Below are 72,089 nucleotides of genomic sequence, written 5' to 3' on the forward strand. Positions count from 1 at the left end.
AAGCACAGTGTGATATCGGTTTTTGACTAATGGTAAGAATAAGTGTTCCTTTTTTATAATAAATGTTGTGATTTTAATTAATTTGTGCCTTTTTTTCTATTTGTTAATTGGCTCTGCAAGTGTGAGTAGAAGCACCTTGTTGATTTTAAAATAGAAAGTGCTAAAAACGTGCCACATGTGTAAGCTAGATAACATTAATATATCAAACCGAACCGAACTGTGGCCACACTGTAACGTTGCATCCTTAATGTTCACTACTACAGTTTCTGTATTCGGTGAGAAATTTGTTTATCAAGCTATCTGGCTGTTAATTCCTGTTATTCATCTTGTAAATAAACCTGTCATTACTTTTTACTCGGCAAGCGTCACTTCTATCTGTCTAGCATTACATAATGTACAATACAGAAGAGTTTAAATACAGCATAACTGTTCTACACTGTGTATATCGTCGCTGTCCCATGAAAAACACTTATCTCCATTTTTGTCGATTTTTAGTTTACTACAGTATTTGAACATACAAACTGTCCCTTACACTGTGCCAAAATTTCTTGATGAACGGACCAACAGAAACTTATCAAAATGACTTGAAATAAACTCTTTTTACATTGACTTTTATTAAGAGTTTACCAGGTTTTTTCTCTCTCCTGTAAAGTTGCTGTTTTGGAGATAAGTGTTTTTCATTGGACAGCGACGATATTAAGGGTTCTGTATTGAGGGTTCTGGAGCAGGGTGTCGGCTGTGTTGACCGGGCTGTTCCGGGGTGCCGGTCGGTGCAGGCGGATGAGTGGATGTTAATGGGGAGCGACACCTGACTGCCTGCTGTAGGAAGCGCAGATCCCTGCGAGAGCGCTGGCAGGGCACCAGGCCATAAACGCAGCACTCAGCGCCCCGCTGCAGCCTGTCAAACACACACACACACACACACACACACACACACAGGCAGCTTTCTGTGGCCCTGGAGCACATAAGAGCCCCTGTCTCCGGCGGCTGGGGTTTTAGGGTTTTATTTTTGCGCTGTGGTGTGCGCTCTCGCTGGCTGCAGCCCCGGGGCCACGCCGCCGTCCCTCCGTGTTCCCGGAATACCGAATACTGCCGCGCTTCAGGAGGAGCACACAGCTCCAGCCATGAGCTTAAATTAGGCGTGGTGAGGCGGGAGGGGGGTGGGGTTGAGGCCTGGCCTGGGCCGGGCTTGGCTGAGCGGGTGGGGACGGACAGGGCCCGGGGGAGGTCGGCGGCACTGCAGTGTCGGATGGTATTAGCAGGACAGTAGGGGACATGCTTTCAATATGAAAGCTCCTCATGTCCACAATAAGCTTTCAATAAGAGTTCAGAGACTGTCTGAACCCACTAATAACGAGCCACCGTCAGAACGTCTGCAGGAACTGCAGCCCTGGACAATACGAGCGATGGTCCTCAGAGACCCCTCTCAGATGGCCGGCCAAGGGCATGGGGTTTTGGTTTTCAGTCATGGTTTCACGCTGCACTCCGGCCAAACACTGATGATGTGCAACGTGCGTCAGAAAACAGCCGCTGGAAAGTTTATTTCCATTTCCAGAGCCAAAAATATGAGGAAAAAATGTTTAAAAAAAAGGCATTAATTTACCTGAATGAATTCATAGTGCTATACATACATTAGTACCACAGTATCGCAATGCAGAGTGAAGACGATCCATTTCAATCTTCGTTGGACGTCTGATGTAAAATCTATTTAATTGCACACAAAACAAACCTAATATATTTTATGTAATTTAATAATATTCATGCATGCATTGCTTTCATATAAATGCATGCATTACTGTATTTCAGGCCTTAAAGGCTAGTGATGACGTGACAATAAATAACGATGTGATTTTAAGGTGGTCTTAATCATGATTTGGTACAAAAGCATTAGCCATGAAAGCCTATATCTTCAAATTACCACATTTATTTATTTATTTATTTGTGTATTTATCTTTATCTATTTTGTTACACTCTATTTTTGTTGTATTCTTTTATTTGGTTATCTTATTTCATCTATATTATCTATTTTAACAATAGCTCTTGGGTGTAAACTAGAGAGATCACCTCATTCACCACATGTGATGCGAATGACAATAAAATCTCCTTGAATCCTTGAACTTAAGCAGTTTGTGAAAAAAAAAAACATTTAAAACGATTGAAATGTTTAAAAACAATGTTCCTCAAAGAAAAACTGAAAGCGATTTGCATTGTGATCTTCTGAGTAGAGATGAAAATGATGATCCAGACTGTTCTGAACAGCAACAAGTCGAAAAGAGGTTGTGTTATGATATGGGGGCGTGTCAGTTCACTTTTGTGATGCAGCATTAAAGCAGAAAAGTCTTAGAGCAGCAGGTTTGGTGACGTAGGGCTGAACACAGTTAAGGGGTTAAGGGGACACAACAGTATGCAGAGTAAACCTAGTAAAGACAGTTAACTTACCTACAGAAAAACAGGACATTTAGAGATAATGTTTCCGGATTTGACTATTTAAAAAAAATAAAAAAAAAAGTCAATGCAGGTGAAACCTGGCAACCTAAACACAGAAAGTTTTTCAGCTCCGACAAAATATCAATCAAAATATGGCTGATTTTGTGTAGTCTTACCTGGGTGTAGTCTTACCTGGGTGTAGTCTTACCTGGGTGTAGTCTTACCTGGGTGTAGTCTTACCTGGGTGTAGTCTTACCTGCAAAAATAAAAAATAAATAAATAAATAAAATACGTATGTAAATCATTCAAATGAAAGTAATTCGGTAATTATAACAGTAAAGATTCATTATAATTAACATAAAAATAAATATCTTAATAATTTGTTATTTATGGGTTTCTTTAATAACATTGTTTAATTTAATTGTTAATTTTCTTTTGATTCATTTGTTTATTTACATAACTATTTATTTCTGCATTCATTTATTTCCCAATTGAATTTATGAATTTTTTTATTTCTGATTTTCATTCTCCTTATATAAAAATGAAGGGGCTGTCCAGCAATGATGTCACGGTGTCTTAGCATTCCTATTGGTTGATCGATGTCAGATACCCTAGATTGATTGTACATGTCCTTTTACTTTGGTGGTAACTTTGGTAATGTGGAAGATTATTTAATAAAGATTAGTTAGATCGTAATACAGACTTTGAGGCGAGCAGCATTAGCAGCTGCCCCTCTGAAATAAATGAATGCAGAAAGCAGAAATAAATAGTTATGTAAATAAATAAACAAATGAATCAAAAGAAAAATTAAACAATGTTCATAAAGAAACCCATAAATAACAAATTATTAAGATATTTATTTTTATACATATGTATTTATTTTTATGTTAATTATCATTATCCTTTACCGTTTTAATCACCACATTACTTTTATTGAGTGATTTACTTATGTTTTTTATTTGTTTATATATTTTTAATTTTGAAAGTTTTGGTCAATCAACAATATTACAAGAAAACAGTGTTCTTAAAAGTACTCAAAAAATCAACACAGCGTCCAGCAACACAAAAATAATGAGCTCACCCAGTTCCTTGAGGTATTTCCACAGTTAGGAGCAGAAAGATGAGTAAAAAACACGACCAGCAATTCTCCACCAGACCTGTCTCCCCAAACCTTCATTCTCCATGAAAATGGCCGCCACACTTTCCTCTTCCTGTTCTCAAGCAGGGGGATATATTCAAAATAAGAGTCCCCTTTTGAAATGAGCAGGAAACAGTTTTAAAAATAAACAAAATAGGAAATAGGAGAATCTTATCATAGGGCCATCTAAAAAAAATCGAATATCTTTGAAAAGTTATGTTATTTCAGTAATTGAGTTAATAATGTTAAACTTATATATTATATAGATGTATTAAACACAGAGTGATCTATTTTAAGCATTTATTTATTTTATTGTTAATGATTATGAAGCTTACAGCCAATGAAAACCCAAAAATCAGTGTCTCAGAAAATTAGAATATCATATAACTAAGACCAATTGGTACTTTTTTTTGTGTGTGGGCAGTGTGCCAAGTCCTGCTGGGAAATGAAATCCACATCTCCATAAAAAAGGTTGTCAGTAGCAGAAGGATGAAATTTTGCGGGAAAACAAAACTGCACTGACTTTAGACTTGATAATAAAACACAGTGGATCAACACCAGCAGATGACATGTCTCTCCAAACCATCACTGATTGGTGGAAACTTCACACTAGACCTCGAGCAGTTTGGACTGTGTGTCTCTCCACTCTTCCTCCAGACTCTGATCCCTTGATTTCCTTCAAATGAAATGTAAAATTTACTGATGATCAGTGATGGTTTGGAGAGTCATGTCTGTCATCTGCTGGTGTTGATCCACTGTGTTTTATTATCAAGTCTAAAGTCAGTGCAGTTTTGATTTAATTTTCCAGCAGGACTTGGCACACTGCCTACTCTGCAGAAAGTACGAATTGATCTTATATAATATTCTAATTTAATTTTCTGATACACTGATTTTTGGGTTTTTATTGTTTTTATTATTATTTATAATCATCAACAATAAAATAAATAAAGGCTTAAAATAGATCACTCTGTGTTTAATACATCTATATAAAATATACATGTTTCACATTTTTAACTGAATTACTGAAATAAAGTAACTTTTCAAAGATATTCTAATTTTTTGAGATGGCCCTGTATAATCTCAGTGAGAAGTAAATAGAAGAAAAAAGGAAATAAAGGACTTTATTAACTGTGGGGTAACCTAAACAACAATATCCTTCTATTCATTTAGTAATAAAATAAAAATATAGAAAAATATAGATATTTCACAGGTCTCGTTATGCGGTGGTGTTTAGGCGTGGGACAATATATTGGTATATTGATACATTGTTTTGTATCGGTCATATCATATTGTATCAATATCGGGTGTTATAGGGGACATTCCAGGATTTTGGTACATTTCCTGTCCCACCACTTAAATTTCGAATGTACATATCCAAAATATCTAAATGACTGTTTTTGTGAACAATGTTCTTGTTATAAGACAAACTGTAAAATATGGTGGAAAAATAAGCTCTTTCGATATTATTCAAAAGACCGAATACCGAAAACCTCAAAAAATGGCTGTTTTCTCTTGTCCCACTCATTGGGTGAACAACTCCTTTGGCAAATTTAACAATTAAAATAAGCTCTAAATAAACGACTTCCTCTTGTATATTGTTGATCTGCATCTCCTTTACTTATGAAAACAACTTCTTTGGTCTACATTGTTTTGCATGTTACAGTTTTTATGCTGTTAATTTGTGTCCCACAACATGCGCTCAACCCTGTTACCATAAGGAATTTTACCTGCAGAGAAAGAGTTAAAAATATTTGTCTACTGGCACAAAGGAAGTGACATCACAAGGACATTTGCTGCCCACATGGCAAGACCAAGAGTAAGTGCTCTAACAATTTTCAATTTTTTTTTTCCAAATATGTTTGTCCAAGTTGTGTGAGTCACTCAGTGAACTCAACCCTGTTACTCATATTGTAAGACTAATAATGAGTAGAGTCAAAATTTACTTTATATACTTATATAATCATGTTTGTCCTTGATCTTGTATACATAGCTAAATTTTACAGTTAGCATCTGTTCCTGGGGTAAACCACAACTTAGCCTAGATTTACAACCCTGTTACTCGCAACCCTGTTACTGTAAGTTACCAAATATATTGCGTAATCTAATTTAAAAAACTGCTTTGATACCTGAGCTTGACGGATCAAACTTTTTGATAGTCTATTACCTGTATTTAATAAATATATGACTAAAAATGATCAAATATCCTGAAATGTACCAAAATCCTGGAATGTCCCACAGATATGGATGTGACTTGGATGGGTGAGCGAATACGTTTGGCAGTATAGTGTACGTTGGGTTCATACTGTCTGATGTTAAAGAACATCTTCATTTGATCTTCATGAGATAAATGGAAGGAGGAAACCCATCCTGTGTAAAGAATTGACTCTATCTGATGTAACAGATCTGCAGAACCTGGTTTTAATTTCATGTTAGAGACTTCCTGTATAATATATGATCCAAGACACGAACAATTCCCCGCTTAATCACTTAAACGACAATGATGTATTATTTCTACGATGATAACCTTTAGCCTGGAGCTAATGACAACATCAAAAGCTTTCATATTTTATCTCAGCAGAACAGGCCCCGCCCACTTCTCCTCTGCATCTGGCAGCTGTGTCCTGCTGGCTGTATTGATGTCCTTCACACGCCTCCTCCATATGGACCCGTCAGGCAGGTAATTCACTCTTCTGTGATTAAGAGAGCACAGGCTCCTCGTTAGCATCGCAGTGCATTACACAGTCTTCAGAGTGTCTGTCTGACAGATGGGAGGGTTCTAGAGATAACCAGACACTGGTTCTGGTTCCTGGAGCCTGTGATGCTTATCAATAAATTCTTGAAAATATATATATTCTTTACAGTACCAGCAAAAAGTCTGGACAAACCTTCTTATTCAATGTTTTAATCATTTTTATACATATAATTTCCCTACACTGCAAAAAAAAATCCATTGGCAAAAACGAGACAAAATATATGCAAATTAACCCTTGTGTGGTGTTCGGGTCTGTGGGACCCGTTTTCATTTTTCATCCAAATGATACTAAAAAAATATTTTTTCTAACTCAAACTCATTGGCATTGGTTTATTTTTTGTGAAAAACATATATCAAAACACATTTTCAATAAACACACACTGTACACCCCCCCCCCCCCCCCCCAACACACACACAAACACACACACACACATTTATATTACATACAGTATGTTTGGCCAAGGGCTAATAAACATTGCTTCATTTGTAAATTTGAAACTAAACAAATTTTCTACTCATATCTTGAGTTTAATTCATTTTCTTTTACATTTTATTAAAAACTAATAAAAAAAGAGTAGCACTTTTTAAAAGAAATGTAACATAAGAAAGGTAAAGGGCAAATATTAACCATGTAAGCTGTTTATATTGCTTGCAATTTAGGTGAAGCAAGCGTGTGTAAAGCATTTTAATGTAAAATTGCTTAATTTTGCTGAATTAAATACAAGTAACAAAGTAAACAAGTAACAAAAATATGAACTCCACACAAGGGGAAAAAAATCTGCCAATGGGGCAAGCAAAAAAAAGCAATGGCAAAGTCTCAAAATGAGTGAAGTAACACCTAAATCAAGCACAAAAGTCACTGTTTTTGGACACACGAATCAGAATAACTTGATTGCTGCTTGGTTGTGCTTATTTTGAGTTCAAATGACTTAAAATAAGGTACAAATTCTAAGTAAGAATGATTAAGATAATTATCCTAAAATGAGCGAAATAATCTAACACACAATGCTTAGTAACACAAAAACTCTTATCAGTGAAGAAAATAAGATTAATTGCCTTAAATTTAGAAAATTTCACTTGCTAAGATTTAGTTTTTTGCCGTGTACATAGTAAATGAATAGAGAAGTGATCTATCAGACTATGAAGAAACACATAAGGATTCATGGAGTAACTTAAAAACTGTGTTAAACAAACCAAAAATACCGTTAACGTGTGATTTCTGAGGGTGGTACAGAGGAAACTCTTGCTATACCTTAACCAGGACCAGGGCAGTCCTGATGAGTGCCAGTTTCAGCATTTTAATATATTTGATGGTCTTTTTTGCGACTGCACTTGAGGATACTTTTAAATGTCTTGAAATTCTTCTTAAAGTATTTTTTTATATATTTATTTAGTTGAGTAGTTGTTGCTTCTCATAATCTGGATTAGAACATTACTCAAATATTCACTATTCACTGTATACCTGTAACTCTACCTCTTCACTACTTTACTTTAACTGATGCTCTCAAACACTTTATTAAGAGACAAGAAATTCAAGTAATTAACTCTTGATGAGTTCAGCACAGCTGTTAACTGAAAGCCTGAATTCCAGGAGACTCTACCTCATAAAGCTGACTGAGAAAATCCAGTTTAACCCTTTTTTGTTTAATAAATAATTCCATATGATTTGCAGATGCAGAACATTTTAAAATAATGATAAAACACTGAATTTAAGGTGTGTCCAAACCTGTGACTGGTACTGTATCTACTATATCGTCGCTGTCCAATGAAAAACACTTATTTTCATTTTTGTCGATTTTTAGTTTACTCCATAATTTGAACAGACAAACTGTCCCTTACACTGTGCCAAAATTTCTTGATGAACGGACCAATAGAAACTCTTCAAAATGACCTGAAATAAACTCTTTTTACATTGACTTCTATTGAAAGTTTACAAGGTTTTTTCTCTCTCCTGCAAAGTTGCTGTTTTGGAGATAAGTGTTTTTCATTGGACAGCGATGAAATGCACTGTATTATTAATATGAATGGAATGATAAAGGTAAGCTTATATGATGAATAAATACATTAGAAATAGACACATACATAAATAAAATAAAATAAATATAATTATCATTATATGTATTTACATTTAAGCATAATTAAGACGACTGTATTTCTTTCAGACACTTGTATGAATCCCAGAAAATCCAAAGTCTAGAAGGTAAAGTATCTGAAGACTGTATATCTGTAGTTCTGTAGAGTTAGTACTGGTCCTGAGCTCAGTCTCCTGTGATAAACTCTGCTGATCTCAGCTGATCTCAGATCTGTAGAGCTTCTTCTCTCACAGACGTTCCCAAAGCCTCCAGCTCCTCCTGCTGGACAGTAAGCCTGCAGAAATACCAGAGCTGTCAGAATCAATAAAGCATGTCTTTAGTGTTGCAGTATAACTTTAATAGTTAATATTTCTCACTGTGTAACAAAACCCTTTTATACAACATATCTCTCTCTACTTATCTCTATTTCTTTCTCTTTCCTTCTCACTCTATCTGTATACTTTATCTGTATACTTGTTTCTATTTATTTCTCTCTACTGGGGCAGCTGCTATCGATTATCGAAAAATCGATTTGATTAATCGAGTAATCGGATAAAACATAAAATAAGAGATTTCAGAATATAAGAAATTTCACTTAATAATGAATGACCAATTGGTTTAATGTTTTAATTCACAACTTTCTTTTCCACACAATAGAAAAAACCCCCACAAAATATACAAATACCACAAGTAATAATTTAATAATTAAATAAATTAAGTTAAATTATTTCAACTTAGGATTTCTTTTAAGTATTAAAGATAGATAGATAGATAGATAGATAGATAGATAGATAGATAGATAGATAGATAGATAGATAGATAGATAGATAGATAGATAGATACAATTAAAATTAATTAAATGATTAACTAAGGCACAGGAAATTAATTGATCAATTTTTTTTAATCGAGTAACTCGTATTACTTGAATAATCGCTTCACCCCAATCTGCTTCTAATAAACACACCTACCCTACCCTACCGTTACAGCTATATGGGTTTAACATGATCCTCCAAAATCTACAAACCATTGAAATCAAAACATATCACCACCATCATCATCATCATCATCAACAACAACATATAAAAAAATGAAAATAAAAAAATGAAAAAAGTAGTAGAGAGAAAGAGCAAAACAGAAGTAGAGAAAAGAGAGAGAGAGAAGAGAGTGAGAAGTCGAGAGAAATAGGAGTAGAGAAAAAAGAGAGAAGGAGAGAGTGAGAAGTAGAGAGAAAGAGCAAAACAGAAGTAGAGAAAAAAGAGAGAGAGAAGAGAGTGAGAAGTAGAGAGAAAAAAGAAGTAGAGAGAAAGAGCAAAACAGAAGTAGACAAAAAAGAGAGAGAGAGAAGAGAGTGAGAAGTCGAGAGAAAAAGAAGTAGAGAAAAAAGAGAGAAGGAGAGAGTGAGAAGTAGAGAGAAAGAGCAAAAGAGAAGTAGAGAAAAAAGAGAGAGAGAATAGAGTGAGAAGTAGAGAGACAGAGCAAAACAGAAGTAGACAAAAAAGATAGAGAGAAGAGAGTGAGAAGTCGAGAGAAATAGGAGTAGAGAAAAAAGAGAGAGAAGGAGAGAGTGAGAAGTAGAGAGAAAGAGCAAAACAGAAGTAGAGAAAAAAGAGAGAGAGAAGAGAGTGAGAAGTAGAGAGACAGAGCAAAACAGAAGTAGAGAAAAGAGAGGGAAGCAGTGAGAAAGAAAGAGAATACAGAGAATTTTCATGACCTTTCAAACCCTGTATTCATTGGAATAATGTAATGGAATTAATAAAATTAAAGCATTAAATGAAAAGACTGGCACTGTATGAATAACAGGATATAAAAAGTGAAACTCTGATTTCAGTTTCGTCTGAAGTATTTTACTGTAAGTATAATACAATTTAAAATAATTAAATCATTATTTTAAATTATGAGAACCAGAAGTTACAGTATTCTGATTGAAAACTAATTAAAAATGGCAAGTTTTCTTTTTTCCTTTTTTCCAAACCATAAACCAAAGAATGTCAACAAGAGTAAGTTCCCGAATGTTCCTGAGTGACCCGGCGGCTGTAAACAGAGCGCAGGTGGGAGTATTTCTGAGGAGGTGTGTAAAAGCTGTGCAGGTGAAGGGTAAATGTCCTCACTGTGTGCGGAGTCACTGTGTGCGGAGTGTGTTAGGCGTCTCGTCTCGGCTCGGACGTTCTTCTGGAAGTCAGGAACTCTTGATTCTCAGTAAGACTTAATCCACTGTAAGACACGCCTGTAATAAACACAACACAACTCATAGTCCTGTAAACATCACCACTATATATCACCTGTTACCATCATCACCCCTATAATACAGTATACTGTAGATACCTGCAGCTTTTATAATGTGGAAACTAATGGTGCTACAGGTAAATAAATATAATGTATAATAACATAATAATCAAAATAAAATAAAAATTATTATTTTAATTTATTAAAAAAATATCAGTAATAAGATTGACAGAGCTGGACTGATATCACAGAAATCCTGTTCTACACTGAGACTGTTATCATGAAATATTACATCTGCACTGTGATTCTACTTGTTCTGTGGTGTTATTCTACCTGTCCTGCACTGTGATTCTACTTGTTCTGTGGTGTTATTCTACCTGTCCTGCACTGTGATTCTACTCGTCCCGTGGTGTTATTCTACCTGTCCTGCACTGTGATTCTACTTGTTCTGTGGTGTTATTCTACCTGTCCTGCACTGTGATTCTACTCGTCCTGTGGTGTTATTCTACCTGTCCTGCACTGTGATTCTACTTGTTCTGTGGTGTTATTCTACCTGTCCTGCACTGTGATTCTACTCGTCCTGTGGTGTTATTCTACCTGTCCTGCACTGTGATTCTACTTGTTCTGTGGTGTTATTCTACCTGTCCTGCACTGTGATTCTACTCGTCCTGTGGTGTTATTCTACCTGTCCTGCACTGTGATTCTACTCGTCCTGTGGTGTTATTCTACCTGTCCTGCACTGTGATTCTACTCGTCCTGTGGTGTTATTCTACCTGTCCTGCACTGTGATTCTACTCGTCCTGTGGTGTTATTCTACCTGTCCTGCACTGTGATTCTACTCGTCCTGTGGTGTTATTCTACCTGTCCTGCACTGTGATTCTACTCGTCCTGTGGTGTTATTCTACCTGTCCTGCACTGTGATTCTACTCGTCCTGTGGTGTTATTCTACCTGTCCTGCACTGTGATTCTACTTGTTCTGTGGTGTTATTCTATCTGTCCTGCACTGTGATTCTACTTGTTCTGTGGTGTTATTCTACCTGTCCTGCACTGTGATTCTACTCGTCCTGTGGTGTGCTTCTACCTGTCCTGCACTGTGATTCTACTCGTCCTGTGATGTGATTCTACCCACCCTGCAGCCTTATTCTACATATCCTAAAGTGTGATACAAGCTGTCGTCCTGTGGTGTGCTTCTATCTATATTGTGATGTGATTCTAGCAGTCTTGCTGTGTTAGTGTACCCATCCTGTGGTGTGATTCTACCTGTCCTGCAGTCTTATTCTACACATCCTGAAATGTAATACTAGGTGTCCTGTGATGTGATACTATCCATATTTTGGTGTGATTCTAGCAGTATTGCTAATACTGTACCCTTCCTGTGTTCCCTTCTATCTTCATCTACTTGTCCTGTGGTGTGATTTTCCACATCATGTCAAGTGATTCTGCAGTATGATTCTAACTGTCTTGTAGTGTTATTCTACCGACCCAGCAGTCTTGTTCTACTTGTCCTGTGGTGTTATTTTCCCCACCTTGCACTGTTTCTACAGTCTTGCTGTGTTATTCTAACCACCCTGCAGTCTTATTCTACACATCCTGAAATGTAATATTAGTTGTCCTGCGGTGTGATTTTATTATCTTGGGTTGTGGTTCTAAAATTATTGCAGCATGTGATTCTAGCAGTCTTGCTGTGTACTCTATCCTCATCTACTTGTCCTGTGGTGTGATTCTCCAGATCATGTCATGTAATTCTTTCAGTCATGCAGTGTATGATTCTGTCTGTCCTGTGGTGTGATTCTACTCAACATGTGGTGTGATTCTTTCCATTCTAAATGTGATACTATCAGTCCTGCAGTATTATTCTACCTGTCCTGTGGTGTGATACTCCCCGTCCTAAAATGAGCTTTTACTCATCTCGTGGTGTGATTCTCCTTGTCCTGTGGTGTGATTATTTCAGTCTTGCAGTATGATTCTACCTGTCCTGTGGTGTAATCCTTTCCTGCATGTGATGTGGTGATGGCAGTACCTGTTTTATTACGGTTCGCTCTCCAGCTGGACCCTTTCTCTGAGTCCAGCTTCATCTTCTCCAGCTGCTGTTCCAGAAGCACAGATCTGCGCCGCTCATCCCGAAGTTTCTGCTCAGTCTCCACACACCTCCTCTTCCCCTCCTCCACACTGCAAGAGAGCGTCAGGACTAACTCACTGATCTCTGCTATAAATGTGTTCAACAAATTCACTAAATACAGAAATCACATTAAAACAGCCTAAACAATGTTTAATAAAGCAGAAATCACAAAGTATATTTTAGTCTTTTATCAAGATGATCTGAGTTCATTTTAATTAAGTGAACTGTATTGTAAGTGCAAAAAATAAACAAAATAAAATATTTTGCACTTTGTACTTTCAAATAAAATAATATAATATAGTAATTAATTCTACACATTATTCATTGTTATTCTCCATGTCCTGCAGTGCTATCCTACCAGTCCTGTGGGGTGGTTCTACCAATCCTAAAATGTGATTCTACACCTCCTGTAGTGTGATTCTACCTGTCCTGTGGAGTGATTCTACATGTCTTTTTGGGTGATTCTATTTCTGCTGCAGTTTTATTCTACTCGTCTTGTCGTGTAAGTCTACAGGTCTTTTTTGGTGATTCTACTTGTCTTTGAGATTCTATTCATCCCATGGGGTGACTTCACATGTGTTTTTGGGGGATTCTACTTGTACTGCAGTGTTATTCTACCTATCCTGTTGAGTAATCATACCTGTCCTGTGGAGTGATTCTACATGTCTGTTTGGGTGAATCTACTTGTCCTGCAGTTTTATTCTACCTGTCCTGCAGTGTATTCTACTTGTCCTGTAGTGTTATTCTACCTGTCCTGGGGGGTGATTCTACAGGTCCTTTCTGGTGATTCTACATGTCATGCAGAGTTATTCTACTCATCCCATGGAGTGATTTCACTTATCCTGTAGTGCTATTTTACTTGTCTTGTTGTGCGAGTCTTCCTGTCCTTTTGGGTGATTCCACTTGTCCTGCAGTGTTATTCTACCTGTCCTGCAGTGTGATTCCACTTGTCCTAAAGTGTTATTCTACCGGCCTTTTTTGTGATTCTACTTGTCCTGCAGTGTTATTCTACCTGTCCTTTTGGGTGATTCCACTTGTCCTTCAGTGTTATTCTACCTGTCCTGCGGGGGGATTCTACTTGTCCTGTAGTGTTATTCTACTTGTCCTACAGTCTAATTCTATGTGTCCTGCAGTGTTATTCTACTTATCCTGCAGTGTTATTCTACTTGTCCTGCAGTGCTATTCTACTTGTCCTGCAGTGTTATTCTACTTGTCCTGCAGTGTTATTCTACTTGTCCTGCAGTGTTATTCTACTTGTCATGTAATGTGATTCTACTTGTCATGCAGAGTTATTCTACAGGTCCTTTCTGGTGATTCTACTTGTCCTGCAGTGTTATTCTACTTGTCCTGCAGTGTTATTCTACTTGTCATGTAATGTGATTCTGCCTGTCTTGTGGAGTGATTCTACAGGTCCTTTCTGGTGATTCTACTTGTCATGCAGAGTTATTCTACTCCTCCCGTGGAGTGAATCCACTTATCCTGTAGTGTTATTTTACTTGTCTTGTTGTGTGAGTCTACCTGTCCTTTTGGGTGATTCCACTTGTCCTGAAGTGATATTCTACCTGTCCTGCAGTGTGGTTCTACTTGTCCTACAGTGTTATTTTACCTGTCCTGTGGAGTAATTCTACTTGTCCTGCAGTGTCATTCTATCTGTCCTACAGTGTTATTCTACTCATCCCATGGAGGTATTCTACAGGTATTTTTAGGTGATTCTACCTGTCCTGCAGTGTTATTCTACTTGTCCTGCTTTGTTATTTTACTTGTCCTGTGGAGTGATTCTACATGTCTTTTTGGGTGATTCTATTTCTCCTGCAATGTTATTCTCCTCGTCTTGTTGTGTGAGTCTACCTGTCCTTTCGTGTGATTGCAATTGTCCTGCAGTGTTATTTTACTCTTCCTGTGGGGTGATTTTACTTGTCCTTTTGGGTGATTCTACTCATTCTGTACGATGATTGTATTTTCCTGCAATGTGATTCTACCAAAAAACGTTGTTTACATAGAATCTTCTTATCACAATGAAACTGACTTGCCAGAAAATGTTTTGTTGATTGCAATAAAACCAGTTTAATTAGTTTAACAGTTTTTATGCTCTTGGCTGAGCAGGTATGAGGGCTCCAGGTGAGTGGCGTGATCATACCTCCTCTCCTGCAGCTTGTTCAGCTCCAGCAGCCTGTCTCTCTCCACATTAGCAGCCTGGTACAATGCCCTGTACTCCAGACACTGGGCCTGCAGAGACGCCAGCTTAGCAGCACACTCTGTACAGCAGGAGGCTTCAGAGGAATCTCTGATTTACACCAAAGTAGTGTTAATAACAATCATACATACAGACCAGATACTATTTCTGATACAGAGACACATAGTCCTGAAGCAATACCAATTACTGCTCATTTTACTTAATTTTTATTTAATTATTGAGCCTGGCAGCATCTGGCTTAAGGCAAAAGTAATGTGATGCAATACTAGCTAATTTCCTGTGACATTTGTAAAGTTAATGTATCATTCAGCTCTAAAAAAACTGTGGAAAAAAATTGATAATAAGACCTGATATCAGAGCTGGTTCCATGCGACAGTGCTGGAGCCGACTCAATGAGTTTATGTCCAAGTTTAGAGACTGATCTGCTAAAAAACACACGCAAAAAATACCCTCAGGTCTGGTCCATCGATATTTCAGATAGAGAACTGTCCATCAGTGAAAAGCCATGTCGCATTGCTTCCTTCTTATAGTGAGAAGACTGTAGTACCTGGCAGAACTGCTCTTCCTGCCAGCTTCTTCTTTTGCAGTAGAAGGGGCGGAGCTACTCATCCTCTTCAGCTCTGTCTCACCTCCATTCTCCTGCTTCTGTAGAGACAGACAGGTAGAAACATACCGTATACTGGTCTTTAAAACCAGGGACACCTTCAGTGTTGGAGTGAACTCTAACCAGCCATTTTCACTTTCAAAATTCAGACCAAAGGACCAAAGGAGGATGGGCCCCCTATATGTATATATGTTTACAGCTCTGGAAAAAAACAAGAGAGCACTTAAAAACGATGAGTTTCTTTGATTTTACCAAATTAAAAAAACTCTGGAATATAATCAAGAGGAAGATGGATGATCACAAACCATCAAACCACCAAACTGAACTGCTTGAATGTTTACACCAGGAGTAAAGCAGCATAAAGTTATCCAAAAGCAGTGTGTAAGACTGGTGGAGGAGAACATGATGCCAAGATGCATGAAAACTGTGATTAAAAAACACCAGGATTATTCCACCAAATATTGATTTCTGAACTTATATATGAATAATATGTTGTTGTTGTTGTTTTTTGCATTATTTGAGGTCTGAAAGCTCTGCATCTTTTTTTGTTATTTCAGCCATTCCTCATTTTCTGGAAATAAATGCTCTGTAAAAAGTACTGGCAATAATATAACAACTCCCCAACAGGACATTAACCTATTGACACCATGCCTAATGCCAGTGTTTGAGTGTAAAAGTGTGTAAAATCCTGAAATATTACTCTTTCATCTCATTCCACATGCTTCTCACTTCTCTCATGCTGCATCTGGATCTCTCAGCTTCAGCTTGTCCAGAAATGCATGTGTACAGCTGTCCATGATGGGGCACTCAAAGCGTGATTTTATTGTACTGTGTGGAGAAAAAGTGAATCCCACTCCCTTTTTATAGGGGAGTCTTGGAGCCAAAAAATACTGTATAAATTCTAATGTACTACAGCTTTAAAGAACCTACCAGACCACTCTGACACTGATACCATAAATTACAATATTATTTCCTTCCCAAATCACAAATACTACATAAATTAAATATTACACATTGCTGCTTTAAAGATGGTCTTACCTTTAACGCGAGCTGCTGGATCTCCTGCTCCAGCTGCTGGACTTTAGCCTCCCTTTCTGAAACCATCTGTTTGAGCTGCTTGACGAGGACACTGTGGTGCTGGGCCTCCTGGTGCAGCTGCGCGCCCTGGCCCTGCTGGGCCTCCTGGTGCAGCTTCTTCTTCTGGCCGAGCTGTCCGAGCATGGCCTGCAGCTGAGCCTGCTGCTTCTGTGAGACACAGGTTAGCTGTGTGAGGCGAGTCGGCTCGGCCTTAATGAATGTCTCCTCCTGTTTAATCAGGAACGCTACACCGCAGCTCGTTTGGCTCACTTCAGCACTTCCTGTCCACATTAGGGCACATCACTGGCTCTTGAAAGCTAATAGTGTACCTCCCGGCTGGATTTAAATCAGACTCCATTCATGTTCATCCTTTTCCTTCGTTAAAATAAACTCATTAACGAGCATAAACATTTGATTAATATGCCATGATCAATTACAGGCCCACACATGCACAGCCAGATGTTTGGTAAATTAACTATTAACCCGATTCATCATGTTCTGGAAATGTGCTGATGATGTGCATGTTAATTTATTATTTTTCATTTATGTACACTCATTAACAAAAATATAAGGCCCCAGGAAGCTGATAGTAGGGATTTACTGATTCTGTATATATGTGAATACATTATGTAATGATGATATATATATATTAGAGTGATTACAATATTAGAGAGATAGAATAAACATGTTTATTGGGGAAAATTTTTGAAATTGAAAAAAGGCTTTACTAGTTCACTATTGGATAAAATTGAAATGGTTGGGCAATAAAATCAATAAAAATCTTCACTATTTATAAAAATTGTGCTTAATCTGTTTCTTTTATAAAACTTCATCAGAATTTCATTCATTTTTATTATAAAATGTAAAAAAACAATCCCAATTTGCCCTCAAACAGCTCATCACTAAGGTTAGCTAGCTCATCGCTAGCTTTAGTTCTCTCCCTGGTAACATTAGTATTTTAGCAAGCTAACACTAAGGTTAGCTAGCTTGTTGCTAAGGTTAGCTAGCTTGTTGCTAGCTTTAGTTCTCTCACTGGTAACATTAGTATTTTAGCAAGCTATCACTAAGATTAGCTAGCTTGTTGTAAGGTTAGCTAGCTTGTTGCAAGCTTTAGTTCTCTCACTGGTAACATTAGTATTTTAGCAAGCAAACACTAAGGTTAGCTAGCTCGTTGCTAGCTTTAGTTCTCTCCCTGGTAACATTAGTATTTTAGCAAGCAAACACTAAGGTTAGCTAACTCGTTGCTAGCTTTAGTTCTCTCCCTGGTAACATTAGTATTTTAGCTAGCTTGTCAGTAAGGTTAGCTAGCTTGTCGCTAGCTTTAGTTCTCTCCCCGGTAACATTTGTGTGTTAGCTAGCTTGTCGCCAAGGTCGGTAACATTAGCGACAACATTAATATGTTGTCCCCCGATAACATTAATATGTTAGCTAGTTCGCTGCTAACATTATGTATCTTTCTAGTTTGTACTTATTTCTCTTTTTTTTTCTAAATGTCTGGAGAAATTAGTGGTGGTCTCTGAGGTCTCTGTTATTGAAATGTGGCTGACTTCTTTCGGGAAGTCCTGCATACAAGTTCACGATGATTTACATAAACAAAGAGTATAACTCCAGCGAGCCCGTGAAAAACAACACATTTAACTTAACATCGGACTATTCAAAATTCCAAAACGACAGCGGGAGTTGATTGTTTTTTTTGCTGTTATCCAGTCCGTGTGCAGATTTTAGACACACAGTCTGTTTGAATTCATTGTTAATGTTCAGTAATGATAGAAAAAAGGTTCAGTTTCTAATGAACTTCACCTCAGACAGACGACTCGGAGTCCACTTCACCCCGAGACCGAGACGAGACCCATTCCAAACAAGGTCGAGTTTGAGACGAGTCCGAGACTGCTCGTTTTTGGTCTCGAGACCGGACTCGAGTATTATAACACCAGCAGATATTAAAAATGATAAATATTGATTGAATAAAATCACTAAAAAAGTGTATTTAATAGACAGTTATGGACTCTCACCAGCAGTGCGTCCACCAGCTCGTCGTCGTGTTTGCCCTTGTCCAGCAGTGTGCTGATCTGAGTTTTTAGAGATCTGAGCTCGGTGGTGAGGACGCGGTTTCTGGCCTTGCTGGCCTCCAGCTTCTTCTTCAGGTCTGAGAGTTCATTCAGCAGGAGATCATGATCTGCACTCAGCTTCTGTAAAGAGAGGATCACAGACAGATCAGCTACATCTAAATCACAGACAAATGGAGATATATAGATATATATTCATATTAAAACTAGACCTGAATGAACTGTAATTTTTACCCATCGCTCTACACATAGTCACTCAGTGTTGCAATGTTCTTTAACATAATTCTGAACAGATTTCACTCTTTCAAACAGTCCGAAATGATTGTAAAAAGCTTAGTTTTAATGCTCTACTTCTTAAAAAAATGTGGTGTTTAAATCGGGCTCAGGCTCACAAAGACTGTTCTAAGCTCTATCCAGATTTATGTAACTACAAAAAGCGTTTTTGATTTTTAATTAATCAAAATCTAATCTAATCTAAAAACAACAAAATAATATTTTTTTTTTGCCATTGTGTTATTACCTGTAGATTTATGGGGAATATAACACTTATATCCATTCAAAGTCACATCCACAACCTGAAAGATTTTGCAAGGACTGAAAGCATCTCTTTCTCTACTTTCTGAATCCACTGCAAATAAATAAATAAATTCATATTTGAAAATGGCCATAAAATACTGTATCTCTTCCTGCACATGTTTGTATCATGTGTTTTATAATGAAAGAAAATGAGCGATCTCTACAGAGGTTGGTCATTTATTACACTCTAGACCATAGGAAACAGCAGCAGATCATAAATATAGTTCAGTATCTCTATAATATTACCTTTTCATTCATCCACACGAATATATTTTATTACTGAATGTGTGTGAATCATCTTAATATAGTTTGAGGGAGCACCTAGACCTGGTAAAGGCTTTATCTCTGAAATAAATCCTAAAGAAACTCAATTTCCTCTCTCGAGTTGTGCCATCATCATCCATCAGTGCTCGCCAGATGTTTAAATGACATTTGGGGTAGAAGAGCTCAAATCTTGTGTTTTATGCATAAGGCAAGTCTGTCAGATCATTATTCAGGTCAAATCTGATCTTCACACTGAGGAAGATACTTGTATGATCATTTAAAGTGTTTAAAATGGAGATTTTACATGGAAAGAGAAATATAGTATATGACTGGGCCTAATCAAAGTCCAGGAAACCAATCCAAAACCAACCCTAATTGTTCAAATCATGGCATGATGTTATCTGGCTGGTTGGAGCATGACTGTAGAACAAACTTTATATATTTATATATATATGTATTTGTTGGAACAGAAAACCATTTATAACAATTCATTCTCAGGTAAGGAGAATAAATTAGCTTTTTCACCTACTGGACACTAAATGTCTGCTGTACACATAATTACTGATGCTATCAGGACCTCATGAAGCCTCCTGTCTGCTGATTACACTTACATTTATATTTACAATTACATTTAAGGTATTTAGCCGACGCCCTTATCCAGAGCATAGCTAGTTTCTAGAGACTAGGAATAAGAGATACACCAAGCTTGATAATGTTTAGAAGCCTAGGAGAATTATTATTTTTTTAGATTAGTTGAAACTCTTTGAAAAGATGAGTCTTCAGTCGGCAATTGAAGACAGTAAGTGACTCTCAGGGATTTTATGACACACAGTGGAAGTTCGTTCCACCACCTCCAACACTTTTAAACTGTCCATACACTACACAACTTTGAAAAGACTCTAAAACGACTTTTAACAGACTGAAATCTGACACTCTCTCACATTTAAAGACTTTTTACTCACAGGCTAAGATTTTTCAAAAACTGGAAATCACTAACTGCAAGACTGCAACTAGTACATTCTTTCTGAGATAATTTCCCATCATGCTTCTGGTGGAGTTTACATACAATAAATATTACATATTAAATTACAAATAACTAAATTACAGTCAATCTGTGATTTATCAGAGACTCAACAACATTTGTCACCATCAACAGTTTATTTTTCAGCCACACTGTTTGTTCTTGATATTTGTTAATAGAATACATTTTGTGTTAAGCTCTAAATATAAGCTTTTTTTCTCTCCCCTTTTTTTGCTACAATCTTGTATAGCAAATAATCACACTTCACTGCTATACATTTGCCTTTGTTTTAGATAGAACTAATGCAATAAAGAGCATCATTCTTGCAAAATGTGTATTTATTAAACATGTTTATTATCTCAACAAGCTAGCTAACCTTAGCGAAAAGCTAGCTAACGTTAGCAACAAGCAAGCTAACCTTAGTGATGAGCTAGCTAAAATACTAATGTTACCGGGGAAAGAACCAAATCGCTTGAAAATCATTAGGTGTAAGCATATGTCAGACTAAACTCTGGTACTGGTGGTCTGGACTGTGGTTCATGCCCCTTTTCACACCTGAAACTTTATAATACCTAATACTCTATAACATATAAAGTGATCTTTGCACCCACAGCACCCACTGTTTTAGCATCATGTCATGTTAAATATAGTAATTCATAGTAAATATCCTCATATCCTCAGATTATTATTATTTTTTTTTTTTGTCAGAGTGTACCTCCAGCATCTCCTTCCTGTCTCTCTCCATGGAACGGATGTAGCTGTGGTTCTTATCTTGGTTCCTCAGGTGGACTCCATTTCCCAGCATGCCCTCCTCCTCCAAGCTGAGGTCACCTGGCATCTTCCTGCTGGAGGCGGAGCTTAGCTGCTGTTCCAGATCTCGCACCTGCATAATTAAAGAATCTAATCATTAGCCTATCTTGTGCAACAGAGGTAACTCTTGCCCTTTGTTTCCTGGGGCAGTCCTGATGAGAGCCAGTTTCATCATAACATTTTAATGGTCTTGAAGTTCATGACTGACGTTCATTTCTTAAAGTATTTCTTTCTTTACTAAATTGAGTAATTCTTGCTATAATCTGGGTTAGAACATTAACTCTTGATGAGTTCAGCACAGCTGTTAACTGAAAGCCTGAATTCCAGGTGACTCGACCTCATAAAACTGACTGAGAAAATCCAGCAGAGATGTGCAAAGTTTCATAATTTGGATGACTTTAGTGTTATATATATATATATATATATATATATATATATAATTTATTATCATTTCTTGTTTTCCTGTGGCTGAAAAAGTTCTCAAAGCATTTCACTGCTAGCTTTCTCCTATATTGACTTTGTATTGGTGATAAAGTTTTTTTTTTTATTTGATATGATTAGATCAGGTATATTAACTGATTTAGTCCCAGGTTGTAGGTTATAATCTGAGAAATAAATACATAAATATAACATAAATAGTTCATACTGTAAGATAAGCACTTGACACCATGTAACTGTAAAACACTCCCTGGACAGTAGAGGGGGATATTACTTAAAATAAAGTTTACGCTCTGGGTTTATTAAAAAAAACACTGTTACTTTATGTGTGTGTGTGTGTGTGTGTGTGTGTGTGTTGTTCAGACTCACTCTGTTCTGCAGGGCCAGTATCTGCTGAGCTCGGCCTCGCCAGCTCCCCGTACTGCTCACCAGCTGCAGCACATTCACATCCTCACCAACCTCACAGCTCAGAACCTGCAGCAGACCAGTTCATACATTACATCCAACAACTCCATATAACAATATTTGAGTTACATTTCTGCTCATTAAATTGAGTTACATTGTGAACCAGGACCCATACCTTCATTACAGTACAGTAAACAGAATTTATAGGGTAATTAAAGTCTCCCTGGACCTTTTAGAGTAACACAAGTGCAGCTGAGAATCTCAGGTCCAATTAAAACCCAGATTATTAGCTGTTATTAGCTTTTCCATTGTTCATTAGGGATGAATGGGCTGCTGATGAAAAGGCCACTGATTAAAGGAGCAGTAATGAATGGGCTGCTGACCTTGTGGGCTATCTTTAGCTCCTGTTTGACAGCCTGTATCTGGTTGCGGTATTCCGTCATTTTAAACTGGGCGCTGGATAACTTCTCCTGGAGGGTCTTCACCAGTGGACTGGCCTGTTAACAGACACAATAACATAATAATTCATATATTATTGGCAACGTAGCATTTAAAATTATGATTCTACATTCCACTTGCACAATATGTGGACAAAAGTGTTGGGACACCTGCTCATTTATTTGTTTATTCTGAAATCAAGGGTATTAAAAAAGTTTATTCTGCTTTTGCTGGAGTAACAGTCTCTACTGTCCAGAAATAACTTTTTACTAGATTTTGGAGGAGCATTGTTGTGAGGATTTGATTTCAGCAACAAGAGAATTAGTGAGGTCATAATGTTGGACGATCACCACCTCATCTCATTCCAAGCTCCTTAACTCATCCTATCATAAAGTATTGGATGGAGAACACAGTTCACATCCACAGCTCAATACTGGGTAATTAAAGGAGAACTCTGATAATAACATAGACATATATATACATAGACTCTGCATAGCCTGCCTCCTGGTGCTGGCTGCTATGCTATGCGGAATCTATGTATGTCTATGTCTGTATCAGTACAGTTGTCACACCTGCACCTTTAAGATCAGCCTCGCCGGAGTACTAATAAGCTGACTCCGCCCCTCCCACACACCTGTGGGACATCAGCTTATTACTGAGACTATTTATACTGGGACATTTACTGAGTCTACTTGCGAGATATTGCCACTCTAGTGTCTTTTCGAGCGTTTACGTCTGTGTTTGTTATATCTGGTTTTTTGATCCTTGCCTGTTTTTTGACTACGATTTTGCCTAGTGATCTATTCCTGGTTTTGAACTATTGCCTGTAATTTTGGATTACGATTTTTGCCTTGCGTTTTGGATTAATAAAGCCTGCCTGCGTTTGCATCCAAATCTCCTTGGTTGGTTCTTACAACAGTAATGGCGGTGCTCAGAACAGAAGCTAGTGTTATATGCAAACAGTGGTTTTTAATGAGCTTCTTGTGCACTTTTTAAGTTATTAACTTAAATGGTGATAAGTGTGTAAAAAGTGATTTATCAGGGTAAATTATGCCCCGTGTCTCCCAGTCTGAAGAGTGTTTGGACAAACTGATAAAATTTCTGGATCTCTGAACGTTGTGGGAGAGCGGAGGTGTGCTACCCATCAAAGGTAAGAACTTTTTATCATGTTTTACTACAACAAAAGTCCATTTTACACAGGAGTTCTCCTTTAAGGCCTAAACAGACCAGCCTTCATGACTATTGGCTTACAGTATATCAAAGATGTTCAGGTAAAGCAACCTGACAACATTTCATACAGTAAATTTAAGATTATAAATTATTTAAAAAGTTCAGTTTTTGTAAGTATTGGAAAATATAATATTAAAAATAATATTGTTTTGGTAGTAATTGAATGTAAGTCTTTATGCGTTATATAAGCATCTATAGGTTTATAAGCATCTTCATGGATCATAGGAGCAGTTTCAGTGGCAGGTTCTTGTCACAGAGCTGCTCTACAGACAGACTCAGGAGATCCTTTGTCCCGAGAGCCATCCGACTTTTCAACTCCTCCCAGTGGAGCGGGAGGAGAGGGGAGGATGGATGAGGAATGAGTCTCATATGATTTTTTTAAATCACAGTCTATTTTTATCTGTACAATAATCATACTCTGTACAACACGTAGATCTGCACTCTGTGTCTCTACTGACATTATACTGTACGTCAAGTACATTTGCACTCCTGGACACTATGGACTCTTTATGGTACATTCTGTATATTCACACTCCTGAATTCTACTCACACTTAACTTAAATACAATACTATGTTTAGTGTTTGTCATATCTGCTGATATCTGCTCAGTTATCTCTTATAATTAATTTATTCTGTATTACTGCACTACCTCAAATCTACAGCTGGTTGCTTTCACACTTTGTATAGATTTTGTATATATATATATATTTATGTCAATATTCTTTATTCAGCATTTTTTTTACTTTTACTTATATCTTCTAAGATATAGTTAATATTTCAAATCTTCTTCAAGAATCTTCAAAATTCATATATATTTTACTGTGCTTTCTTACTGTACCTCCCCTATTATTGTTGTTTGTTTCCACTGTGTTGTGTAACTGCTACTGGCTGCTAAATTAAATCTATCTATCTATCTATCTATCTATCTATCTATCTATCTATCTATCTATCTATCTATCTATCTATCTATCTATCTATCTATCTATCTCATTAATCTATCTATCTCATTAATCTATCTATCTATCTATCTATCTATCTCATTAATCTATCTATCTCATTAATCTATCTATCTATCTATCTATCTATCTATCTATCTATCTATCTATCTATCTATCTATCTATCTATCTATCTCATTAATCTATCTATCTACCTATCTCATTAATCTATCTATCTATCTATCTATCTATCTATCTATCTATCTATCTATCTATCTATCTATCTATCTATCTCATTAATCTATCTCATTAATCTATCTCATTAATCTATCTATCTATCTATCTATCTATCTATCTATCTATCTATCTATCTATCTATCTATCTATCTATCTATCTCATTAATCTATCTATCTATCTATCTCATTAATCTATCTATCTATCTATCTATCTATCTATCTATCTATCTATCTATCTATCTATCTATCTATCTATCTCATTAATCTATCTCATTAATCTATCTCATTAATCTATCTATCTATCTATCTATCTATCTATCTATCTATCTATCTATCTATCTATCTATCTATCTATCTCATTAATCTATCTATCTATCTATCTATCTATCTATCTATCTATCTATCTATCTCATTAATCTATCTCATTAATCTATCTATCTATCTATCTATCTATCTATCTATCTATCTATCTATCTATCTATCTATCTATCTATCTATCTATCTCATTAATCTATCTATCTATCTATCTATCTATCTATCTATCTATCTATCTATCTATCTATCTATCTATCTATCTATCTCATTAATCTATCTATCTATCTATCTCATTAATCTATCTATCTATCTATCTATCTATCTATCTATCTATCTATCTATCTATCTATCTATCTATCTATCTATCTATCTATCTATCTATCTATCTATCTATCTATCTCATTAATCTATCTATCTATCTATCTCATTAATCTATCTCATTAATCTATCTCATTAATCTATCTATCTATCTATCTATCTATCTATCTATCTATCTATCTATCTATCTATCTATCTCATTAATCTATCTATCTATCTATCTATCTATCTATCTATCTATCTATCTATCTATCTATCTATCTATCTATCTATCTATCTATCTATCTATCTATCTATCTCATTAATCTATCTATCTATCTATCTATCTATCTATCTATCTATCTATCTATCTATCTATCTATCTATCTATCTATCTATCTATCTATCTATCTATCTATCTATCTATCTATCTATCTATCTCATTAATCTATCTCATTAATCTATCTCATTAATCTATCTCATTAATCTATCTATCTATCTATCTATCTATCTATCTATCTATCTATCTATCTATCTATCTATCTATCTCATTAATCTATCTATCTATCTATCTATCTATCTATCTCATTAATCTATCTATCTATCTATCTCATTAATCTATCTATCTATCTATCTATCTATCTATCTATCTATCTATCTATCTCATTAATCTATCTATCTATCTCATTAATCTATCTATCTATCTCATTAATCTATCTCATTAATCTATCTCATTAATCTATCTCATTAATCTATCTCATTAATCTATCTCATTAATCTATCTCATTAATCTATCTCATTAATCTATCTCATTAATCTATCTCATTAATCTATCTCATTAATAAAAATAGTGTTTTTTGGGCCTTTTGGCCTTTATAATCCATGGTAAAGCAGGGAAGCAGTATTATTCCAAGCTGTGTGTGTGTGTTCAAGGATTCAAGGATTCAAGGAGATTTTATTGTCATTCGCATCACATGTGGTACATGAGGTGGAACGAAATTGTGATCTCACAATCCAGTTTTACACCCAAAGAGCTGTTATTAATAGATATATAGATAAAAAAAAGAATACAATAAAAGAAATAGAATATACAAAATAGATAGATAAATATCCCAAGAATAAAAAAAATAAATAGAGAGTAGAAAGGTTCAGCAACATGAAGTCCAGAGTGCAAGTGTGCTATAGCAGCATGATAATGTGAATTAGAGCAGTGGAGATAAAGTGTCTCAGTGCAAGTAAAGTGACCATGTTGGTAAACAGTAAACAGTAATTTGTCCTTGGTGTCAGTGCAGTGTGTTGTTAAGTGGAGTTTAAGAGTCTTACAGCTTCCGGAATGAAGCTGTTTCTGAGTCTTGTTGTTTTGCACTTAATGCTCCGCAGCCTCCGGCCTGAGGGGAGTGGGACAAAAAGTGCGTGTGCTGGGTGGGTGGGATCCTTCCTGATGCAGGTGGCCCTTTTCCTGCACCTGGAGGTGTAAATGTCTGTGGTGCTGGGGAAGCTAACTCCAACAATCCTCTGTGCAGCCTTCACCACCCTCTGCAGAGCTTTCCTGTCTGCAGCAGAGCAGCTTCCATGCCACACATTGATGCTGGAGCACACGACGCTCTCCACCACACATCTGTAGAAGGAGGTGAGGAGGTGTGTGTGTGTGTATGTGCATTTGCACTTGTGTGTCAGCAATGGCTGCAAATGTAAGTAGCTGATTGCTACATTAATTAGAAGTTGTGCTCACAAATATTTGGGCTTGCAGTGTATCTCCAAGTCCAAACTAAAAAAATAAGCTATATTTGTCTACATTTGGTGTTGTTAAAGATTAAATGTGAAAAAAATGCTCAACTATCACTTTATCACATGTTTAAAAGTGAACGTTTTATTAGTGATCAGTAATGTTTTACCTCCTCTTCTGTGTTCCTCAGCTCCAGCGTCTGACCAGCCTTCAGCTCAGAGCTCAGTAACGAAAAGTTCTGCAGCTACAGAGACAAAAGGTACGATTTTATGTCAAACTCTACATCTGTGCCTTTTACAGATTTAACACTGAAATCCTGCAGTGCAGTAGACTGGCTTCTATTTTGTACAGATTTATATTATCATAGCACCCATCTTTATAAAGCAAGAATTTACTTTTTACCTCTTTTTCTAGTTCTTTCACTCTGTTGCTCATTTGCTTGGTTTTGGCTTTCTCCCGCTCGATTTCAGCAGCAAACTCTCGATTCTTTTTAGACAGTTCCACAATCTTGGTGGCTGCAGCATCACCCGCCATGCCTGCCGTGCCTTCAACAGAGAATATTCAGCACATAAATCAATAAAATCAATTATAAAGAAAAAGGCAGTTTCTCAATCTGCGTTCTTGTCTGTACTTGTGTTCCTGGGGACTCTGGAAATGTTAGCAGTTGCAGCTTAAAAACGGTTCCATTTAGAAGTTCACAGTTAGCCAAGTACACTACAGATACCCAGAAGAGTAATAGCTCCTCCCTCATTATCGAGGATGAATGAAAGATGACTTGTGTGGACTTCTTATAGCCCGATATCCCAGAATGCACCTTGTAGCAGTATTGGCTTAATGGTGGAGAAGAAATACAAGTTTGAAGTAATTCTTTACTTAAAATCTACAGTACAGGCCAAAAGTTTGGACACACCTTCTCTTTTTCAGTGCGTTTTCTTTATTTTCATGACTATTTACATTTTAGATTCTCACTGAAGCATCAAAACTATGAATGAACACATGTGGAGTTTTATGTACTTAACAAAAAATGAGCTGAACCTCCACAGTCACCGGACCTGAACCCAATCCAGATGGTTTGGGGTGAGCTGGAGCACAGAGTGAAGAAGACAAAGGAGCAACAAGTGCTAATAAACACCTCTGGGAACTCCTTCCTTCCTTCAAGACTGTTGGAAAACCTTTCATTTCAGGTGGCCACCTCTTGAAGAAGCTCATTGAGAGAATGATGCCAAGAGTGTGCAAAGCAGTAATCAGAGCAAAGGGGGACTATTTTGAAGAAACTAGAATATATATATATATATATATATATATTTTTTTTTTTTTCTGTTATTTTACCTTTTTGTTAAGTACATAAAACTCCACGTGTGTTCATTCATAGATAGATAGATAGATAGATAGATAGATAGATAGATAGATAGATAGATAGATAAATAGATAGATAGATAGATAGATAGATAGATAGATAGATAGATAGATAGATAGATAGATAGATAGATAGATAGATAGATAGATAGATAGATAGATAGATACAGCAGGTTACACAATACACAAAGTTAAAAAAGATAAAATATAAAATATAAAGATACATATAAATACAATCAAATAAGAAATAGAATATACAGTGTAAATGTACAGTCTTCGTGTGTGTGTGTAATGGAGATGGAGAATGGAGGTAGTGCAGTTGAACACAATAGACAGTGAACACCAGTTGATGTGCATAATGTGAGGATAACTGATGTCAGCCAAACAGAAAGTGCAAATACACAGTTATATAATAATTTAAATTAAATTAAGCAGTGCAAAAGATACGTAAACAGTGCAAAAGATACGTAAACAGTAGATGAATTAACTAGTGAATGAACTACTAGTGCAAAATATGGTAGAACTATAAAAAGTGTTCTAGGCATCAGCAAGTCTGAGAGTGTGTCCATAGCTGGGGGTGTGTCCATGGTGTGGCCAGAGTGGCCGGAGTGAAAAAGTTTCACAGAGTCTTTAGTTTGCTGTGCTGAGAGGAGTTGAACAGTCTTATGGCCTGAGGAACAAAAGACTTTCGGAGTCTGTCTGTGGAGCAGGACTGGGACAGCAGTCTGCCGCTGAATGAGCTCCTCTGCCTGGTGATGGTGCTGTGCAGAGGGTGGTGAACATTGTCCATGATGTTCAGCAGCTTGCTGAGGGCTCTCCTCTCTGCCAGTAGTGTTAAGGACTCCAGCTCTAATCCCAGCACAGTTCATAGTTTTGATGCCTTCAGTGAGAATCTACAATGTAAATAGTCATGAAAATAAAAAAAAACGCATTGAAAAAGAAAATGATTGTCCAAACTTTTGGCCTGTACTGCATATAAACATTAAAATCCAATTAACGAAAATAAGTAACTTTTTTATGTCTTTTGTATTGGAAACCTATGGCTAACATTTTTATTTTAGATTTTAAATTGACCTTTTTGTTCACAAGCCATCCCTAAACACTGAAATAAAAAGTGTACTTAAAAATCAGATACAATTAGTAAAAATTTGCTTTTTTTTATTTGCCTAATTTGCCTTGTTTTTTAACTTGCTCTATTTTTTTTTCCAGTGCAGTGGGCGGGGCTAAGCTAATGTTTCATTGGCTTATAAACTTTTTCACTGGCTCATTAATAATCTACTCTGATTAACAACAGGTCTTAATTAGTGTTATGTGCAACAAAAAAATGAATAAATTAGAAAATACATAATGTCCATTGTAATGTACACAGGGTCTGAAAGGGTTAATTTGGTAAAGAAGCGGCTATATGAAAATACTCCTATTTTCAGAGATTTCATAGCAATGCTTTCCACAGCACTGGGAGGGTGAAATCATCATGTATGCAGCTGTTCCAGTTTCGAAAACAACTATTCCGTATCCTCCCATCCTCAGGAGAATGCACTCGTGAGTAAGACTTGCCAAGTCCGTTCTGGCCAAGTATGGGAGTCCAAACTTGTGTACTTCATATTGAGAAACAACCAATCATTCAAAACACCTATAAGATCTGTTGCATTTCTTTCATACATATAAAAACAACCAAAGCAAAGTTTCTGAATTGATTTTATGAAATGTCCTCAACATTTCGTAGCCTTAGTAACAGGACGAGTAAAAACTCCCTAGCTATAGCTCCCATGATAAATCTTTCATTAAAGCAACAGAAAAACAATACATATCCATTCCTGCAGCTGTCAATTTTGTAGGACAATCAATGTAAGATGAGAACATTAAAACTTGAATCTGTGGCCCAATCTCATTTCCCATTTCACCCCTTGGCCCTACCACTTACACCTTCCCCTTGTTTTCGAGTGTAACCATTCCCTTTAGAACAGAGTTAGAAGGGGAAAAGGGTGAAATCCTCCCCCTAAAAATTGGGAAATCCTTCAAGCACTCGATACGTCATCAGGAGCGCTAAAGTTCAGTAACCTAGCTGCTGCTGCTGCTGGTTAACTAGATAACTTAAGGGCATATTTTATCGTATATCTTCAGAAAGGGGGGAGGTGGTGCAATTTTTTTTTATTGTCCATTCCTTAGTTCCTCTGTGATGGGGAGCTGAAATTAGCTTTGATTAGCTTTTATTTTACTTTATTTTATTGTTCCGTTCCACCTTAAATGTTGCAGCCCTGCCGCCTGTTGTACCATTTAAGGTGGAACGGGGAAGTTAGCTAGCTAGCTACTGAGACAAACTACTAGCGATCTTTTTATGCTTGTTATGAAGAATTCAGCCATAAAACAGTAAGGTGTAGGGCCAAGTCAAATAGCTCCCCCTAGTTTCTATTTGATTTTTAAAGAAGAATCTTTTGAGGTTTTGATTGGCTGGTGTGTTTTGTTGGCCCTGGAGATGCACCATCCAATTTCCCAATATTTCCCACTCACCCACTAAAGCCAGCCTGTCCTCCTCTCTCTTCTTCTTCAGGTGTTTGATCTCAAACTCTTTCTCACTGAGGAGTTTATGGAGGCGGCCGTTCTGGTCCCTGAGCTCCCTCAGCTCCTCCTGTAGCTGCTCGTTCTCATTCCGCAGCAGCCTGGAGAGAGCACAGACACAAACACCCATAAAGATCTACAATATCAACACTGAATACTGATGCTGCAGTGACTGGCAGCAGCTTAAAAAACCCTGAACAGGCCAACATTTTTTTTATTTCTATTTAAGCATTTCATAAAAAGGTTTTATGTTTGATAATAAATGTTACTACAAATTCGAATTGTAATTGTAATAGAAATTATTTTAAAAAGTGTAATGAATATACAATTGGCACTTTAAATTCAGTATTTTCCTGAATACAAATCAAACAGTTCATGTCCTCCAAACCTTTAGCTTCCTTATGTTTGTCTGTTTTTTACGGCTATATTCAGACCTGCAGTATTAGGGTTGATTCCTGTAACTGATCTGGAATTATTGAGTGAGATTAGAGAGAAAACAGGCAGCTTTTCCAAGTGTGCTGTAGGAGATTTCAAATGTGAATAAGAATGTAAATGTGAATAACTATTTTACACCTGTAGCCCGTTTAATACGGTGGCCGAGAAAGCCCAGCGCAGTGCAAATTGAAAAGCGCTGCAAAAGCACAAAACACATCCATCAAAATTACAACACAGGCGCAGCAAATAGAAAAACGCGCTGCAAAAAGAAAAACGCGCTGCAAATAGAACCACAACACAACGGAAGTGAGTCACAACACAACGGAATTTTCCCGGGGGACCTTAAAAGATGCTGTACCAGCTGTATACAAAGGACAATAAGTGGCAAACAAGCTTCTGAAAAGTAAGTTATGTTTATTACCTGTGATTACCACTGTTGTGTGCATATTATTAAAAGTTCTGCTTCACAAAACGCCTTGTTTGCCACTTATTGTCCTTTGTACACATAGTGAAGTCCGAGACGTTACTGAAGACGCAGCTTAGCTGGTACAGTATCTTTTAAGGTCCCCCGGGAAAATTCCGTTGTGTTGTGACTCACTTCCGTTGTGTTGTGGTTGTATTTGCAGCGCGTTTTTCTATTTGCTGCGCCTGTGTTGTAATTTTGATGGATGTGTTTTGTGCTTTTGCAGCGCTTTTCAATTTGCACTGCGTTGGGCTTTCTCGGCCACCGTAGTTTAAGGCATTTTAAGGGGTTAAAAAGAAGCGAAGTCTGACTTTACAGGTATCGGAGGAGGAGGCATGGGCTAGCTTTTACCCTCCATCTGTTTGGGGTATTGCTAGTGATGGGGTTGTAGGGAAACATGATAACAAGTCTAACCTTTTGTAAAATAGTCCACCTCAGTTCTCCCTCAGCTTTCTGAAATACAGCACTTTAAGCTGATGCTCCCAACAAGGTTACAATGCTAGTAATAGGGGCATAGAGTTACCCATGCCAAGAAATTCCAAGTCTATTTTTACATCATTAACAACAAGCTTTAAGTAGCTTCACACATTTCGTTGGTAGAATTTATTTCATGAAAACGCACGCCTTTTAATATCACGGAATAACTCCTATAAAACGCATTAACTGTTAAGAAAAACACTGGGGGTTATTAACACAGGAGAAGGAGGCTTGCAGAATGTAAAAAAAAAACGAACTTCCAAAAAAATTACTGGCTGTGTAATTTAAGATTAAAAATTCAGTCATATTCCATTCAAATGAATAGAAATAGGCAGCATTAAAAGTTGTACTGGAGCTAGCCACCAGAGGGCATAAGAGACAAAGTGCTGTTTTCCTGTCCATACTTATATACAATCTGTGGTATAAACAGCGTATAAGCTGAAGGTACTGAGTGTATAAACAGTGTTTTATTTAATAAACTAGCTAAAGGTAGTGTGTGTATAAACAGTGTTTTAAAGTTCTCAGTGCCTTGTTTTAAATATCAGGGCCTTCAGAATTGTACAAAGGATGTGTGGAGCTACTTTGAGCTTTTTGTTAATGGTGTCTAAATATACATTTCTTTGCATGGGTAACTCTATGCCCCAAAACGCCGAAACGTTCGTGTTTTATCTGTCAGTCTAATAAATATATTGAATATTATACGACTGCTGTCTGATCCTCTTCAGTTTTTGATTATCTACTGCGGATTCAGCACGTGAGAAGTATTTGGGAGCGCAGCCTGTTTTTTGACTTTTTCAACTCTATGCCCCTATCACTTGCATTGTAAGCCTGTTGGGGGCATCGGCTAAAAGTGCTGTATTTGGGAATGCTGGGGGAGAACGGAGGTGCGCTATTCAACAAAAGTTTGTACTTGTTATCATGTTTCATTACAACCTAAGTCCATTTTACACCAGAGTTACACTTTAAGACAGAGACAGAGAGACATACAATTTATAGCACCATAAACTAATGTACAGTAACTAATGTAAATCCCAGCTATTGAACCACTGAATCATCTTTTAACAGGTGGTGTAACCTTCCACTGAACTGCTCCACCAGATCAGCATCATCCACAGAGAGATCCCAGCCGTCCTGCTTATCGACCCCCGGCCGGCCCCCCTGCTGCCCCTGTTCCTCCAGCCTCTTCTGCAGCCTGTTCTCCTGCTGCTGCTGCAGGGCCTGGAGCTGGAGCCTCAGCTGCTCTTTCATCCTGTCATCATCCCCCTCCATCCCTGCAGGATCAGAGAGCTGGAGATGACACCGCGAGAGACAGCAGCTCTGAGATCTGAGCTCTGGAGTGGGAGGACAGAGGGATATGGAAATCTTCATTAGTTATTAGTCTTTACTCTAATGACATGTTTCAAATCTGCTGCTGTTTCATGCTCAGCTCTGTCTGCTGCTATTAAGTTATTATTTTATTATATTCCCTAATTATGGGCCATGTTGTTCCTATTTACTCTTAACTTCACTAATTCAGAGTCAGACAACGTTCTCATCACTGACAAGATACATAAATAAGAGCATTAAAACTCAAATTAAATGTTTGTTTGTTTTTTTGTTCCCTGTTGTATTAGCCTATTTGTGCACTGAATGCAGCAGACACACAGTATACACAGGCCTACAGATTCAATAAAAATAAATAATAAATAAAACATTTAAAATAATAAAATAGGGACATTTTTGTTTTGTTTTTAATGTGTAGATAGTAAGGAAATTACAAAAAACAACATTAAGAATAAAATTAACATTTTTGTAAAAAAATAAATAAATAAAAGAACAAAATGAACATTCATTTGTAAAATGAACATGTTTGTTGTATTTTATTTTTTTTCTCATTTATTAAATTAAACCAAAAATAAAAATGTACAATTTTATATCTATGCTCTAATCCATAAATATAGCAGATGCAAAAATATTATATATAATTTAATATAATATTTTAAATAATAAAATATATGTTTTTGTTCTGTTTTTAATTTGTAGATAGTAAGGAAATTACACAAAAATAACATTAAGAATAAAATAACCATTTCGGAAAAAAGGTAGGTAAAATTTGTGTTTTTAGTTTATAAAGGAAGTTTTTTTTTTGTTTACCTAAAAAAAACTACTTTGAACAATAAATATGATATCACACAAAACAAACTACATAAACTGCATTAATGCAAGTTGTAGTTTAATTCATTTTTTTATAATGAATATTAGTATATATTAGCTATATTATATGACTATACTATAACTATATAACACAAGTATAAAATGTTTTAAGGGTTATAATAACCCAGTATTGTGTTCTATGTTTTTAGTTTAATTATAAAAAAAAAAATACTGTAAACAATAAATATGACATCCAAAACCATAAATTGTCCAAAAGCAGTGTGTAAGACTGGTGGAGGAGAACATGATGCCCAAAACATGATGCACAAAAACAATAACCACCAGGGTTATTCCACTAAATATTGATTTCTGAACTCTTAAAACTTTATAAATATGAACTTGTTTAATTTGCATTATTTGAGAAAGTCTGAAAGCTCTGCATCTTTTTGTTATTTCAGCCATTTCTCATTATCTGTAAATAAGTTCTCTAAATTTGAAAGAAATGTCTGAAGTTTATAAAATATAACGCTTATATATTTTATACTTGCATAATATATGTATATAATACAATTATAAAATATATAAGAGTAATGATAACACAACGTTTTGTTTTATATTTGTATTTAATAATAATTATTTAAAATAGTAAATAATTATATTTAGATTATTGTTCTATAACTTTGGTTTGTTAAAAAAAAACTTATCTGACATAAAACTAACATATAAGATTAATAAATGGAGTTATAATAACAGTATCTGATATTCAGCAGAACTCTATAGCTAAGCTACGCTAATGTTTGTGGGTAAACCCTGCAGCAGTTTGAGGGGAATATTTCCCTCAGTCTTACCTTTAAACTGCAGATTGATCCTCTCTGTGAAGCAGAGCAGCTCTCAGCCGTAGTGAACAGTGTTATTTATGGGTAATAAAGCGGAAAAAACGCTGTAAATACAAGTAAATAAGACACTAAGGCGCTAATGCTAACTGGCTAGGCTGTTGCTGTAGCTGTGGACGCGGCCGTTACCCGGGCAACCGTCTCCAGGAAGTGGATCTCTTAAAGGGCAACGCCACCAAATTTCTCTGTTAAACAGAGGCTGCGTCCCAATTTCACACTAAACACTAGATAGGGTGGAATCATAGGGGCCACTCTTTTGCTAAATTATTTATAAGACCATCAAATATGCTTTGGTGTTTCTTAAATCATTTTTAGTTTAGTAAATGTGAAGGTGTGATTATTTTGGAATTTTTTTTTATTTAAATGAGATGCTAAAATGAGACATTTTTTATTCCATGTTTTAAATAAATTCATATGTAAATGTAGCTTCGTTGGTAAGATTACTAAGAATTGCTTTAACTAAGATAAGTACCCTTATCAGCAAATAAATGTGTTGTTTGTTGTATGTATTTTTTTTCTCATTCATTAAATCAAACCAAAAATAACATTTTACATTTTATATTTATGCTCTAATCCATAGATATAGCAGATGCAAAGCCTCAAGAAAGGAGAGTCTCAGTCCAAAAGTACAGTTTGTCAGTCCTATTTTATTGGCAAAGGTATTTACAATGTGTTTTACCCTGTGTTCACTAAAATACCTGCTAAATAGTTTTAATAAAATACATTTTAATAAACTCACAAAAGAAAGTTTCAAAAAAGAAAGAAATAAAACAAAAAGGTGCAAACGTTTTTCTTTTTTTGCAAATGTGCAAAAATAATCATTTTAAATACGTAGCCCAAACCATATGCACTCTCGCACACACACTCACTCACTCACTCACTCACTCACACACACACTCTCTTACACGTTCAAACACAGAGTAAAGAGTTGAGTTATTGGTACTGAGAGCTACTGCTGATGCTCATAACTGTTCTGCTGGTGTTTTTTTTTTTTATTGTCTATTCTATTAAAGCAAATAATACAGTAACTCTTCCTATTGTCTATTGCATAAATGTTGTAGAAATGCCACTGCAGCATTAGAGGTGGTCTGTTAAGGCATACGTATATATTGGGGGCTGGGTCACATGATGAATATGCATCATTATTTTGATATGAAATGAATAAAAGAAGAAATAATTAGGAAACATCATAATACAGCTCTACTAAAATACAGCTGAAATACTGATTAAACTAATTAAAATAAGAGCCAATGCCCTTTGAGATTATGGAAAATAAAAATTAGGGCGTTATGGGCATTATGTTTCTTCAGGTTGGTATATTACTGAGATAATTACTATAGCTAAAAACTAATGCCACCTCTGCCATTGCTCTACGATGAACAGTACAGAAATAGGCACTAGTAAAGAACACAGAATCTTTTTTCTGTATTTACTTTATAGATTCACCCCCAGACAAGTCTGACCAATAAGCAGAGAAAAGGTTCTTACATGGTTTTCGGTACAATTGGATTTTTCTCTGTGTGAAACCAAACCAAACTGAACCAAATGTAGAGGAAAATATAAAAAAAGGGCAGGTTTACAATTTCGTTAACTGGTTTAAACCAGTGCGAAGTAACTACAGATGTGAAAACGCCCTTATTTTGTAATTTCCTTCTGGAAAAGTGCTAGAAGAGCTGGACTTTAAGAACAGGGTGCCCCGTCCTGGTCCTGACGATCTACCTCATTTATTAGAGTCAGCTGTGTTAAAAACAAGCTCTCCAGGACAGTAGCTCATAAATAAATACATATTTAAGAAAAGAACTCTCTTAAATAGAGCAAAGGATGCACCATTCTGGGATTCCACAGCTCACTCCTGTAGCACGTTTTAGATACAAAGCCTTCTTTTATCTGTTAACTTTACTTTAAAACTAATACTAATAAAAACTTATTTAAAAAAAATAAATGAGACTCATTCCGGTCAGGCAGTGCGGTTAGGGACTGTTCTATAGATAAAACTGTTTAAACTGCCCAAAAGAAGACTTATTTTACATAACAATGACTCAAATATGTATAAACAATGCAAAGTCTTGGCTAAATCTCCTTTTCTGGGCAGTAATGTTTGTTTTATCAGTAAAGCATTAATATTAGAATAAATACTAACAATATTCATACAAAACTTTAAACTTTTGAAAAGTTCTCGCCATGGAATTGTTTCAGAATGACAAATTCTAAATTTGTATAAATTTGCACTGTGTTTATATTTACTTAACAATTATAAACTAGTGCTTTAATACATGCTAAAGTAAAGTTTATGCGGCTTAAACTGTCTGCAAATAGCAAAAAGATATAGATAGATAGCATTATTTCAGGTCATTCTAATTATTTTGACATAATTTACAGACCAAAAGCAGTTTTGAGAAAATCAAGTCAAATTTTTTTTTTTCCTTCTCTACCTGGCAGGAATGAGTTTTACATTTTATCACAATACAGTACAATATAGTAGAGTACAGTACAGTGGAGTGGAAATGCAGAGGTATTTAAAAACAGCAGTGTTTTCTGCTGTGCTGCTGCTCCTTAGCACACAAATGGCACACAAAAATACGGACAGGGAAGCCGAACAGATAAAGGAAAACACAATTTCCAAAAGAAAAAGACTGAAAACCTCAGAGAACCTCCTTGCAAATATACAACAGCATTAGCTATACAATATTAACACAGAATATGATGTTTTGTACCCGATGCCTCGTACAAAGCAGTGTGAAAGAGCTCTGGAATGGTCCTACAGACACTGAGGAAGAGGAAGAGTGCACAGATATCATGCCCATGTGGGGGTTAATACAGGGGTTGGACAATGAAACTGAAACACCTGTCATCATTTTAGTTTGGGATTTTAGGTTTCATGGCTAAATTGAAGCAGCCTGGTGTTCAATCTTCATTAATTGCACATTGCACCAGTAAGAGCAGAGTGTGAAGGTTCAATTAGCAGGGTAAGAGCACAGTTCTGCTCTAAATATTACAATGCACACAACATTATGGGGAACATACCAGAGTTCAAAAGAGGACAAATTGTTGGTGCACGTCTTGCTGGAGCATCTGTGACCAAGACAGCAAGTCTTTGTGATGCATCAAGAGCCACGGTATCCAGGGTAATGTCAGCATACCACCAAGAAGGACCAACCACATCCAACAGGATTAACTGTGGACGCTGTAAGAGGAAGCTGTCTGAAAGGGATGTTCGGGTGCTAACCCGGATTGTATCCAAAAAACATAAAACCACGGCTGAACAAATCACGCAGAATTCAGTGTGCACCTCAACTCTCCTGTTTCCACCCGAACTGTCCGTCACCACAGTGTGCTCTAAAACCAGGTGTTTCAGTTTCATTGTCCAACCCCTTTTTATACATATTTCACACATGGAGGCCAGTGATGGGCCTTATTTGAGGGCTGTAATGATGGATCTCAGTTGGGAAGTCCACCTGTCTCCTAGTAATGAGTACAAATCCACTTAAAGCCTATGAGCTCCTGGAGCACACCTGGGATTAAGGTCTGCTGTAATGATGGAGCACAAATGAGAAGCACAACTAAATCCCAGTAAAAACATGTTTAATCCACCTTAAGCCCGAGTCTACCTGGAGCCCCACCTGAGCATGTTATCCGGATGTGTATGTGTGACATGTCTGACATCTGTACACATATTATTTTAGCACAGTGTAAACTGCAACGCGTCAGCCACGTCACACAGAAGCTGCTCTTTTAAATATAAGCTGTAATGATTTTGTCCTGTTTTGAGGTTTTTTTAATCGATTAAGAAAAGAAAACTAAATATACCAGGCGCACTCAACTTGTAAAATAGGTCAGTCCAAAACGAAGTTCAGAATAAATAAGAAGAAAATCTTAATATGAGGTACTAAGAAGAGATACGAGGGTCCATAAAAATATAACTACACTAAATTCCTCCGCCGCTCTTCACTTGTTTTCCAGAGCTTTCTGCTCCAGGGCTTTCTGCGCCGCCGCTGGCTTCAACACGTAGTCCCTATACATGGAGTACACCACGCCTGCAGAACACACAACAAAGAACATACTATAAAACACAGGAATGCAGTAAAAAATTAGTTTAGAATGTTCTGCATTGTAGATTAATACTAAAATCATTCAAACTATTAACCCTCCTGTTATCGAACAGGTCAAATTCACCCGTCTTGAAGTTTAAAGGTCTAGGAAAAATAGTTAAAAGTATTTTTTTTCAGTATGAAACTTCTTCTGCTTGTCTTAATTAGTGTAATCAACATAATAAAACAATATGAATATGGTTCATCGTACATATTTTCAACCACTCCCAGCAAAAATTAAGACTAAAACTAAAACAAAATTGTAATGTTATGTTTCAATGTTATGTAGAACTACTGCTGTATATGCTGGCCTTTCAAAAGTAATAAAGTAGTTAAAACGTTAAAAAAAATAGTTGTAAGGAACACTATTGCACTAAATAATGAATATACTGATAATAATTAGTAATGGATTTAGTAATGAAATATTCACACTGCTTATTAGGATTTGTTTCAGATATCTTTTGAATAATTAAACTGGCGGTTCTGACAAATGAACATAATAGCAGGGTTAAGAAAACTCATGGAATTATTTACTAAACTAAAAAGTGTTAAACAAACCAGAATATGTTTTATATTTTAGATTCTTAGATGATCAGTTTTTAACATCTTTGCTGGATTTTCTCAGTCAGCTTTATGAGGTAGAGTCACCTGGAATTCAGGCTTTCAGTTAACAGCTGTGCTGAACTTGTTAAGAGTTAATCAATTATAAAACAAAACATTTCAAGTACTTTAAAAGTGTCCTCAAGTGCAGATGCAAAGACAATCAAAAACATTATGAAACTGGTGAAACTGGCACTCATCAGGTCCGCCCAAGAAAGAAAAAACAAGAGTTACCAGCCTCAGGAGTTGCAAGTTAACAGCTCCACAGATAAGAGCAACTAAAATTTTAGTAATGATTCCTTATGTGTTCCTTCATAATCTGGATCACTTACACACTGTAGGAATAAAAGGGGATCCTCTGGATGTATTAAGTGTAATAAGGACTTTCACAGTTCTGCTAAATTCTCACCAAGATTAGAGCAGAATTTAATCTAATTTAAAGAAAGCAGATTTATACCTAAAGTCATCGCTCCCACCACGAATCCCTGCGCTGCCACTCGCATGTGGATCAGATGAACAGACATCTTGGTGTTTCCTCTGTTCTTCAGCTTTAAGAGTCTGTAGGCCACGATCCCGAAGAACCCAGCCATTCCTGTAGGGATTAAACAGCGTAAAATTAGAAACAGTTTAACTGACTGAACTGTAGATCAGCCATCACGCATCAAAACTCAACATCATCAGAACTTACCAATAGGAACGAATGGATTCTCCTTGGCTTTCCGGAGCAGCTTGGACTCTTCATACTCATCAAACTCAGCAATAGACATCTTGGCTGAATTGAAAAGAAAAACATATTTTAAAACTTTTAACCAAATAGGAAGGTTATCTGCTCAGATCAGATTTGAATTTGTCTATCTGGTCGGTTCACATTCACTGTAAATGTAAGTGATCTGTATCTGTGTGTAGTGTGAACAAATCTGTCCCTGAAACACCGTCTCACATGCTGCACATTTATACCTGTTTAAACGTCTCCTTCTTCACCAACAACAAAAACCCCTCATATTAGAAAGAAGGTAGACTCGTAGCTTTGTAAAGGGAAATTGATGAGTTAGCAGCTCATATGTGGAGCATCTTTTGCTGGAGTGGAGAGTAAACAGCTGCTCTGAAGTTCATGCTCAGGTCCAGGAGGTGAAAAAAGGACAGGCGGTTTGCTTTTGCTGTTTTTTTGCAGCTATAGCTGCACAGCTGCACCAAGAGATCATCAAGAGAGAAGCACGTAGCGCTAATGCTAATGCTAATGCGTAAAAGCAAAAAGATGCATGAATTCAGATATGACTGTTCACATTCATGTTGCATTTCCATGGATCGGACATATCTGATTTAGGACCACATATGAAAGTGACTCTCCAAAAATTGGATTTGGCACGTTCACACAGCCATGAAAAAATCAGATCTGAGCCTGATTAAGCAAAAAAAAAAACAGATTTGAGTCACTTACGCCTGGTAATGTGAACGTAGCCTTTGTGTGAAAGAAGTTTTTCCCTGCCACTGTTGGCACAATCACATCACTTTAAAGATGAGTGTAACAACATTTGTTGTAAAAAGCAATATATAAATAAATTTGCATTGAATTTTATTTGAATGATGATAATATAATAGCATAACAATGCATTTATTTGCTTTTATAGAGCAAGGAACATGTTATTTATAAGAATAAAAAAAAAGTTAGAATATATAATTGAAATATATGATAATTCTAATAATACAAAAATGATTTAGGTTTGTGTCAACATATAGTCCATATACTGTGTTTATCTTTATTTCTCTATTTAAAGTATTTTCTACATTGTAGATTAATGTTAAAGACATGAAAACACTTAAAGAAAAGGGACACATATAGAATGCTGTAGTTAACAGTATAAAAGTGTTATTCCTCCACATTAATCCCCTGATCTAAACCTGATGAACTGAGATGGTGATTTGAGGTGATTTAATTGGGATGAGCTGCAGCTTCACAGCGTGAAGGAAAAGCAGCAGCTATTGTTCAGCACCTCCAGGAACTCCTTCCTTCAAGATGCTGAGAAAACTATTCCAGGTGACTCTCCCACATGAAGATACTGAGATTAAAATACTAAGCATAAAACTTTTTCTAGTTTATTTTTAACAATAATTCTGCATATGTTCCTGTTTAGCTTTAATAAAGTCTTCAATATTAAATTTAAAATGTAGAAAATCATAAAAAAGGAAGAAAAAAGAAAAAAGGAAAGAAAAAACACACTTTTCCAAACTTTTGACTGGTACTCATTAATGCAACTGTTGTAACATTTAACATTTAAATACTTAAACTAGAACGGTTCAATCATTTAAAGGGTTCTTTCAGTTGTCACAGATCTAATAGTGTTACAGTACTGTAATACTGAAACCAAAATAAATACGTGCACTGAGGCTTAAAACCACAGAGATGACAATGAAAAAATGCCAACTCATCATGATGCTTCAGCCATATCCTCATACAGCACTCCCATCTAACCACATAGCACGCTAATGATCACCTCAACTGCCATTATAGAGCATTTCCTGCTGAGATCATATCCCTTCCTGCACTTTTCTTGATTAACATCAGCCCGACTCCAGGTTATATCACTGAGAGCCCAGTTTACAAACACTCTGGACCCTCAGGGAACACATCATCATGTCCCTGAGTGTTTTCCTGAACGATGAAATGACTGGGTTTTATCTTCATGTGGAAAGTCTGTAAAATCCCTAATTATGCAAACGCCAGATCACACTGTTAACCAAACCAGAGGATCCAGATTCAGAGTAAACCCAGACAGATTCTAATGTAATCATGTGTTGGGTAAGAGTTCCTCCTGAGCTTCGTCTATGTGGTTGGCACAACTTATTATCAGATGACTAATGTCACTGTTATCAGCAGTTCTGAGCAGTATGGTGGTTAAATTATTAAAATACTATCACCATTGATTTACACAATCCTTTCAATTCTGATTCACATAGTGCCACGTAAATCCATTTAGCAATATTTCTATTACAGTTGAAAGAGTCTTTTAGATAAGAGATGTTGTAATTTGCACAAGGAACACTCAATCTACCTTTATTATTATTATACAGTACCAGTTAAATCATTATTTTAAATGCTTATTCTAAAGTCATCAAAACTATGAAGGAAACCATATAGAATTATTCAGTAAACAAAAAAAAGTGTTAAACAAACCAGAATATGTGTAGTTTTGAACATCTCTGCTGGATTTTCTCAGTCAGCTTTATGAGGTAGAGTCTCCTGGAATTCAGGCTTTCAGTTAACAGCTGTGCTGAACTCATCAAGAGTTAATTACTTGAATTTCTTGTCTCTTAATAAAGTGTTTGAGAGCATCAGTTAAAGTAAAGTAGTGAAGAGGTAGAGTTACAGGTATACAGTGAATAGTGAATATTTGAGTAATGTTCTAATCCATGCTATAGGAAGAAATACTCAAATAAGTAAAGAAAAAAATGACTTTTAGAAAGGAAGATCAATTAATACAAAAAAAATTCAAGAACAAGTGCAGTCATAAAAAAGACTATCAAAAATGTTATGATGATGAAACTGGCACTCATCAGGACTGCCCTGTAGTTCATTCGAGTTACCAGGCTCAAATACCATGAATGGAAAAAGAAAAATCCAATTTTAATATTTGAATAATGCAGTATTATTTACAGTATACTTATATACTTTATTTTCGTATACTTTATACGTATTTTACTGGGATTTTATACAATACAGACGAACACAAATTATCAAGAAATTGTGACACGAAAATAAAATAAGTTTGAACTTATTTTTCAATAAAGATCTTAAATAAAGATTCATGCTGGATTAAGGACTCCAGCATGAATGTAAAGGAGCTGCCAGACAAAAGACCTTAAGTCATAGTGTACTTTGACAATGACATTAGACACTATATGCCCTTGAAAATTTACTGTAAGGACAATTAACTAAGAGTCATTTAGAAGCTCTCTGTATGACTTTACACTCATTTTATATCATTTTATATTATTTATGGTCTGCCGATTTTTATTTTTAATTGATGGTTAGATAGTTACTCTTGGATTAAACCAATATATATATATATATATACTTTTTTTGTTCAAGTTTTATATATGAGCTATAGATTAAAGAAGGGTCACCTTAATGTACTTTGACTTTAAATAAAGACTGATTGATCAATTGATTTACTGATTGAAACATTAAGCTCTACATTTCTGCCTCTACTTTACAAAACTCAGCCTCTGAAGCTCATCTCTGGTAGGATTTCAATGGATATCAATCAGAAAACAGAGTTAAACACAACATATCTCTGTTTTAATCATAAATCTGTATATTCTGTAGGAATAGCAGGTCTGAGAATAGGCTTGAAGAAGGTTAGAAGGTCAGGACCTCTGGTGTACTATTGCTAACACTGTTTCTGCTTCAGGCTGAAGGACACACAGCTCATGTTTTTTATATAACAAATAAAAAACCTTCACATCTAACGTTACAGCATCAGATCAGCTCAAAACTATAATAAATATATACATACACATCCTATATTATACAGAACTAGCACAGGAAACAGGAGTACGTGTTTCTTTAACCTTTAAAAAGACGAAATAAACCCCTATTAAACCAGTATTAAGATGTAATAACAGTATAAATCTGAGCTCAGAGTGATATTCTCTGTAATAAATGTAATTATTACCTGTGATTTAGTGTAGCTCTGTCTGCTGCAGTAATCCGCGCGCTGCTGGAACACCGGCTCCGGCACTGTTAAGTAACGAGGCACGAGGCTGCGCGCTCTGACGCAATCACTACGCCATTCACGTGAATGGAAATGACGCAACGGCGAGGTGCGTTCAAGAGCAGCGCGATTCCGTGTTTAAGAGTCATATTTACAGTTTAAATATGATAAATGAACATAAACTGATTCATATAGCAGATTTAATAGATATAGAAAGAGAAATAAAGGCAATTTATGTATAGATATGTTTATAAATATGTTTTCTGTACATGTACTTTATTTATTTTTATTACATTGTTATTGTTTTCATTCACCACTAGTAATAGTATACTCTTATTAACAACTAATTGTTCACTAGTTTTGATGAGAGAGAGAAAAAAGGTAGAGAGAGAGAGAGAGAGAGAGAGAAAATACATATGCAGAGAGAAGGATAGAAAGAGATAAAGAGAGAGAGAATGGGAGGGAGAGACTAAACTGGAAGAGAGAGAGAGAGAGAGAGAGAGAGAGAGAGAGAGAGAGAGAGAGAGAGAGAGAGAGAAAGTGAGACAGAGCAATAATGGCCATTTTTGTATACACATTTTACATGTTTTCTTAATTTACTTTTATTAAATTATTAACAACTACTTTGATTAGAGAGAGAAAAGATACAAAGAGAGAGAAGGAGAGAAAGGGAGATACAGAGAGAGAGAGAAAGAGAGAGAGAAAGAGAGAGAGAGACTGGGAGAGAGAGAGATAGAGAGACTGGGAGAGAGAGAGACAGGGAGAGAGAAAAGATATGAAAAGAGAGAAGGGGAGAAAGGGAGATACAGAGAGAGAGAGAGAGGGAGAGAAAGAGAGAGAGACTGGGAGAGAGAGAGAGAGAGAGAGAGAGAGAGAGAGAGAGAGAGAGCCTGGGAGAGAGAGAGACAGGGAGAGAGAAAAGATATGAAAAGAAGAAGGAGAGAAAGAGAGATACAGAGAGAGGGAGAGAGACAGACTGGAAGAGAGAGAGAGAGAAATATAGGCAATTTTGTATACACATTTTACATGTTTTCAAAATGTCCTTTTTTTACTTTAATTATTTTCTTTATATTCTTATTAACAACTATTTTTTTCCCTAGTTTTGATTAGAGAGAGAGAAAAGATACAAAGAGAGAGATGGAGATAAAGGGAGATACAGCGAGAGAAAAAGAGATAGAGAGACTGGGAGAGAGAAAAGATACGAAGAGAGAGAAGGAGAGAAAGAGATACAAAGAGAGGAAGAGAGATAGAATGAGAGAGAGAGAGAGAGAAATACAGGCAATTTTGTATACACATTTTACATGTTTTCTTAATGTACTTTTATTACATTATTATTTTGTTTATATTCTTATTAACAACTAATTTTTCACTAGTTTTGATTAGAGAGAGAGAGAAAAAAGGAACAGAGAGAGAGAAGACATGGGCATAAGCGAGAGAAATGGATAAAGGAGAGAAAAAGAGATATAAAAGAGAGAGAAAGAGGGGCTGGGAGAGAGAAAAGATATGAAGAGAGAGAAGGAGGGAGAGAAAGAGAGATACAGAGAGAGGAAGAGAGATAGAATGAAAGAGAGATAGACTGGAAGAGAGCGAGAGAGTGAGAGAGGGAGAGAGAGAAATATAGGCAATTTTGTATACACATTTTACATGTTTTCTTAATGTACTTTTATTACATTATTTTGTTTATATTCTTATTAACAACTAATTTTTCACTAGTTTTGATTAGAGATAAAAGAGAGAGAGAGAGAAAAGGTATGAAGAGAGAGAAGGAGAGAAAAAGAGAGAATGAGAGAGATAGAGGCAGAGAGAGAGAAAGAGAGAGATTTTTTTTTACATTTAATGTTATTTATTAATGTATACGATCAATAGTTCATTAAATAAACATGTTATTATCACATTTAATATAAAATAAAACAGAGTTAAAGCCTGAATATATATTACAAGGCTCCAGATAGTAAAAAAGGAAACTCCAGAGTTCAGAGCGGACTTGAAAACAGTGAATCTCCTGTTTGTGAGGAGACAGTGGTGAGTTGAAGGCAGCACGGCTGAGGCAGAGAGACACAGTGTTCTCCAGCCTCTGTCTCTGAAACCACGTACTGCCCTTCTCACATTACAGCACGACCTCCCTGCACCCCACACACACACACACACACACACACACATACACACACACACACACACTGCCAGCCTGAGACTGTGTTCAATCTGTTACACACTAAATATAGACATTTTTTTTACCATATACAGACTTTTACATTACTGTATGTGTTCATTTAGATTGAATTTATATAAATAAATAGGCTTTTTAGGAATTTATAAGTGACTATAAATGACTGCTCCTATTCTAAAGCTGAACAATCATCAGTACAGCCTGTATAGAGCGCTGTACATCACTGTGACACAGCAGGGCAGCAGGATCACCGGAGTTCAGGGGAAGAATGCTGTGTCACTGTGATACAGCAGCATATAGGAGTCAGGTACCAACATGCAAAACATCCAGACTTAATTGGTGTCGGATGCTCACACGCACAGCCACCCTCAGCCTGAATGTTTTTCCCATATTGGGCTTTCAGTGATCTTTGTTCTATTCTTATACACACATCTATAATAGGAAAAAACAAGAATTTGAACACATGCTCAAAATGTTCTATACATGGTTAAAAATATGCAAGGAAAAGTGTAAAATATGAGAATTTTACACTTTACAAAAGCACAATCCTATCTAATGAGAATCCCTCTGGCAGCTTCTATATGTAAAGATGTACAGTCACAACTCTGCATTTTGGAAAACATTTTTTCCATTAGTTTAATGAATTATTTATATTGCTGCCTTTCAGAAATGAAATTATGGGATTTTTGGGCCATGATCACCATGAGCCTGACTTATGTTAATTTTTTTTTAAATGTTTTATTTTAATCAAACATTAGAGTCACTTTAGCCTGATAATGTGAATGAAGCCTAAAAATCACAGTTTTTACTGGTGCTCCCATCTCGTAAATACGTCATTTCCGACACGACTTATGCAGTATATGTCCTTCCTAACAAGAATACAGACTGGGAAATCTACATGCAGACAGGATCTTTTAGATCTTTTAGATGATGAGTGTTACAGTAGCATTTTTTACATAAAAAATATTAAAAATACAATCAGGCCATATTTTTAAAACTAAACGGTGTAATATGTTAATCTGTTGTATCTCTAAAGACTACAAGTGATATTGTATCTATATTTCATATAGGGGTGTTATAGTAGCATTTTTTTAAGAAAAATAAAACAAAATCAACCGAATCATATTTTTCAAAATAAAAGTTGTGGTACTATCATCAGATGTATCTCTTAAGACTACAAATAATATTGTATCTATATTTCATATGGGCATGTTACAGTAGCAATTTTTTTCACATTAAAAAAAAATCGTAATAAAATAACCGAGGCATATTTTTCAAAATAAGAGTTTAGTATGTTCATCAGACGTGTCTCTGCAAACTACAAGTGATATTTTATATACATTTCCTATAGGAGTGTTGCAGTAGCAATTTTTTTTACATGGAAAAAAAAAGTCAAACGAGTGACATTTTTCAAAACTAAAAGTTGTAGTATTTTCATCAGGTGTTTCTAGAGAATTTAAATGATATTTAATTTATATTTCATATGGGGGTGTTACAGTAGCATTTTTTTACAGTAAAAATATTGGTTTAAAAACCAACCAAGTCATATTTTCCAAAAGTAAAATTTGTAGTATGTTCATCAGATGTGTCTCTAAAACTACAAGTGATATTTCATAGATTTTTCATATGAGCATGTTACAGTAGCATTTTTTTTACATTAAATAAATTAATAGAAAATCAACCAAGCCATATTTTTTAAAATAAAAGTTGTAGTTCATCAGATGTATCTCATTTTTCAAAACTATAAATTGTTGTATTTTCATCAGGTGTGTTTCTTAAGAATATAAGTGATATTTTGTCTATATTTATTATGAGTTACAGTAGCATTTTTTCAAATAAAAAATTAATAAACAAAAAAAAAACGAGTGACATTTTTCAAAACTAAAAGTCATAGTATGTTTCTCAGATTTGTCCCTAAAGACACATTAAATAATTAATACAAAATTACCCGATACATATTTTTCAAAACTAAAAGTTGTACTATGTTCATCAGGTGTGTCTCTATAGACTACAAGAGTTTTTTTTTATCAATATGTCCATATATTTATATCCTGTATGTTTTTCCCAGTAGCCATTTATTGTATTAAAATACGCTGTGAATGTTTACGTTTTTAATTAGGGTCCGTACTTTACAGACGGTCCCTTAGGATCTTCAGCTCCCGCTGCAGCGATTCCTGCTATTTTCAGGAAATATCCTCGGGGAAAGGGGAAAGTTTGGGTCTTTTGGGCGAATCTAAGTGTAGTTTGTTCTCTGTTCCTCTGTCGTTTGGAAGATGTGATTTGGGAGAGTTTAGGAAGGTGGGTGTGAGCCAGGGCCGCCGCTCTGCATACGCAGACAACGCAGCCAGCGTTAGGCCTCAACCATTTTGCAGTTGCAGGGAGCCAAATTGACTGAGAATGAAATGTGTTGAAATTATGACATTATTAAATTTAAAACCCAATGTGAATTATTTATGATACGCTCATCTTTTTTGTCTTTAAACATTGCATGGGGCACCTACTCTACTACTTAAAAGCGGCACGTTATTATTTTTGTGCATAATATAATGCCCCCACCCCTATTGCCTGAAATGGCACGGCTCGGTTTGCTCTGTTGGTTGTTGCCAGATGTGACATTTTCCAGTCAAATAAATAATAAAAAAATGCATGGAGGCGCTAAATCTTGCGCATGTTTAACCATTTTTAAAGTGTATGTGGCCATTCTATACAAAAACTTGTCCAGTGCAATATTTGTGTAAGTTAAAAACTTAAAATAAAATAAACAAATAGGATGAAAAATCGTAACTTATCTGGCAACCTTAGTCCTAACTAAAGTAGCAACGCTACTTGAGTTTGGCAGGAGACAAGTTCACCGCGCGAAGTTGCTACTAAATGGTAATTCAACTATGAAGCGACGGTTTGAGTCTGGAGCTGAGAAGAAGAAAAAGAAGCAGAAAGATGAGGCCCATGCATCCCTTTCTGGTGAGTAACTTCGATGATAAAGGTTTAAATAGTTTTGATTACTTCATGTTCAGTGGTGTTGCCTGAGCTAGTAACGTTGGCTTTGCTGATTTGGTAGCTTTAAACGCTTAACTAGAAACTAATCTGGGTATTGCAAGGCACGTGGCACGTTTGCAAATAGTAGTAGTGTAGTTTGAAGATTTTTAGTGACTTTAATAAAAAATTAATAAACAGAGTAGCCTACCTATTGACTAATGCCGTCAGTGCACTATCCAAATGGTCTGTATGACAGCAGGATCAGACAGCTCTATATATTTTGACAGGCTGATATAAACACACCACGAATATAAACGATAATTTCATAACCTTTAAGGCTGGCTTGTGTAAATGACGTGTCCACTGCTTAAAATAGACATGCATCGTTTCATTTATTATTTATACATTATAAATAGTACTCTTGTGCTGTTCTTCACTGTTATTGGCCTTACTTATAACGTTGTAAATATTCACAGTTACATGTGTAATTTTAATAAATATTAAAATTTTGCGTAAACCTTTTGTGTTTGTGTGTGTGTGTTTTTTTTTTTTTTTTTTTTGGGGGGGGGGGGGGGGGGGGGGTTGCCTCCCTGACCAGTTATGCTTAGGGCCTCCAAAACCTTAGCAGCGGCCCTGGTGTGAGCTAATGAACGGCCGAAACGTGAATCTCCGCTGAATGTCATATATTAAACTAGCGTTACCAACCTAGTCCTGTAGATGGCGCGTAATGCACTGCCAAAAATAAAACAGAAGAAGAAGTAGTAATATTATTATTAGTAGTAGTACAGTGGGGGACTGATGTTAGGGTGATGTTAGGTGTTAGTGTTAGTAATTTAATGTAAAAAGCTGCTTTTGCTGTTTTATTTATTGGGGGCTTTAGTTACTGTTTGAGCATGTTTTTTCTGTAAGTCTAGGCAGCAGATGTGGATAAATCTATCAGCATCTACTGCAGGTAACTGTGGTTCTTATTGTGCTTTCTGGATTAAATATAGATTTTATTTTATATACTTTATTGATCCCAGAGGGAAATTCTGGAAAAAATAAATGTAAATGTAGCCTTCTGACCTGGGGGGTATTCCAGAAAGCGGGTTCAACAAACTCCAAACCTCCAAGGCATCATATTTCACCCCTATTGAGCAGGAAATATTAATGTCTGCGTATGCAGAGTATGAAATCATATTCAGGCCTAAAAGCAATTCAGCAGCAGCAGCAAAGCAAAGGCAGTCTGCTTGGGCATAAATAGCTGACAGAGTCAATGTGTGAGTTAAATTAAAAATTAAAAACTCACAATACACTTAGTGAAAAGACATGGAAAAATATTTTAATTGTTGTTTAATTTAATTGTTTAGTTGTTATTATTATTTAACTTTATTTGTCTTAATTTGTACACTTTTTTTAAATTAACCTAGGTGTAATCCAAGTGGGATTAAATGCAAATGGCAGCAAGTGAAGATGAAATATAAAAAAACATAGTCCAAAGTGGTATGACTTAACTACCTAATGTTGGTACTTTTATCAAGCTTAGTTTGTCCTACAGTTGATTATGGTTTTGTAGCTAACAGGAAAAAGGCTGAGGTAAGAAAAACAGGAGGGGGGCCACCACCGCCACCTTTTACCCAGGCAGAGGAGCTGGAACTTTCCTACAGCAGTGGGAGGACCATCACTCATGGAATCAATTGAGGGAGCTCATCTGAGCCATCAACCCCCACGACTTAGTTTACAGTAAACTGTGAAATGCATTGATATTCTTAACATGTTCAATGCCTTCTCCCCAGTAATTGATGGTGTGGTGCAACTAAATGAGCCTCCTGCAGTTGTAAGTTATCTTAATGTTTCCAAATCTTACTTGATGTGTATAAATATCGGTGTTTAACAAAAAAAATCTAAATTCCTGTTGCAAGATAATGATGAAACAATCTCTGTTGCCCCAGAATGGGAGGATCCTGGCAGTCCTATCGAGGCATAGTATGTTGAATATGTTGATCATAATATATATAATTTTTTTTCTGCCTGAAATTATTTCAAGCTCTGAGTGGATATAAATGGGGATTATAGGAGACTGGATTGGCGGATTCTCTTACGTGTGGACTCGTTTTGAAGGTAAGAGCGTGGGGGATGCGCTGGTGGGGGTTGGGGGGGTGTGCGGTGTGTCCTGAGGTAACCCCAGGACGAAACCCGAGCAGATTTTAACTGTAAACACGCGCTCCGACGCGCTCTTTCAGCTCTAATTCAAAAACCGTACATCCTACAGTAAAACGGAGCACAGTTCCGGAATCCGGAGAGACAGACGGTTCGAATGGTGTATAACATCCGACCAAATATAGACGTACGAAAAACGGAAATATGAAAGCTATGAATCATAACTTTATGAAACTAGGCATATTTCGCCATAAATGTTTATTTTCTGAAAGGAGATACTGCTAAATAGGCTAGATAACTGACAAGCAGAGATTCTAAGCTTTAAAATGGTATATTGGGTGTCTATATTGAGCCTATAATTGTTCATATCTATTCATAAACACAGCCAGATATGATTTTTCATAAATTTCTGCCCGGCGGGCCAGGGCATGTTAAGAGGTTAAGGTCAGATCTCATATCTACTCTTTCACAGCTCAGTCTTTCACTTATAACTCTACTTCCACCCTGGTCTCGATGATGAAGGTAGAAAATTAAAACAAGTGATCCTCACTCCTGTAAAAAAAAAAAAAAAAAAATAAGACCACTTAATTTAAGAATTGTAAACGCATTGGGACAGTAGACTGGACAGAGATTAGGCTATATTTAACTTTTAATGTAAAATGTCCATTCAAACATTGTGTATTCCAAGACTAGGCTTAATCCTAGTCTTGAAAATGGTCCCATAAAGATTAACCTATAAATAATGGAAAGGCCAAAGAATGGTACAGAAAAAAATGATCTGCTCTTGATCCAAAACATATAGTTTTATTCATTAAGTACTCTGGTAGTGCCACAGTTTACAGTCTAATTAGTAGGACTTTTATTATGCAGGGAGACCCAAACGACTCTAAGGGGATGTCACTCAAATTGAATTTCACACTAAAGGAAAATCTGTAATTTTTTTTTGTCTGTTGATCTGTCCATCATGTAAGTTTTCAGTTTTTGCAAAAAAAAAAAGAGTAAAAAAATGGAGCATCACAAACCTGTTGTCTTTTGTTAGTATCTACGGTACACCCTTTGTTAAAAATAAATAAATAAAATCAAAAGGGACTCTAACTGATTAAAATGCATTACTACTGAAGGTGTGGTTATAACCACACCTTCACTACTGACCCTTGTTTGACTTCCGTAACCTAGACCATGAGGTTCCAGAAACGCCCAAATGACTTTCACATTATAACAAAAAAAGAAATATAAATATATAATAATTATAACTAAAACATTTAATATAAAGCTAGCTTAATATAACAGGAGTCTCTATCATAGCATCATTTCATGCTAGTTATTACCACTCAAGCAGAATTCATTACAGTGCTATCTACCAAGAAACTTGCTCCTCAGCACCTAAGATTAAAGATGAATCTAACAAGCTAAGAATTAGATCTTTAACCCAAAATAATCATAATAAAAATATAAACGACATATTCGGCCAAATCGGTGCCATTTCTGTTCCCAGGGAATTACATACAAATGTGCACACTAAATAACTTTAAAACACAATTTATTATTAAGCATAGTGTCTTGTACATTGACCTAATTGCAAAAGTAAGATATGTAATTAAAAACATTAATAAAACTACATAAAACACTGAAAAAATACCATTTCTTACCTGTCCCCACTCTAACTATAAACTTTACCATGAAATATAATTATTAAAATTCTTCAGAGATGTCATTATTGTTGCATTGTTGACTCTAGATCCCATCTATGTTTAAAACATTTTTTTTTCATAATAAATCCATAATATTTAAGTTAAAACACACATTTTAGTTGTGTCCCTGGGTTTCACTCAGTCCTGTTTCTGTAACACCTTACCCTGATCATCTGAAACATCTGGAACATTCTACAACAGGAAGTCACATCTACAACAGAAAGTGACATCAGTTGGTTCTTCTGAAGATCATGGGAAGATCAGAATTAAGTTCCTTCATTAGTTTTTCTGTATATTTGATCTTATTGTAACTATAATCTTAACACTTTGATCTTAATCTTAACACTAATTTAATTCTTAACCTAAATTAATTCTTAGATCTTATCTGTTTATTTTTAAAATGCTAATTAAAAAAAAAAACAAAAAAAAAACAGGAATGTGTTCAGTGTCCTCATGCTATTAGCATAGCCGCCTTTTAGCTGTTTTTCATGTTTTTGCTACTTCTATGCTGAAAACTCATTGTTAATTTCAGTCCTGTTACTCAAAACATAAAAGTAACAGGAGTGAGTTCCAGTAAAAGGAATAAGTGCCATTAACAGGATGGATTTTTTGTCATAAATATAAAGTATTTGAACATGCAGTCTGTTTCTTTAAAATAAAGACTTTTTTGAGAGAAAATTTAATAAATTAGTGGACTTGCTTTTAAAACATGCTTTTTTAAATGTTACATGAGTTTTGTAATCGTCTTTAGTTTAGAAATCTTGTCAAAATTAAGTAAAGTTGCCTGAGATTGACAAGTACACATTTTAATTATTTAAATATATGTGTTACTAGATTCAGAGTTGAAAAATATAAAAAAAAATTTAGTTTCATTTGGAAGAGTTACAACAAGCAAATGACGCACATTCGGTGGAATGTCCAAAACAGTTAAACTATGGTCTCCACCCATTTCTCAGTTCCAGCAGATGGCAGCAACATCTCACAAACCTCAGCCCCACCACCCCCACCCCCACCCACCACACCCGTGAAAGCAAAAAGTAAAACTTTTTGAAAAAGCGTCGGTTTACATGAGAGAAGAAGAAGAACGTTTGGATAAAAGACACAGAGGTAAATACTGAAGCTTTAACTACTATAGTTTACTGTCTGAATATAAAACGTGTTTCAGATAAACCATGTAGACACAACTGGACACATTTTAAAGAAGAACTCCAATGTTATATAACACCAGATCTAGCAGTAACTGTTACTTTAAGACTAGGCATGATGACTGGCTGCATACAGAGAGCAGAGAACTTCATTTAGTCAGTGCGTGTCTGTGCTGAGAGATCAGTGTTCTCCACACTGTGGAATTTAACCCAACCCTGTTTAGGCCTTTTCATGTTTTTCTATATTGCTCCAAATTAGAGGATTTTCTAATAAACCTTAAACTATGTATACTGAAATATTAAATTAGCTACATCATAAACTTCAGTGTGTCGTCTCCTAAAACAATGTTTTTAATGTTTTTATGAAATATGTACAGGTTGTAAAAATGTATTTTAATAAAGTCGCTGCACTGAACACAGGGGCGGCTGTAACATGTTTAAAATATACTTAATCGATCATATGCTCGAAATGAAAAAGATTATTTGTCATTCACATTATTCTGACTTTATCAGAAGATAAACTGCTGTGAAGACTTTGGTAAGCAGTTGCTAAGTTAAACAGTGGGCTCTTAAAGCAGCGGTGTCCAAACATTTCTGGTTGGGGGCCAATAGGAGGAATTTATGTGCAGTCATGAAATATCAATTTTCTTGATTACTATCATTTACACATCACTTTACTTGAGTTACTGTATTTATCTATCTTTGACAGTGTTGTGTAAACTATGATTAAATTGATGTTTCATTTCATAATGTCTGTTAATATTATACTCCTTCATTACTGCAACTGATTCCTGACAAATTACACATTATTCATAAATGCAGAAGTGGATGATAAATATATGTAAAAAAAAAGCATGTTTTGTACCTGTTGATAATGAACTGTTGTAAACTGGCATGATTGTGTACTGTAGGATGATTTGTGCATTTTGAAAAGATTTGGGTCTTTTAATGGTGTATATTAAATTGTAGTCCTAAATAAAGATGTAAACTGTGTGTGTGTTTACAGTATCAGCTGTAATCTGAAGAAGAAGATGATGAGTGTATCTGGGGAACAGGACACACAGGAAGCTGAGAGGTGAGAGAATAATGTGATTGGGTGTAAAGTGAGTGTGTTCTCACACCATTGTGCTGGAGAGGTTGTAGGTCATGTCTAATGCTGGTTGTGTTTTAGACTGGTTCAGGGGACCTGATCTCAGGTAAGAATGATGCGACTCTGTAGAAAGAGATGAAAAGATGCTGTTTGGTGATCTACAAGAGTGAATGGTTGAAAGATTGAAGTGTCTGACAGATTTAAAATAAACAAAGTGTTTCATAATTTTACATGTAGATAATCAGTACTTAACTACTGTACATCCCAAACTTTACCTTAATGAAGGAGTGAATCCTATTATTTATACAGTTTAAGCTCAATAATATAAATATAATTAACTGTATTTATGACTTTGTTCATTATGTGTGTATTTTAGTGAGATTCAAAGAGAGAGAGCAGACTCTGTGTGTCCATGAGGAGTGAACGGTCAATGATCCATCCAATAAAATTCCAAAAGGAGGATAGTTCAGTGACACTTTACTGTAGGACACTTCTAAAAAGAATACATAACACCTACATGAGTGCTTCTTAACATTTATAAATGCCTTTTCTAGAAGGCATCAGCTGTCATAAATGCTGTGTAAACACGGAGATGATAAACAGTGAGTAAAGATATAAGGCCTTACGCTACATTTTTGTATAATTACAGAACGATTTTACTTTTATTAATGTCACTGGTTTCCTGAAACAGATACAGCTCCTTATTCTGTATCTTTAAAGGACTCCAACTTAGACCTTCAACTGAACTCCTGACAAATCCTTCACTAAAATCTAATCCTGTCTGTAAGATTAGGTCTTACTTCTCCCTAAACTGCCTTCTTATCTCTTTTATAAAGAATGAATAAAGTTTCACAGCTAACAGACTACAAAATGTAGATTTTCACACACATAGAAAACAAATGTCCTTTTTTGTCATAGTTCCCTAAATATTTTCTTCATATTATAGGAATGTTTTTCTTTGATTAATGTTCAGCATTAACTGCCCAACATCAGTGTCCAACCTCACCACTTTTGTAGTTGAATAGAAGTGAACTCCTGCTGCAATGACACAGAAATAAAAGTGTAAGGCCGTATAACTTTATTTACTGTATATATTACACAGCAGTTTACCATCTCCATGTTTCCTCAGATTATTTAAGATTATTTACTCGAGATCATATTTTTGAAGTTCTCACTTTCGTTCAGTTGTACCAGCATTGCATCACCCTGATACACTACAAAACCATATATTACAAACCAGATTCCAAAAAATTGGGACACTAAACAAATTGTGAATAAAAACTGAATGCAATGATGTGGAGATGGCTAATGTCAATATTTTATTCTTAATAGAACATAGATGACAGATCAAAAGTTTAATCTGAGTAAATGTAACATTTTAAAGAAAAAATATGTTGAATCAAACTTTCACAGTGTCAACAAATAGCAATAAGTGGCTGGAAAAAGAAAATTGAGCATATAATGAACAGCTGGAAGACAAATTAACACTAATTAGGTCAATTGACAATATGATTGGGTATATAAAGAGCTTCTCAGAGTGTCAGTGTCTCTCAGAAGTGTCTCTCAGAAGCCAAGAAGGTAAGAGGGTCACCAATTCCACCATTGTTGCGCAGAAAGGTAGTGCAGCAATACCAGAATGGTGTTACCCAGCGTAAAATAGCAAAGACTTTTAAGTTATCATCATCAACCGTGACTAACATCATCAAAAGATTCAGAGAATCTGGAACAATCGCTGTGCGTAAGGGTCAAGGCTGTAAAACTCTACTGGATGCTCGTGATTTTTAACCTGCTGTGACTTTTAACCGCAACATGGAAAACATCTCGGAGAAGCAAACGGCTTTGCAAAGAAACGTGGAGAAAATTGAGACCATTATGGACAATAAAGAGTGACCATGCTAAACTGGACAGCAGTCACTCGCCTAAACATCTGAAGTCTAATCTGCTTTCGGCTCCCGCCCTATCAGCACTCGGCCTTGTGGATGATAGGGAGCACTCCTCCATAGAACACTGTGACCTGAATCTCTCCCTGTTTACCTAACTTCGCTGGATGTTGTCTCTGACTGGGATTGTTGCCAGGCAGTGGGACTTTCAGACCCCCCACCTCCCGTACCCTTTCCCACGCCTTCATTGCTTGGTCTTTGTGTATATTCTTTGTGCCTATGTGCTGAGGTTTTTAGGGCACAGTCTAGGGGTATGTTTTTTTTTACCCTCTTCTTTCCCCTTGTTTCAAGATTCAAGATTCAAGATTTTTATTGTCACGTCACAGAGTACAGGTGTACATGTGAGTGAAAAACTTGGGTGCAGATTCCCACCAATGCGCAAAGAATAATATTTACAAGAGAGTAATAAAATAATATAAAATATATAAAATAGGACATACAGATAACTTACAGTATAAACACTATTTACAATACACTTAATTACAATAAACATGATAACTTACACTATAGACAAATATTGCACAGAACAGATATGCACAGATGTAGATATGGATAGTGTGGAAGTAGTCAGTATGTGACAGTATAGCTATGAGTAAGTGCAGGTAAGGAATGAGTTGAGTGGGGAGTGCAGGGGGCAGAATGCTGTATAATATGGGAAAGTCTGATAGATGCAGTGTAAAGTAAAGTGCAGGGTGCAGAGTTTGTATGGGTGTCAGTGGGGTGGGTTGGGCAGAACACCGTTCTACTGGCTATTCCACAGCCTGGTTGCTTGGGGGAAGAAGCTGTCTCGGAACCGGCTGGTTCTGGTCTTCAAGCTTCTGAGCCTCCTTCCACTCGGCAGCTGTGAGAACAGGCAATGGCTTGGATGGAACGGGTCCTTCATGATCTTTTTGGATTTCCTCAGGCAGCGGTTGGTGTATAAATCCAAAAGGTTTGGGAGCTCAACCCCAGTGATGTACTGCGCTGTGCGCACAACCCTCTGCAGGGATTTCCGCTCCAGAGCAGTACAGTTCCCATACCAGGTGGTGATGCTGCCCGTCAGAATGCTTTCCACAGTGCAGGTGTAGAAAGTCCTGAGGATGCTGGGGTTCAGACCAAACCTCCTCAGCCGTCTGAGGAAGTACAGGCGTTGTTGTGCCTTCTTCACCACCCGTGTGGTGTGTTCTGTCCATGTCAGATCCTCGCTGATGTGAACACCCAGAAACTTGAAGCTGCTGACCCTCTCCACCGCAGTCCCGTTGATGGAGATCGACGAGTATGCTTTCTCCTGCTTCCTGAAGTCCACGATTAGCTCCTTGGTCTTGCTGACGTTTAGAGAGAGGTTGTTCTCCTGGCACCAGTTTTCCAGGATGTTAACCTCCTCTCTGTAGGCCGATTCGTCGTTGTTTGAGATCAGGCCAACAATTGTTGTGTCGTCAGCAAATTTGATGATGACATTGGAACTGTGTCTGGCTGTGCAGTCGTGGGTGTACAGGGAGTACAGGAGCGGGCTGAGCACACAGCCCTGGGGCGCTCCGATGTTGAGGGTCAGTGAGGAGGATGTGATGTTGCCCATCCGCACCACCTGCTGTCGGTCTGACAGGAAGTTCAGGATCCAGCTGCACAGTGTGCTGTTCAGACCCAGATCCCGGAGCTTGACGTCGAGCCTCGAGGGAACGATGGTGTTGAATGCTGAACTGTAGTCCACAAACAGCATTGTATCCTTGTATCCCTCTAACGGAAGAAAAGATGGCGGCGCGTGCACACGCTGCGGCTTACCCTGTCTTCCTGTCCTGTCCTGTTTCCCCAATGTATGTTATTGTATGGATGGGTTGATGGCTAATTTCGCTGGTTAACCATGTGACAATAAAGATAATTCTGATTCTGATTTCCGGGCCCTTAAATGTCACTGCACCTCAAACAGGAATGCCACTGGCAAGGAAATAACAGAATACTCAGGAATACTTCCAGAAAGCATAGTCAGTGAACACAATCCATCGTGCCATCCGCCGTTGCCAGCTGAAACTCTACAGTGCAAAGAGGAAGCCATTTCTAAGCAAGCTCCACAAGCTCAGACTTTTGCACTGCACCAGGGGAAGACTGGAAGACTGTTCTGTGCACATAGGACTTTTTTTCCTATCAATCCTTCTATATTTTTATTATTTTATTTATTTTTTATTAGTTATACGAATAGGTACAGTGATAAATTGAAACAGGAAACAAAAAATAACAACAACATATCAACAAAGATAAGTAAATAAAGATAAATAAAAAAAAGCCAGAGGAATTGCCAAAAAAATCTAAAAAAAAGAAAACATTCCCGTCATCTCATCCTTTGAAAAAAATTGCAAAACTAATGATCAGCCACAAGAATTTCTCAAATTATCTTTTCTATTTATTTATTTATTTTATGTTTAGTATTATTTAAATTAAATTGTAATGCTTTAACACATTTAAGGATCTACCAATTTTTTTATTCAATGAGTGGCCCATTGACTTAATTGTTTGCAAATATATTTTAAAATCAGAGTTTATAAAAGATATATAAAATGGCATTTTTTTTTGTTTTTAGCTTTATGTATGTAATATTTTGCTAATATTATAAGGTTGATCAAAAATTATTCATTAAAATGAAATAGAGGGTTATTAAAAATATAAAGAATATAGTGACTTTCAAGGGGATTGATCATTTATTTTTTTATTGTGTTTATACCTACATACCGTTTTGGGTAGATATATTTTGGAATTTAGGGAAGAAAATTGGTAAAGACATTAGGCTTGTTTAGTTTTTTTGTTTTGCGTCTGCGCCTTCAGCACATGACGATGACTGCCGGCGTTATAATCCTGCGAGTGTGCCCGGCTACCAGGCGCTTTGCTCAGGCGCTGCAGTTGCTCCCTAGCCTAGAGACACCCTGATGACGACAGAGCTTAATCCCCATTGGTTAGGGGTTTATATATATATACGTATATATATATATATATATATATATATATATATATATATATATATATATATATATATATACGTATATATATATACACTGCTCAAAAAAATAAAGGGAACACTCAAATAACACATCCTAGATCTGAATGAATGAAATATTCTCATTGAATACTTTGTTCTGTACAAAGTTGAATGTGCTGACAACAAAATCACACAAAAATCATCAATGAAAATAAATGTATTAACATACCTGTCAAGTTTTAGATTTAAAAATAAGGGATATTTTCCTCTGTCCGCTTAAAGCCGTCCCACCAGCCCAAGGAAGGTTCAGTATCCCTTACATTTTAAGACAGGTTTACAAAAAATCTAAAATAACCACATGTGAACCACTTACACACTACAATCAGATTATCAGAATCTGAAATGTTGTGGACATTCCTACATATGTCATTCTTTTAATACAGCCAAATTAAAAACCCTTTTCTAGATATTTTTTAAAAAGTTAAGATTTCATGTCTTTTTTTGCCATAAATGCACTCTTTTATATTATATATTTATTTATTTAATAGATTTAAAATTGAACAAAGGGTGCACAAATTCGGCAAAATGACTGTTGGTGACCTAAAAATAGTATTATGAGCTTTTACTAAAAGGACATGGACCAGATATATTCCATCAGTAAAAATTAGTCCTAAGTGGCCTGCACAATTAATAATTTTTAATTAATACATCTTTCTTTTGATCACTCAACCCCTGATTAGTTAATTTCGGTCCTCTTCACATTTCTAGTTAAACCGAGTCACAAGCTGATTTTTTTTATTTTAAAAGGTTTAATCTGTGTGTTTTATTTTGGAGACGAGTATTTTTAAGCAGCTATCAGAAAAATCTCATCACAGTTTTGCATGATTAGCCTACCGTTGCCTTTCTTTTAGAAAAATCGCTGAATATCCAGATCTGTTTTAACATCAGCAGCTCCGACTAGCTGCCTGAACTCACAGCGACGGGGGGGCTTCCCCACACTGACCCTGTGTATATATATATATATATATACGTATATATATACACTGCTCAAAAAATAAAGGGAACACTCAAATAACACATCCTAGATCTGAGTGAATGAAATATTCTCATTGAATACTTTGTTCTGTACAAAGTTGAATGTGCTGACAACAAAATCACACAAAAATCATCAATGGAAATCAAATTTATTAACCAATGGAGGCCTGGATTTGGATTTGGAGCCACACACAAAATTAAAGTGAAAAAACACACTACAGGCTGATCCAACTTTATTTTTTTGAGCAGTGTTCATAGAATATATATATCCTATAAAACCCCTTAAAGACTATTTACAGTCATATCCAGTAGCAAGACAGTTCATTTTCATACAGTATTCAACATATTTATTTGTTCATAATCAGCATTTTATATAATAATAAAGCTTAACTGCTACACATTTTTACTGTTTTATTAATTATATAAAATTTTATTAATTATCTTTTACACTGAGATCTACTTTTCTTTCCTTCTATTTTTTTTTCTGTTGTGAAATGAGCTAAACAATTTAATCTGTGTAAATGAGCATGATGTATTTATTTACAAGAACAAAGAACAGAAAAACTGCTCTGCAAAAAAAAAACAATGTTCTAAAGCTGATTGCGTTACGTGTGATTCATCTTTAGTGTCTGAAAATTTACTTTTCTGTGTCTGAATAACAGACTTTCGAATAATGCCCAATTTAATCCCATTATTCATTTAGTGCTACACAATACATCTGTAACATAACAGTATGTTTTGTGGATATTTATAACAAGGTTTTATCTCAATTTAATAACACTCATGTTATCTCTGTTTCACTTATAAACTGCGTTTTATTCACACCAGAAGTAAACAAACAGCGCATTCATCGCGAGATCCTGTGTTGTTCGCATGGGCTGCAGGTGGAGACTGTCCGACCTGACTTCTCCGCTCCTCCACCCCGCCCACCTGCACGCGCCTGCTCTCGCTGACCAGCAAGGCGAGGCGCAGCCGCATCTCGAACAAGCCTATTCCCTCAACAAGGCCTGACAGACAGCGCTTCCTCTGAGGCACCACCGGTATTGCCAAGCCCACGGACGTCCCAGCCAATCACAGTACAGCAGAGCAGCTGTACGCAGCAGAGCAGCTGAATGCAGCAAAGCTTTATGACCAGTCAGAGGAGGAAACCGCAGCGTGTTTTTCAATTTTGTCCCTCCCTCTCTCTCGCTCGGCAGCAGCTGAGTTGAAACGTGATTATTTTCAACCTTTCAGCTGAAAATAGGGGATTTATGTCAGCAGTATGTTCATATAATATCACTAAATGGTACAGAAATCATAACTTTTATAATGGACTTGCTCTGTTTGTGAACTGTTCCAATTATTTATTACGTCCAGATAGTCCATGCTAACCTAACTAAGCTAGGTTAGCTACGTAAAATAAAGCCCAACACTAACTAGATAAATGTTTAGTAAAAACGTGCAAATAATGTGGAAGTTAATTACTACTGCGGAAGCTGAAATAGTATCTTAGCTAAATGATAACCTAGCTACCTATTGCTCAGATATCTAGCTAGTTTGCTGTGTGACTCGTACTGAATAAAGACAGAAGAGATACTAACTGTTACCTAGTTAGCTGTTTGTTTAGCAAGCTCTTCCCTATTCCCTATTATTTGTCTGCTTAAAGCTGCCACGGATGTTGTTTAGTGTGTTAGCCACTTTCTAAATAAATATATTTAACTATATTGCATTTACTATATGCCTCTCAGGCTGGTAACCAGCTCTATATGCCTGCCAGGCAGATAATCAGTTAATACTCTAAATAAATAAATAAAGGAAATGTATTACATTTACTATATGCCTCTCAGGCTGGTTACAGTCTGGAGAATTTCTGATTTATTAGCAATACAAGAATAACCAACGTGTTTCGGCGCTCAGGCCTTCGTCAGGGTTAAAAGACAAAAGTTAATAGGCTTGTTCGAGATGCGGCTGCGCCTCGCCTTGCTGGTCAGCGAGAGCAGCCGCGTGCAGGTGGGCGGGGTGGAGGAGCGGAGAAGTCAGGTCGGACAGTCTCCACCTGCAGCCCACGTGAACAACACAGGATCTCGCGATGAATGTGCTGTTTGTTTACTTCTGGTGTGAATAAAATCGCAAAAGTGAAACAGAGATAACATGAGTGTTATTAAATTGAGATAAAAACTTGTTATAAATATCCACAAAACATACTGTCATGTTACAGATGTATTGTGTAGTACTAAATTAATAATGGGATTAAATTTTTATTTGCAGACCAGCTTTTCTGTCCTTTGCTCTTGGAAATAAATACATCATGCTCATTTACACAGCTTTAATTGTTTAGCGCATTTCACAACACAAAAACAATAGAAGGAAAGAAAAGTAGATCTCAGTATAATAGTTATGTAGGTTTAAAGATAATTAATAAGAGCAGTTCAGGGCGCTTTATAAAACAGTAAAAATGATAGCAGTTGAGCTTTATTATGATATAAAATGCAGATTATGAACAAATAAATATTTTGAATACTGCATGAAAATGAACTGTCTTGCTACTAGATATGACAGTGTAAATACTGTGTTTTTTAAGGGGTTTTAGAGGAGATATATATTTTACAATAAAAAGATTCACACATGATAGGAGTTAGCTGATCTTCTAACTCGAGTCACATATAATCTCCCAGAATTCAGACGAGTACCCCAAGAGTGCACTGCACACAAACGCGCACACAGGCGACAGACTTTTATTCTCTAATCGCGTGTGGGAAGGAGAGAGAGAAAACAGAGAGGGTTCTGATTGGCCTGTTCTCTGCAAAGAGTCTTTGAGACAGCCAATCAGTTTTTAGTGTGGGCGGGCAGTGTTTTTCCCCCCTCCCGGACGGGATTTGTTCAGTAAGTGAGAGAAAACAGATCATGGCGGAGGCAGGGAAAACAGAGGCAGGGCCTTCCAAAAAGTGAAAATATAAAACTAATTTCACCTCTGAATACTCTGAATTATATCCATGTCTGATAAAAGTAAGGAACAACGAAAGTGTTGCCCGCTGTACAGTTTGTAACAGCGATTTTAGCATTGCTCACGGGGGACTAAATGATTGCAGAAGGCATGTTGAGGTGAGTTAATGTGAGAAATATATATTAACTTAGCTGTCTCAATTAGTTGGAGATGCGCTGATGGCCATCATGAAAAGAGCAACCTCCTTGGACTTGTTTAAAGTTGTAGAAAAATATAGAAAAATATATGTTATGTTTTGTTTGGGGGGGGGTTAACCTCCCTGAAATCTGCTTTTGCAACTTGGGATGTCTGCACATACAGACATAAAGATGAAAAACCCAAAAGGCTTCCCTCTTTTCTCTTTTGCTCTGTATTACCTCCTCTTTGTGTAGTTTGTATAGACCACTGAAGTCGTGTCGTCATTTTGTAGTCGGCGCCATGTTGTTTAAGCCCATATTTGGGGCTCCTTTGGGTTTCCGTGTCTAACGGTGAATTTACACTGCTCCGACGCGACAACGCACACGGTCGCACTACCCCCCTCCAACCGGTCGCATGTGGGCGTGACAAAGGCGTTCCCTGCGTCGTCCAATTGAATCGTTTTAATAAATGGGAAATGCTTTTTATATAAGCTTTTATTATTTCCAATAATTAATAAATATAAATGTGTCTTTATTGATATAAATGTTTGAATGAGCTTCATTACACTGTCTAGTGAGCAGTATATAAGCTGACAAAAGCAATTAAATTACATATTAATATTTTAAAAACCCACCAGAGACTCCAACAATCACAGCAGCCTTTCTCCTCGCTGACAGAGTCCCTGTGAATCAGCAGGGATTTTATAAAGAACAGGGAAGCCTGAAACTTCTCTTCCAGGCTTCTCTGGACGCTTGAAAGCGGAACTAAAATGTTTTCATGCGCTGCGCTGAGGACGCGTTACAGGCCAACACCTGCTCTCTGATTGGATAGACGCATTGCGTTGGACGGACTCATTTGCATAAAGTTCAGCTCGGCTCAACTTTTCATCGCATCGCATCCCCCGCTCTCGACGCGTCGGACCCATGATGCACCGCGCGACTGCGTCTGACGGAGGCGGCGCTTCCCATTGAAAATGAATGGGATCCGTCGCTGTGCGTTGTCGCGTCGGAGCAGTGTAAATTCACCGTCAATTCACCGCCGTCCAATTAAATACGGCATTTGAATGGGCTTTTCAAAAACTGGCCTCTGTCACATTCTGTGGTAAATAAATATGTTCAGACCCCTGCACATTTTACTCTGTGTACATTTACCTCCTAAATATTACTAGATCCTCTGAATCACGAGATCGTTTAAGGGGAGTAATTAGAAAAATGCTAACTTTAAGCTAATGCTGGACTGACGTCAAAGCACAGCGGTGGGAATTTGTCCTTGGACTGGATTCTGCATAACACCAGCGAACTACAGTCAGATCGAGTTTTGGACTAATATGCTTCTTCACAGAGGATCATTAAAGCATTTAAACAGGTGGAAACTCTTTCAGTAATGTTGAGCAGTGTAGTTTTGAGCAGTGTAGTCTGTGTTAGAGCTTTAAAAAGGCAGATAATAAGAGAAAGTAGGCTTGTTCGAGATGCGGCTGCGCCTCGCCTTGCTGGTCAGCGAGAGCAGCCGCGTGCAGGTGGGCGGGGTGGAGGAGCGGAGAAGTCAGGTCGGACAGTCTCCACCTGCAGCCCATGTGAACAACACAGGATCTCGCGATGAATGTGCTGTTTGTTTACTTCTGGTGTGAATAAAATCGCAAAAGTGAAACAGAGATAACATGAGTGTTATTAAATTGAGATAAAAACTTGTTATAAATATTCACAAAACATACTGTCATGTTACAGATGTATTGTGTAGTACTAAATTAATAATGGGATTAAATTTTTATTTGCAGACCAGCTTTTCTGTCCTTTGCTCTTGGAAATAAATACATCATGCTCATTTATACAGCTTTAATTGTTTAGCGCATTTCACAACACAAAAACAATAGAAGAAAAGAAAAGTAGATCTCAGTATAATAGTTATGTAGGTTTAAAGATAATTAATAAGAGCAGTTCAGGGCGCTTTATAAAACAGTAAAAATGATAGCAGTTGAGCTTTATTATGATATAAAATGCAGATTATGAACAAATAAATATTTTTGAATACTGCATGAAAATGAACTGTCTTGCTACTAGATATGACAGTGTAAATACTGTGTTTTTTAAGGGGTTTTAGAGGAGATATATATTTTAAAATAAAAAGATTCACACGTGATAGGTGTCGGTGGATCTTCTAACCAATGGGGATTAAGCTCTGTCGTCATCAGGGCGGCTCTAGGCTCCCGCAGTTGGTGGGAAGCAACTGCAGCGCCTGGGTCAGACGGCTGCAGGCAGATTTCACTCGCGGGACTATAACGCCGGAAGTCATCGTCACGTGATGAAGGCGCAGACGCAAGTCGGACAAAAAAACTAACCAGCATGCACCATACCGAGCCAGGCGGCGATCGGACTGCGCAGCGCCGGGTTAAGTCGAACAAGCCTAGTGTCTCTCAGTTCAGCAGCGCTTCCCTGCAGGTTTAGTATTTAATTACGGTCATTGGTTTATACTAATTACAACACCTGACCCAAATAATCAACTAACTAATCAACTAAGTACCTGCCCTCACTGAGTGACGACAAACCAGAAACACCAGTTTAATTCACTGCATAATAAAGAGGGTACATGTTAAAACGTGTTTCAGCTAGTTCTGGAGTATCACTGTTCTGTCTTAGTGGGCCAGTTGTTCAAAGGTAATCTGATCGGATTTTGATTATTGGATTGGATCAAATCTGGAAAACGGGTTGTTCAAAAGGGAAAGAAGCATTCTGAAATCGGATCAGATCACGTAATCCAATCCTAGTTTGTAAATGGATCAAACCTTCAGTTTCTGTTGTTCAAAACTTTTCAGTAGGATTTCAAGGGGGATTTCAGGAAGTAAATGTGGTAAAACTTTAAAATCAAAGTTTTAAAGTAAAAAAAAAACATTTGTACAATTTAGTGTATATACATTTACTTCTATTTTGCACTTGACCTGTTTAACCGTTACAGTAATAAAGTAGACATTGGCTACCAATTAAGCCTTTTATTATAGTAACGTAAAAATAAAAACAATCTTGACCCCATTAAATAAACCCCCCAAAAGATTTCAATAACAAACAAAAATAATATATTCATTTTTTCATCTACGTCACTGTCATTCATCACTGTATATTAATGTCAAAGAAACATTTATCAGATATGAAGCTGTCAAAAATAATTTCGAACAATTGCAAAGAACACCAGAGTTTGGTCTGGTTCTTCAACAGGCTCAGGTGCATCATAAACATCACAGAGAGGGACATTGCGTCTGGTAGCAACATTGTGCAGGACAATACATGCAAGTGTTATGTTGCATGCTCCCTGTGGTTCGACTCGCAAATAGTTAAGTCATGCAAAGCGTCTCTGCAGAACGCTCAATTGCTCGTATTGTTTTGCAATAAGCAGTATCTTGTTACTGCAAGAAAAGGAGTCATCAACCCCTGTTGGTTCTTCTATCTGTTTTTTACATAGCTGGTAATCCGGATTAGGTAATCCTGAAAACTGTGTTTCTGGATCAGGTTGATCCAATCCAATATTGCTTTGAAAAACTGGCTTAAAAGTAAGACAGATCACCTGATCCTGGATAGCAAAAAATTTGATTACCAAATCTGGATAATTTTGATCCGGATTACATTTTTTGAACAACTGGCCCAGTGATTTTATGCTCTGACACTCTCAGCTTTCCTCAGTCAGGGCAGTTAGTTCGAAAAGAGTCCCCGGCTGATATCTGTAGCAGCGCCGGGAGGTCAGTTCACTCCGCTGTAGCATTAGCTTAAAGTTAGCATTTTTCTGATTAAAAGATCTTGTGATATTTAGGAGGTAAATGTACACAGAATAAAACGTGCAGGGGTCTGAACAGATTTAGTTACCACAGAATGTGACAGAGGTGGGTTTTTGAAAAGCCTATTCATTTTTCTCATAGGGAAAAACCGCTTAGACACGGAAGCCGTATGAGCACTACAGAATGACGCACGACTTCAGTGGTCTATTTGTTAAATACCCAAAAAAGAAAAAGAAGAAATAGAATGACATTTTCTTTAAAATGTCTTGCTACAGGGTTAGTTAAATCATTCCTTGAAATCGAGCTTCTATGTTCTGTAATTCTGTCTGTTAGTGCTCTAGACGTCTCTCCCACATATACTTTTCCACATGGACATTGGATCATTTAGATAACATTTTAAGTTTTACATGTAATAAAGCCTTTTATATTAACCAAACATTTGTGTATTGGATGAGGAAAATGCTTTACGTTCTTAGTATATTGACAATTTACACAATTACCACACTTCAAATTTCCAACTGGATGTTTTCCTGAAAGACTGTTTGATATATTTTCCTTTGGAAGATGAGCTCTATCTACTCTATTTTTTTATTTCTAGCCCTCTTATATGTGACCAATGGTACATTTTAAAAAAAACTTGGCCTTTCTTTTGTACCTACCCCATCTGTGAGTATGTTTGAACTGTATTTGGATTTGCAAAGATTTTTTAGAGATATTAGAAGGAAAGAATATTTTATGAACACACATGAGTTACCTGAACCTTAAGAAAAAAGCAGAAAAAAGAACTCTGTTCAGGTTCTAGAAGAACATATCGTCGCTGCCCAATGAAAAACACTTTACAAGAGAGAGAAAAAACCTTGCTCACTTTCAATGGAAGTCAATGTAAAAAGAGTTTATTTCAGGTCATTTTAAAGAGTTTCTATTGGACTGTTCATCAAGAAATGTTGGCACAGTGTAAGGGACAGTTTGTCTGTTCAAGTTACTACTAAATTTTAGTAGTAAACTAAAAATCGCGAGGATGCTGAGGTAACGCGAGACCTTAACGCGAATCTCGGCAGTATTGAGCAAGGCAGCGAGGCAGTGATTGCTAAACACTAGCTGTATAGATTAATTAGCCAGCTTAGATTTAGACAGCTTTAAAGGCTATAAAGTTTTTATTAGTTAGATAATAACTACCTGAAGCGCACTGGAGGACGGCGAAGAGGACCTGGACAGTCTGCAAACTTTTATTGACGAGTGTTTCGAGCGAGTTGTTATGGGGAAACCAGACAAAACGCCGACTCCCTCAGCTAAAAAAGGAGCTCCGTCCGCCAAGAGGAGTCGCCCTGAAGATTCTCCTGGGGCTACTTCTCATTCCAGCGATATGGTGGATATTCTGGAGTCCATAGATAAGAAGCTGTCCAGTTTCGACGCTCGCCTTTCCATTCTGGAAATTCTCCATAAGGAGTTTCAGGCATTGCGGGAGTCTGTGGAGTTCAGCCAGCAGCAGGTGGAAACACTCGCTGCGGAAAACACTGCCCTCAGAGAGTCGGTGAACTCCCTCACTAAGGGAATGGCCCAGCTCTCAGAGGAAAATAAAAAAATAAAAGAGACCGTCCTCGAGCTCCAGGCCCGCGGCATGAGAGACAACCTCGTGTTTTCTGGATTACCAGAGAAGCAAGAGGAAAACCCGGAGACAACAGTGAAGGAGTTCATACAGACTTACCTGAAGCTTCCGGAGGACACCGTGAAGACCATCACCTTCGCTCGCGTTCACCGCATAGGAGCTAAACGACCCGGAGGACACCGATCCAGACCCATCGTGGCTAAGTTTGAACACTTCAAACAGAAGGAACTGGTGAAGAGCCGCGGGCGAGAGCTGAGGGGAACGGACTTCAGCGTTAACGACCAGTTTCCCAAAGAAATCCTGGAGCGACGCAAAGTTCTGTTCCCTATCCGAAAAAAATACATCCAGGAAGGTTCTCGGGCTGTCATCGCGGTGGATAAACTCTACGTGAACGGACAGCTTCACCGCGACCAGAAAACCACGCCATGGCTGTACTGACCAGGTGATCTGTATACAAACACGTCTGTTCTGACTCTTTCACTCCTTCTCCGCTAAAAGCTCATTAGATATGTCTGTTTATAACTATTAATGCCGGGTCCATCAGTATAGCAGACTGTTACCATGTTAAGCACTCATTGTTTTTTTGTTTTTTTGTTATTGGTTTTTGTTTGTTTTTTTTGTTTTTTTTGCACCCAACATGTTTACCACACGAGCACACAGTCATACAGGTTACATGCGAGAGCACACACACACACACACATACACACACACACACACACACACCGTTAGTGAGCACACGTGACTTTCCCAGGTAACTCAAATATGAGCATGCTGAGGTTTGTCTCATGGAATGTACGTGGAGCTGGTTCGGGGGAAAAGAGGGTAAAAATTGCCCATCGGTTAAATGATTTAAAGGCTGACATTGTGTTTCTACAGGAGATACATGTATCTAAAACATCTGCGCAAACATTCTCCTTTCCACAGTTTCCTCACACATACTCAGCCTGTTATAACTCCAAACAAAGAGGTGTAGCTATATTGATTAACAAAAAGTTAAACTTCACCATCAGAAACACTATATCAGACCCAGAAGGCAGATTTATAATACTTAATTTATCTATTCAAAATATTAATTTTTGCATTGCTAGTATATATATGCGCCAAATGTTGATGACCCCTCCTTCTTTCATACCTTTTTCACTTCACTTTCTGATCACTCTGACACCACACTGGTGATAGGAGGAGACTTCAACTTGGTACTTAATGAAGAGATGGACAGGCTCAGTACAGCAGTGAGTCAAAGGAACTGGCAGTCTGCAGACATTCTTAAACAGTACATGAAGGATTTTGGTCTATGCGATGCTTGGCGTTCACATCACCCCACTCTGAGAGAGTATAGTTTTTTCTCACACGTACATAAATCTCACTCTCGCTTAGATTACTTTTTAGTTAGCAGCTCTATGTTGAGGGAAATC

The 72,089-nt window shown here is 36.6% G+C and overlaps 2 protein-coding genes and 1 long non-coding RNA gene across 5 annotated transcripts; all 3 read right to left on the reverse strand.

Moving 5' to 3' along the window:
• Nucleotides 1–1,953: 1,953 nt before the first annotated feature.
• LOC125803760 (uncharacterized) lies at nucleotides 1,954–3,584 on the reverse strand. Of its 2 annotated transcripts, none has more exons than XR_007440136.1 (3): nucleotides 3,509–3,584; nucleotides 2,620–2,683; nucleotides 1,954–2,483 (listed from the first exon to the last, which is right to left on the reverse strand). It is a non-coding gene; the product is annotated as an uncharacterized LOC125803760 (long non-coding RNA). The 2 variants fall into 2 exon arrangements; XR_007440135.1 differs by having other exon boundaries at nucleotides 2,604–2,683.
• Nucleotides 3,585–7,940: 4,356 nt separating this feature from the next.
• ccdc13 (coiled-coil domain containing 13) lies at nucleotides 7,941–35,824 on the reverse strand. 2 transcript variants are annotated; one of them, XM_022685364.2, is made up of 16 exons: nucleotides 35,637–35,824; nucleotides 33,731–33,986; nucleotides 31,233–31,381; nucleotides 27,768–27,910; nucleotides 27,535–27,609; nucleotides 22,570–22,683; nucleotides 22,151–22,255; nucleotides 21,249–21,416; nucleotides 18,619–18,795; nucleotides 16,568–16,774; nucleotides 15,473–15,570; nucleotides 15,273–15,347; nucleotides 14,869–15,015; nucleotides 12,633–12,781; nucleotides 10,498–10,613; nucleotides 7,941–8,684 (listed from the first exon to the last, which is right to left on the reverse strand). In XM_022685364.2, the coding sequence occupies exons 2-15, from the start codon at nucleotides 33,922–33,924 to the stop codon at nucleotides 10,528–10,530; spliced, it is 1,887 nt and encodes a 628-aa protein (XP_022541085.2). In that variant the 5' UTR covers nucleotides 33,925–33,986; nucleotides 35,637–35,824; the 3' UTR covers nucleotides 7,941–8,684; nucleotides 10,498–10,527. The 2 variants fall into 2 exon arrangements, with proteins under 2 accessions (XP_022541085.2, XP_049337892.1); XM_049481935.1 differs by having other exon boundaries at nucleotides 15,273–15,350.
• Nucleotides 35,825–36,308: 484 nt separating this feature from the next.
• higd1a (HIG1 hypoxia inducible domain family, member 1A) lies at nucleotides 36,309–45,147 on the reverse strand. The gene is made up of 4 exons (XM_007231362.4): nucleotides 45,043–45,147; nucleotides 41,058–41,141; nucleotides 40,827–40,961; nucleotides 36,309–39,715 (listed from the first exon to the last, which is right to left on the reverse strand). Exons 2-4 carry the CDS (start codon nucleotides 41,134–41,136, stop codon nucleotides 39,627–39,629), a joined length of 303 nt encoding a protein of 100 aa, XP_007231424.1. The 5' UTR covers nucleotides 41,137–41,141; nucleotides 45,043–45,147; the 3' UTR covers nucleotides 36,309–39,626.
• Between the last annotated feature and the right edge of the window lie 26,942 nt (nucleotides 45,148–72,089).

Source organism: Astyanax mexicanus, chromosome 8 (genome assembly GCF_023375975.1).
Source record: "Astyanax mexicanus isolate ESR-SI-001 chromosome 8, AstMex3_surface, whole genome shotgun sequence".
NCBI classification, from domain to species: domain Eukaryota; kingdom Metazoa; phylum Chordata; class Actinopteri; order Characiformes; family Acestrorhamphidae; genus Astyanax; species Astyanax mexicanus.

Coding starts and splice junctions, on each gene's coding strand:
- ccdc13 (XM_049481935.1), bottom strand. CDS start 33,924: ATGGAGGGGGATGATGACAGGATGAAAGAGCAGCTGAGGCTCCAGCTC. Junction 15,351..15,472: donor AGGAAGAGCAGTTCTGCCAG/GTACTACAGTCT, acceptor TGTGTTTTTTAG/CAGATCAGTCTCTAAACTTG. Junction 15,016..15,272: donor GGAACCAGCTCTGATATCAG/GTCTTATTATCA, acceptor GGTGTAAATCAG/AGATTCCTCTGAAGCCTCCT.
- higd1a (XM_007231362.4), bottom strand. CDS start 41,136: ATGTCTATTGCTGAGTTTGATGAGTATGAAGAGTCCAAGCTGCTCCGG. Junction 40,962..41,057: donor GAATCCATTCGTTCCTATTG/GTAAGTTCTGAT, acceptor TAATCCCTACAG/GAATGGCTGGGTTCTTCGGG. Junction 39,716..40,826: donor GGTGGGAGCGATGACTTTAG/GTATAAATCTGC, acceptor TGTGTTCTGCAG/GCGTGGTGTACTCCATGTAT.